The sequence below is a fragment of the Pinus tabuliformis genome, chromosome 7 (genome assembly GCF_031772625.1).
Source record: "Pinus tabuliformis cultivar Carrire ecotype Pingquan chromosome 7, CPIR1, whole genome shotgun sequence".
NCBI classification, from domain to species: domain Eukaryota; kingdom Viridiplantae; phylum Streptophyta; class Pinopsida; order Pinales; family Pinaceae; genus Pinus; species Pinus tabuliformis.
In genome coordinates, this window is record NC_142293.1 from 524,777,628 (window position 1) to 524,849,716 (window position 72,089).

Consider the following 72,089-nt stretch of genomic DNA (forward strand, 5'->3'; position numbering starts at 1 on the left):
TACAGTCAGCCCTCTTTCTGTATCTTCTGATGAAATTTCAATCCGATCCTCAGAGAGAAAGTTATGATGATTTTCCCTAGGTCACCTATTTGAAATGTAATACAGGAGTCTGCAAAAAGACCAACTTCCTCAGATCATATCTCCGCAAATATAGCGCAAAACGCTCTGAAATTCGAACCCGAGGTTTAGCGTGATTTCTTCTGAAATGCATTTTTTTTTCAACTTCTTAAACATCGCAGAAAAAAAGTTATAGTGAAAATGCCACGATGACCTGTTTGGAGCAGCGAAACCCTAGAATCCAAAGCTCTGATACCAAATGTTATGAAACCAACTCAAGAAAAGATAGAAAATATAGATCAACGCCTTAGAATTTAGCCTCTTCGAGGGGGCAACCTCCTTTACATTACATAAATGAACAATTCTTTGATGATTCAAATGAAAAAACCTCTTTTCTATATATAGGAGTCTAAGGAGTCACAATATAATCCAGCCGACCTAACAATAATAATATAAAGCCACAAAAATAACAATAGAGGGATTCTATGGGGCACAGTAATAACAATATGGGGGCAATAGGGGCACAAAAATATTAATAAGGGGTATAACTACAATAGTAATGGGGTAATCACTAGTATTATAGGGACCCAACACTAACTTGCAAATCACCCTAGTACATCTGAGAATTCTAAGCTTTTGGATGATAAGTTTAGAGTTTGACAGGCTGAATGAGTTGTTAATGTCCATTTGATTTCTTGAAATAATAACACACTGGCTTACAAAAGACATACTAGAGCAAATGTAGATCCTGATCCTCCTCCTGTCTACGAAAATCCCAATCTTATTCCATGAATCGTTCGCCAAGGAAGTTCTATCATTCCCGTGTTCAAAGCTCAATTGTGTCCTGTTGGTTTTGAGTATCTAGAGGATCAAGATTTTGATGAGCAGTTTGAGTTGTCTTTATTTGAAACCAAATCTTAAAGCGCCGTCGCTTCAACTGTCTTAAATCCTGAGTTTGTTTGAAATCTTGAAACTGAAAGGGCTAATAAATCCATTGATGATTATATTTTGAACTAGCTCCAGACTTCAATTGTGGCTTCTAATATTGCTGATTTCTTAGAGATTGCTTCTGCAACCTTTGGGTCATTCGCAATTGCGTTTAGTTCAAGAATTCCCACCGAACCGCCTTTCATTCCTACCCTTCCCCCGCAGCCTACTATTTCTGATAAAAAATCTACAGTCGTATCGCCTCCATCTACTCCTTCTACTCCTAAAATAGCCAAGATTACTTCACCTCTGCATACGCCTCCTCATACCCCTCATACATCGGCTCCACCTACTCCCCCAACATCACCAAGACCAATTGCAAATCCACCAAGAGCAATGGCTGCTCATTTTGCACCTCTTGTACTACCTCAAGTTTTCGATGATATGCCTGCAGATTATTAGAGTAAGATTCCATTATTTGATGGCACTCCTCATGGTATCACAGCTCAGCAACATGTGGACAGAATGATAGATTTCTTCGATCTTCATGAGATTGATGCAGAAAACGTGACCATGAGATTATTTGTGCAAACTTTCGGCGGTGAGGTAAGAAAATGGTTTAGAACTTTGGCAGCTAGAAGTATTCCCACATTAGCTGAGCTTCAAAGATAGTTCTTGGATCATTGGGAAGTAAATAAAGATCCTCTTCAAATCACTTCTGAATATACCAAGATCAAGCAGAATGTCAGTGAGTCTGTGCAAGGCTATTGTATTAGATTCAATGTGGTTTATAACGCAATTCTTGATGATTTAAGGCCATCTAGAAAGTCAGCTTTACTTAAGTTCCCATATGGTTTTGATCCGAACATGGCATATCAATTGAGAGAGAGAGATCTGGCTACCTTAGAAGAAATGCAAAAAATTGTTGTTAGTGTTGAGGCAAATTTGAATGACAAGAGAGCTAGATTGAAAGCTGAGAAGAAAGTCTCAATAAAGGAAGAAACTTCTACCTCAGACCAAGTACTCCACAAGGTAGAAAAGATGATTGAAAGGTTAGCACTTGATAAGCCTAAACCACAGATTCGGAATCCAAATTTTCGTGACCAACAACAACCACAATTCAGGATCAAACAATGTGAGCAACGAACACAAGAATCAGCACCACAACAACAGCAAGTAAAGACACCTCTTTAGCAGAATTTTGTTGGTCCCAAATCTGATGATGAAGACAATGTAATAGGAGAAGAAAGTCACTTCTTTACTCTTGATGATATGCCCACCTTTATCATTGAATATGATGAGTATGCAGAAAATTCAGCTGTGTAGAAGGATGAGGATTTTATCTTGGCAAATGACACAGCTCTTGAAGAAGAGTTGGATGAGTATCAGAGAGGTTATATGAATGCTTTGTCAACCTAGCAATGTTAGTATTCACTTAGAAACAGAAATGTCCTCATGAATACAATATAGAAGAGAAAGGAAGTTCCAGCATCTAAGAATGAGTCACCTGTTGTACCAAACAAAGGAAAAGAAATCCCTAATCCTACTACTAGAAAGTCTCCACTAGCAAATGAAAGAGCAAATCAGCCAATTGTATCAAAGGATAAAACTGAAAGAAAAGATGTTCCAGCCAAAGAGGTAGAAAATATTTTTGCTTTTAGTTTAGAAAATGAAATTTCTAAATTGAAGGTATCCATTCCCTTGACTAAACTAATGAGGAACAGCGGTTATAGAGGTCAAGTCTCTAAAATTTTGAATTTTGACCCAATGTCTAATATGGTGAGTGTGGAAGATGATCAACCTGAACTGATTTTTGGACCAACATTAAATGGTGAGTCTCTAGATAGTCATGTGACACCTTTTTATATCAATCTGAGATTGCATGAGTTTATGTCACATAATGCCATGTTTGATTCCGGCGCTTCCCACAATCTTATGCCGAAGGCTATCATGGAGAAGTTGGGTTTGGACGTCACTAGGAAATACCATGATCTTTATTCATTTGATTCTAGCAGGGTGAGATGTATTGGGCTCATTAAAGACTTGGTTGTAAGTTTGGATTAGATTCCAACGAAGAATGTTTTGATGGATGTTGTTGTGGCAGACATTCCTCCCAGATTTGGTATGCTTCTTTCCAGGTCCTAGGGAGCAAAATTGAAAGGAACATTGCAACTAGATTTCTCCTATGCAACGATTCTTGTGTTTGGCCAAATGAGAAAATTGTATCAGGAACAAAAAATGAAATACATGATTACAAGCAAGGAGAAACTGATTAATCATCCGATTAATTATGTACATACAGATTTAGAGTCTTTTGTTTTGTATTCAGATAGTTTCAATGATATCGATAGTCAGTTAGTTGTAGGAAATTATATTTCAGAAATAGCAGAGAATTTCAGAGAAGTTTGGAAGAAAGAAGGACAAGAATAGGAAAATACCATTGAGCAATTAGATAAAGATAATGGACAGCAAGCAGAAAAAACAAAGCTAACAGAGTTTCAGCACTTAGAAGAAGAGGAAGATGGTCTGTGGACCATGGATTTCGATGGAGCAGTGGGAAATGATGGTGCTGGAATTGGTATTTGGGTACGTAGTCCTTTGTCTGCTCCGAACAAAGTGCCTAGTAATGTGCAGGTATGTTCTTACAAGCTAGCTTTTGATTGTTCAAACAATGAGGCTGAGTACGAAGCTTTGATTGCTGGCCTAAAAATTCTAAGAAAGCTGAATGCTAAGAGGATTGTTGTATATGGCGACTCTGAATTGGTGATTAAGCAAGTCAAAGGCGAATATCAAGCAAAGCATCCTCAGATGCGGGCTTACCGAAATGCAGTTCTAGATATCCTGAAGTTGTTTTCAGATTATACCTTGACGTGTGTGCCTCGTATTCAAAATAGCATTGCAGATGCACTTGCTAAGGCAGCGAGTAATTTGAAGATTCCTATGAACTCAAGTAATAAATTCAAAATCCATGTGAAACATCGTCCGACTGTCCCGGACAATCAGAGATATTGGCAAGTTTTCCAAGATGACAAGGAGATTGATGATTTTCTGCAAAACAAAGGTAAGTTTAAAGATACCTCAATTGATGTAGAACATGATGATGGTAAAGATGATGTGCAGATCAATCAAATGGAAGTGTTGCAGCTTAAGGATAATATTATTCCTAAAGGCTTGATACCTTTAGAAGAACTCTTTGATCACGATGATGTAGCCCGCAAACCAACATTGCAGCCAACAGAGAAGGGAGTCGAAGAGGTGAATATTGGAACAGCTGAAAATCCAAAGATGGTAAAGCTGTCCAAAGCATTGCCACAAAAGGTAAAGGCCAAATATATCAGTTTTTTGTCATCCTTTGCTGATGTGTTTGCTTGGGACTATTCCGACTTGAAGACATATGATACCAATATAATTCAGCACACTATTCCTATTAAGCCTAATCAGAAACCTTTCAGACAGAAGTTGAGAAGGCTAAATCCAAAACTGCTGCCATCAATTGAGAAGGAGGTAAACAGGTTGTACAAATCAGGAATCATCGTTCCTGTCAGATTTTTTGATTGGATCTCTAATTTGGTGCCCGTACGAAAGAAGACAGGTGAGATTTGTTTGTGCATTGATTTTAGGAATCTTAATAAAGTTTCATTGAAGGACAATTATCGGTTGCCAAAAATGGATCACATACTTCAGCGAGTAGTTGGAGCATCTCGTATGTTACTACTCGATGGTTATTCGGGATATAACCAAATTTTTGTCCATGAAGATGACCGAGACAAAACAGCATTCACCACTCCATGGGGGACTTTTCATTACGCTAAAATGCCTTCCGGTTTGAAGAACGCAGGTGCCACATTTCAGTGGGAAATAGATATGGCTTTCGCAAATGAGAAGGATGTCTTTTTGGTTGTGTAACTTGATGATTTGATGGTGTTTTCCAATTCAGATGAAGAACACATGTATCATTTAAAAATTGTCTTTCAAAAGTGCAGAAAATATGGTGTGTCACTAAATCCGAAGAAGAGCTTGTTTGCCATGGATGAGGGCAAACTACTTGGACACATTATCTCAAAAGATGGCATTCATATTGATCTAGCACGTGTAGAGGCGATTTAGCAAATTGACCTTCCCCGGAACAAGAAGGAGATACAATCTTTTAATGGTAAGATGAATTTTTTACGTCGCTTTGTGCCTAATCTTGCTAAACACCTAAGAAAGATTACAAACATGCTTAAGAAGGATAGCCAAGTGAAGTGGACAGAAGAGGCTGTAAAATCTTTCAATCTAGTAAAATTGGCTCTTTCTTCAGCTCCGGTTCTAATCAGCCTGGATTACACTTAGGATTTTATATTGTTTTCATTTGCTTCGGAGCATACTATGGCAACCGTATTAATGCAGAAAAAATATGAGCACGAAAGACCAATTGCTTTCTTCAGCCGAACTATAAGAGATGCAGCCTTGAAGTACAACATCATTGAAAAGCAAGCCCCTGCACTTGTAAAAGAATTGAAAGATTTTCGGGTATATATTCTGCATTCTCATATTTTGGCTTATGTTCCTAACGCTATTGTCAAAGATGTTTTGGTACAAACAGATCCGGAAGGAAGACGAGGCAAGTGGATTGCATCTTTGTTGGAGTTTGATGTGGAGATAAAGCCCACAAAGCTTGTTAAAGGACAGGGATTGGCAAAGTTAATGGCTGAATCGAATTTGCATGTCTTAGACATAAATCTGATTGTTGCTATGTCCGATGATAATGAGGAAGGTTCATCATTTCAGGTATCTGAGATATTTGTTCTTTCTCCGTGGTATTCAGATATCATATATGTGCTTCAGAATTTGTCACCACCACCCGGCATGGCTAGAAACAAAGGTAGAACTCTCAAGTTAAAGGCTGCTAAGTTTTGTGTTTTGAATTCTGCACTTTATTGGAAAGATCCTGGTGGTGTTTTGTTGAATTGTCTGGTGGAAGAAGAAGCAAAGCAGGTCATGGAGGATTTCCATAAAGGAGATTGTGGTGGTCACATTTTTTGGAAAACAACGGCAAATAAAATTCTGAGAGCGGGATACTATTGGCCGACATTGTTTGCTGATGTATATAAGGTTGTCAAGAGCTGTCATAAATGTCAGATTTTTGAAGGAAGGCAGAAATTACAGCCTTTGCTGCTTAAGCCCATTGAGGTGAGTGCCCCTTTTCAACAGTGGGGGTTGGATTTCATTGGTGAAATTCATCCTGCTTCTTTAGGTTAGCATAGATGGATCCTCACGGCGACAGATTATTTCACGAAATGGATTGAAGCAATTCCCACCAAACAAGCTACGGATGCGGTAATAATTTCATTCCTTGAGAATAACATTTTGTCTCCATTTTTTTGCCCAAATAAGTTAATCATTGATAACACAACAATTTTCAAATCAAAAAATATGATTGAGTTTTGTAACAAGTATAAAATCATTTTGAGACACTCAACTGCCTATCATCTGCAAGGCAACAGATTGGCAGAGTCTTCTAACAAATATTTGGTCAACATCATTAAAAAGTTGATGGAAATAAACAAGAAGAGTTGGCATAAGAAGTAGGTCAATGCACTTTGGGTAGATCGAGTGAGTCAGAAGAAATCCATTGGTATGTTCCCTGTTACACTAAAAAATGTCACCATGACTATTTGCAGTTAGTATGGCTACATCCACTGTCATACTATCCTCCTTGGCAAGTCTCATGCCTCTGCTTTCCATGTCAAAATCAAAGAAAGAGAGAAAAGTCATTTAAAGTCAATTATCTTTGGGTACGCAGTTTCTCTCAGCCTTACCTGCGTGTACGCAACCCAAGTTCACAATACTTGCGTACTTGTACGCTCTGTATGTAAAGGTGTGGGTGCGTACCCCTGTAAAGGTCAAAAGGCGCGAGTTTCATCTTAAAAAAGTTACTTGTGGTCATTTCTAGAGCATTCTAGAAGCTTGTTTGACGTGTATGAAGCACCTCCAGATGGTTCATGTATCCCTATGAAAGAGGACCTTATCCCATCAAGAGGGGAGCTAACCCATCCAAAGAGGGGCTTATCCCATTGATGGTGGACCTGAATAACTTCCTCTAGAGCGCTATAAATACAGGCATTGGGCCAGAAGGAGGAGAGGTTGAAAGCTGAACATTCCTAAGGGTAGATGCTGCTGGAATTAGGACTTCCTTGTAGAAGCTTGTGAGGAGAGATTCCCATCCTTTCTTGTTTCATTTGGAAGTGGGTGAGCTTATCAAAGTAAAGGAAAACTCTTGCTGGACCCTGGGAGGGACCTGCACAACACCAAGGCTCAGGTTGTAATGGTTTCTTTTGTTTCCTATTAATACAAATAAGTCCATTCTTCTCAACAATTTGTTATTTATGAGTTGTTTCATATACTCCTTGGTCTGTATGTTAAATATGTTTTGTTTTATGAGATATTCAGGTGCTATTTAATCGTTTGATTGTTAGTGAATGCAGGTTTCGAAGAGAAGGAGGAGCTCATCCGGATCGACGAGGCTGGACTACTACAACAGCGTTGGGTTACAGGTAGGATCTAAACACTTGATTTCTTATATGATAAATGCATATTTAGGGAAGGATTGCTCTTAATTGTCTTGTTTGTCACTAGAAAGCCTTAAGCTTCTAGGGAGGTTGGTTGTGTCCGCAGTATCGACTCTTTCCGCATGACAAAATGGCGACTCCACTGGGGAATCCATTGATGTGAATGATTTTTCCTTTGTATGAAATTTTGATCTGAGAAAAGTCGTTTGTTTTCTGTTTTTTGGCTGTCTGACTACGTTTTTGGGTGAGCTAGCTTAGGGTTAAATTAGATTTTAGTTTTTCTTTGTTTTGCTAGAAGTACGCAGCCTCTGCGTTGTGCACAGTGCGTACCTGTACGCACTGTCGCTTTGTGCACATAGTGTACCCGCACCTGTGCAAACAGGTCGCCTACGTACCCTGTCAAAATTAAGAAAATTTCAATTTTCTTCTTTTTGCCTTTTAGATTTAGTTTTTACTTTGTTTTTTCTGCCCAGATCCACTGGTTATCTGCCATTAATCTTCACCTAAGCTTGTTTCATTGGCATTCCTGCTCTAAGCTTTCATCAATTGGGTGTTTTGAGTCTCTTTCTTGAGAAATTCTTGATTTATTTTCCTTTGGTCATTACTTGGAGGTTTCTCTCAGTCTTTTCACAATTTTGCATCTTTTTGCTTTTGTTTTTGCAAAAAGATGCAAAATTGTGTATGAGTGTTAATCGCCTTTGAGTGTTTTTATTTTTTTTGATCTTTGGAACTCTCACCCAATTTTCTCGACTTGCACTTGATTGGTTCTTAGATTACATTAGAATCATCTTGTGTTTGAGAATTCTCTTGCATAGATCACATTTGCATAATTAGAATTCTCATTTTCAGAATATGAATGAAAAATGTGCATAGATTACATTTGCATACTTTTCAAGTGAATTGTGCATAGATTACAATTGCATAGTTTACATTCTGAAAAATCAATCGTAGATTTAGATCAGTTTTCTTTGATTTGAATTTACACAAAATAAAAAATAAAAAATGGTTTGGAATTGATTTGCATTAGTTTTTCTTGATGAAATTAGTGCATTAGAGAATTTGTTATATTTTCTCTTAGTGATCAATTTTTTGCATTGTTGGAAGTGAATGGAAACTCTTTCCTTACATTAGTTAGGATTCATCGAATTGAAAAGATCACATTATCATATTCGATTGCATTCAGTTGATTCGGGTCATAACACCATTGGTTTCATATCCATTTACCCATTTGAGTAATAACAACCTTAATAACACAACGCTTAATTAAAATTCATCTAGTAATTTTTACGTTTCTAGGGCTCTGAAACACCAATATAGCTTAGGCTAGTGTCTTGGAGTAGGAGAGTAATTAACTCTCCAAGATAGCAAAACCAAACAAGTAGCTCATCTTGTGGTAGGATAAATCCAACTGTTACATTTATGCTCTGGGAAAGCTCCTCTTAAAGGAGAAGCACGAGACCGTGTCCGAACCAGTGAGGGGATCAATCCTCCTTCATTGGGAAAGACGCCATATACGCACGTACTACAAACGGTAAACCTCGGATTATTGTCTAGGAGCCTGGGGTCACTTGTCGGTAAACCTTGGATTATTGTCAAGGAGCCGGCAAGGGGATTGAGCTTGTTACTCTGCCCTTGCGTGCTATCGGGTCGTAGACTATTCCCCCAGGGGTATTTGTTGCTGTTGGTGACCTTAGTGACTATTATCTTTAGGGTTCTACCCAATGTGATGGTGGAGGGAAGATCCCACTGTACCTGGAGTAGACGTCGGCTAGACTCACTTGGATTTCCTAGGGGGTTCACTTCACTCGAGACAGTTAAAGTGGAGGAACTTGGTCCAGTCTATTCATTAAGCAGGTTGCCGGGGTAACTGTTCCACCCGCCATTTCTGTACTGAATTCTGCAATGTTGGATTTCATCACCAACTAGTGTTTTCGGTCCGGAAAGTTACTGTTTGTGTATGGTTTTACTCCTAGATTTGATAGCGCGTGTTAATTTGTTTGTTTTTACTTTTAGAGACCATAGGTGTGAATTGTGAATTTTAATTGTTAGGTGTGAATTGTGAATTGTTAATTTTAGTTTTAAATTGTTAATAAAATTCACTGAAGTTGAATATAATGGCAAATGTTCCGGAATTTACCAACCTAGGAACCCCTCCTAACGAGAATCCTAGTACTTTTCCTTACTTTGGAAATGTTGGTCCTCCTTATATGGCTACTTTGTCATTACCTGGATTCACAATAGGTTTACCGATATGGTTATTTTCAACTTCGTTGGCCCAAAGTACTCCAATTGTTCCACCTCAACCGAATGCTTCACCTCCACAGAGTTCACCATCTCAACATCACCAACCTTCTGTTGACCCTTTGCCTTCCTCGCCTAATTTTTCATCCTCCATTTCTTCCTCTTCACTTGGTAAAAGCCTTGATGCTAGTAACCAGGTGTCTAAGAAGAAGAAGAAAGGGAAGAAGAAGAAGAAGAAGAAGAAGAAGCAAGATAAGAAAGAAGTCAACCAACCAACCACGACTGTAAGTGTTAGTTGTGTTGAGGAAAACTCCGACATGCATCGTAAACCCAAATACCCTTGCAGGCTTTGTAAGGGTGACCACTTCCTTGTCAATTGTCCTGGTATACCAAAGGTCTTGGAAGTATGGTCAGAAAAATCTCATCAACTTTCTGTTGATCCATCGACCAGTGATAGTCAGGTTCCTGGGAAAAAGGGTAAAGTTAGGTTTCCTTGTAAGTTATGCAAAGGGAGTCATCAAACTCACATTTGCCCTCACATGGATGAAGCCTCAACATTGTTGGAAAACCTTACTGTTCCACAGCAAGAATTTCCAACTGGTTACCGTAAACTTTCTCCCAACCTACCGTCAACTGACGGAGTGATTGATCTAATTTCAAGTATAGTCGATCACACTCTTCCATTGGAGAGTGAAACTCATGTCACTCAGGTTGATGATCCATTAGTTGATCAAGTGGTCGATTCAATTTCACATTCGGTCGATCCCACTTTCCCTTTAGAGAGTGAACTTCATACCGCTTAGGTTCTTCTTGTTACATCAGATTCTTCTATGCCGAGGGACATTTCACCTGTTTCTACAGAACCCCCTCCAAGTACTGAGGTCTTTTCCTTTGATTGGAATAGACTGACAGAACCTCGTCTTCCTTCCTCCATCCCTTTCCAAATCATTGTCAAGGCTGGTGGTAGGGACATACATCGTACTCAGGTAGATGAAGGTGCTTCTGTTAGTATTTTATCCTCAACTGTTTGGGAAGCTTTGGGTTCCCCTCAGCTTGTGCCTATTACGTAGAATCTGCAAGATTTTAACAGAACCATTAGTGAACCTTTAAGGATCCTTCCTAAATTTTCTATTACCTTGGAAGGTAAAACTATTTGTATTGATCTTATGGTAGTTCGAGGTCCCTTGGATTTCAATTTACTCCTTGGACGAGACTATGTTTATGCAATGAAAGCTGTCGTATCGACACTCTTTCGCGTGATGTCTTTCCCTCACAATGGCAGTATTGTGACTGTAGACCAGCTTTCGTTCCCTAGTCTTGTCTCACCTACCAATAATATGACACCCCTAAATGTTCTTGATTCTAAAGTGGTATCTACCCTGCCACGGGTTAATTATGTGGCAACTGGTCCCATGTTTTCAGTTACCGATGTAAGTGAGCCTCTCACTGTTTGCTCATCTTCCTTTGATTTAGATCCGGTAATTGACATGGAAAACTCTATGGGATTATTTGAACCCGATGTTCTTATCCCTTTTGAGTCCCTTGACATGTGTTCCTTCCAGAGAACTATTCTTCCTTCTGATGAAGAGCTTTTGGAAGCCATGATCAAGGTGTGTCCATTGACATGTCTTTCTTCCAGTTGGAAGCCATGATCAGTGTTAGTGAGGAAAGTTCCTTTTACTGTGTCAACCTTGTTAAAAAATGAATCAGTGTGTACGAGGATAGTTTTTTCCTGTATCAACCTCGTTAAAAAATGAAACAGGATAGTACGAGGAAAGTTCCTTTTACTGTGTCAACCTCGTTAAAAAATGAATCAGTGTGTACGAGGATAGTTTTTTCCTGTATCAACCTCGTTAAAAAATGAAACAGGCTAGTACGAGGAAAGTTCCTTTTACTGTGTCAACCTCGTTAAAAAATGAATCAGTGAGCACGAGGATAGTTTGTTCCCGTCTCAACCTCGTTAAAAAATGAAACTGGATGTTACAAGGATAGTTTGTTCCTCTCTCAACCTCATTAAAAAATGAAATTGGATGTTACGAGGAAAGTTCCTTTTACTGTGTCGACCTCGTTAAAAAATGAATCAGTGAGTACGAGGATAGTTTGTTCCTCTCTCAACCTCATTAAAAAATGAAATTGGATGTTACGAGGAAAGTTCCTTTTACTGTGTCGACCTCGTTAAAAAATGAATCAGTGAGTACGAGGATAGTTTTTTCTTGTATCAACCCCGTTAAAAAATGAATCAGTGTCATGAGGATAGTTTTTCCTGTATCAACCTCGGTAAAAAATGAAACAGGCTGTAACGAGGAAAGTTCCTTTTACTGTGTCAACCTCGTTAAAAAATGAATCAGTGTGTACGAGGATAGTTTTTCCTGTATCAACCTCGGTGAAAAATGAAACAGGCTGTAACGAGGAAAGTTCCTTTTACTGTGTCAACCTCGTTAAAAAATGAATCAATGTGTATGAGGACAGTTTTTGTTGTATCAACCTCGGTAAAAAATGAAACAGGCTAGCATGAGGATAGTTCTCTTACTGAGTCAACCTCATTAAAAAATGAATCAGGTAGATTGTAGAAAGTAGGATTTTGAGGATAGTTCCTATTACTGAGTCAACCTCATTAAAAAATGAATCAGGTATGAGGATAGTTCCTATTACTGAGTCAACCTCGTTAAAAATGAATCAGGTATGAGGATAGTTCTTTTACTGAGTCAACCTCGTTAAAAAATGAATCAGTTACGAGGATAGTTTTTTTTTTTCCTGTATCAACCTCGTTAAAAAATGAAACAGGCTAGTATGAGGATAGTTCTTTTCTTGTGTCAACCTCCTTAAAAATGAAACAACTCCCTTTTCAAGGTAAATATTGAAAGTAAACCTTCATTCCATCCATCTGGTTGAATGCAATGAAGCTTGGGGGACATGTACCTCGCTTTGCATCATTATACTGGGGGCATGCGAACTTTTTGAGCATAGTTCTTTTCCTGTGTCAAGCTCGTTAAAAAATGAAACAAATCCTCCTCTAATTGAGTTGAGAGTTTGATTAGATCTCATAAATGTTAAGTTGTATATTTAGGTTAGTTATTTCAGTGTTTTGCATAATTTTCTTACAGTTTTAGGTTGAGTCTTTCAAATGATCTCGAAACTAAACCTTCATTTCATCCAACTGGTTGAATGAAATGAAGCCGGGGGGGCATGCGCTCTAGCAGTTATGCTTAGGGGGCATCAAGCACAGTTTTATTTCTGTTTCAAGCTTGTGTAAAAATGAAACTACTCAGAAGCATAGTTTTTCTCTGTTTCAAGCTTTTGTAAAAATGAAACCTATCTCGAGTCAATTTCAGTTATTTTCAAGACTCGTTAAACTCATGAAAATCTCGAGATTATTTTGCTATCTTTCATTCTCGTAAAACAAATGAAAATGCCGAGTTCTTTCCGTCTTTTCCTGCTCGTAAATTAAATTGAAAGTCGGCCAAATGAGTACATTTTTATCATTTTTTCGAACTCATTAAAACAAACGAAAAAGTGAAAACCATGAGTACATTTTTATCATTTTTTCGAACTCGTTAAAACTTACGAAAAAGTGACACCGTAGAGTCATCTTTAAGCCCTTTTCTGACTCCTAAAACATGAAAAGATTGTCGAGCGTTTCTTTTACACTCGTTAAAACGGAATTAAAAGACGGTCCTCTTACAACCCTTTTCTGACCGTAAAAACATGAAAAGATTGCCGGATTTTTGTCGTTTCAAACTCGATACTGGAAATAAAACGACGTGTCCTTGATCGCTTTTTACTTTTTAGGTCAAAGACACTAATCATGAAAGTACTCCTTCGTCGCAAGATCAAGCGGTTCTCTCAAGTATTATTTTATACTTTTTCGAGCTTGGGAGACACAAATTTACGAAAAAGTTCAACCCTGGAGTCTTCTTAAGTTTTTTCAGACTCTCTAAAATTGAAAAACGCCGAGTTTCTCCTATACTGGACTCGTTAAAATTTCACAGTAAAGGACCTGTTCGATTACAAACAGGAACGGACCACTCCTTCTTAGGGTCCGAATCTAAACTAAGTTGGACTCATCCGAAGGATGAGCTTATAATCAAGCATATGTTATCCTCCTCAAGCTTGTAAAAAATAAAGAGGTACTTGCTAGAAATGGTGGGGGAAAAGAGAGAAGAATGAGCCTATTTGTTATCCTTTGTCACAGAAAAACCTTATTACCACTCTTGAACACGACACTTTTCATTCACCTGGGTTGGGAAATCCTTTGCCTTAAAGTTGATCAAACCACTTTGAAAGACTCCAACCGTTTCTGGGTATTAACTTTGGGTCAATTGTCACCAAGCCATCTGTCGTGTCGTTATGTGTTCAAGAGGTCTCTGCAAATAAACCATTCATATGCAAAATACTTGTCATCCATTTTGACCATCCCTGAGTCAGTCCTTACAGCAACATTTCTTCAACTTGAACAATGATTTCGTGTTGTGGGCTTGCCTGCAACGGGTTGCTTTCTATCGACATCAGCACATTATCTAGAAAGATGACTTAGAGATCGTCAGTACCTTGAGGTCTGCATGCATCAATGGCAGGTTTCTCGCCTTTGACGACAGTTTACATCATTGACTTTCGATCAAAGGATTCCGTTACGTGTTCGACATCAACTCATTCATTCACATTTCATGGATTGTACTGGGTACTTTGAGAACCATTGACATCACTGGTGGTCTCTCTCACACTTGTTAACAGTTTACATCATCGACTGGTAATCAAGTGGTTTCTGCCATGTTCGACATCGACTCATTTATTCACATGGATAGAATCGTACCAATTCGGGAAGTAGAAATGAAGACCTTGGATCTAGTTTCCACCATCCAGGCTGCGAGGAGTTTTGTATTCATTATATAGTGGACTGATCATAAACAGATGGCTGCGTCCATACTGTGTCTACAAAAGTCTATAATTGTGATGTACTGCAAAATCATTCCTGTATCAGAGCAGTAGTTAGATTGTTAGTTAAAAGTTTTCAATCTGAGTATGGGAATGCCTACCTCAGCGATGATATCATCTTATATATGTATTTTGTGTTGAATATTTGCAGGCTCTAACCAGGCTCTCCGCAAGATACTCCTTGAAATGATAAAGTACTTCACCCTTCCTAGATCATATAAAACCCTAATCTACTACAGGCTTCGCACTTTAGGGGGCAATCTGTTACACTAAAAAATGTCACCATGACTATTTGCAGTTAGTATGGCTCCATCCACTGTCATACTATCCTCCTTGGCAAGTCTCATGCCTCTGATTTCCATGTCAAACTCAAAGAAAGAGAGAAAAGTCATTTAAAGTCAATTATCTCTGGGTACGCAGTTTCTCTCAGCCTTACCTGCGTGTACGCAACCCAAGTTCACAATACATGCGTACTTGTATGCTCTGTATGTAAATGGGTGGGTGCATACCCCTGTAAAGGTCAAAAGGCGCGAGTTTCATCTTAAAAAAGTTACTTGTGGTCATTTCTAGAGCATTCTGGAAGCTTGTTTGACGTGTATGAAGCGCCTCCAGATGGTTCATGTATCCCTATGAAAGAGGAACTTATCCCATCAAGAGGGGAGATAACCCATCCAAAGATGGGCTTATCCCATTGATGGTGGACCTGAATAACTTCCTCTAGAGCGCTATAAATACAGGCATCGGGCCAGAAGGAGGAGAGGTTGAAAGCTGAACATTCCTAAGGGTAGATGCTGCTGGAATTAGGACTTCCTTGTAGAAGCTTGTGAGGAGAGATTCCCATCCTTTCTTGTTTCATTTGGAAGTGGGTGAGCTTATCAAAGTAAAGGAAAACTCTTGCTGGACCCTGGGAGGGACCTGCACAACACCAAGGCTCAGGTTGTAATGGTTTCTTTTGTTTCCTATTAATACAAATAAGTCCATTCTTCTCAACAATTTGTTATTTATGAGTTGTTTCATATACTCCTTGGTATGTATGTTAAATATGTTTTGTTTTATGAGATATTCAGGTGCTATTTAATTGTTTGATTGTTAGTGAATGCAAGTTTCGAAGAGAAGGAGGAGCTCATCCGGATCGACGAGGTTGGACTACTACAACAGCGTTGGGTTACAGGTAGGATCTAAACACTTGATTTCTTATATGATAAATGCATATTTAGGGAAGGATTGCTCTTAATTGTCTTGTTTGTCACTAGAAAGCCTTAAGCTTCTAGGGAGGTTGGTTGTGTCCGCACTATTGACTCTTTCCGCATGACATCCCCCTTTGAGCTAGTTTATGGAGTTGATACAGTGTTTCCTACCTCTCTCGCAGCTCCAGTAGTCAAACTTCCTCAGGAGGCTGGTAGTGAAGATGACCATATGCAGAGAAGACTAAATAAAATGATCCATTTGTAGCAGATAAGAGAAGAAGTTTTTCAAAACACATTCAAGTTGCAAGAGAGAATTAAGAAAATTTATGACAGAAAAGCGAAGGCAGACAAATTCCAATTGGAGGAAGTGGTGCTAAAGTGGGATGCAACGAATGAGGAAAAGGGCAAGCACGGTAAGTTTGAAAATCTCTGGAAAGGTACCTTTAAGATTGCAGCATATCGGGGTCAGAATGCTTTTCTTCTGAAGGAGATGAATGGGGAAGATTGTCTAGGAGGGCCAGTCAATGGTTAGCTACTCAAGCGGTATCATTTTTGAGTTGTTTCTGTTGTTTACATTGTCACTGTATATACCATTTTATTTCAGTTTCATTGCAAGTATGTGCTGTGATCTTTTCTTCAGTCTGGGGCCCGAAGTGAAGGCTATAATTCTGAAGAAATATTTTAGTTTTGGGATCAGTTTGTCGAGTCAGTTTTTCAGTCATTTTGGTTTCATAATTGAGTCGGTTTGAGTCAAGTTTTAGTCAATAAATAAGTCAAGAGTCTTGTGTTAATTTGTCAAAATAATGGACTCCATAACCCAATGGATGAAGGCACTGTCTATCTCTCCCAGAGATCTGCTGTTCTTGGCACCTCCCAGGAGCTACCATCCCCATTGGAGCCAATGTTAGAGTCGGTCTTTACATCCCTCCATCAGAGATCATTTCTCTTAATGTATTTCATTTTTAAGTGTCTCATTCAGTTCATGCATCCACATTCTGTTAGGGGAATTCCATACTCTGACGGAAGGGCCTTGTCACTCATTCCCCTCATGTCTTGTACCTACTGGCTTGGGTATTTTCATCAAGGTCCATCAAAATCATTTTCCAATCAATGACAGTCAATGTTTGGTCTTTTGGTGGGCAAAGAGTCATTTCAGTCATTAGGTCTAGGGTTTAGTGAATTTAGTATTCAAAGTGTCCAATAATGCCAGCAGGCTAGAGGGAGGTTCTAAACAAGTTTTTATTTCAAAAATTTCATCGTCATATTGCTGGACTATGACTTTTCTTCAAAACTCTATTTTGAAGAAAACTCGACATTTCGTCCTTTGTAATAAATTGCCATGTAAAATTCAAAATTTTCAGTTCTTGGATATTTCAGATGCAGCCCTGGTCATCCTTTGCCGAAACTCAATGCCAAACATCCCTGCAAAATTGAAAAAAGAGTTTTATTATTTTAGCCAAAAATCAAAGAGGAAACAAGAAGAACAGAGTTGTATTAAAATGAGAAAAGTGCCAAAACTAAAACATAAGAAAGTGGGTTTTTGAGAAACAAAAATCAAACCCATCACTATAAAAGATATTTTCATTGTTTGAAACACCCATTGGTATGCCAAGAGATCAACTGAAGTCGACTTAATTTGGGAAAGAGTGAATCTGTGTTTTGAAAGCCAAGACTGTGTGTTGGAGTGCGCATGGTGCATTGGAGAAAGGTGCGGTGCACATAGGCCGCATGGCGCACTGGGCCAAGTTTCACCGTGAAATTTACAACCGGCGCAGCGCATCCAGGAGGCACGGCACACTAGGTTTGTGTGCGGCACATAGAGCCGATAGGCCAATTTTATATCACTGCTTTCATAAAAAACCAAACAACTCCATTTCTTCCACTCCAAGTAAGTTTGAGAGTTCTCGCCACTGAATTTAGCTTGTGTTGGGTATTGCTTGGAGGGAAGATTTGAAAGTTTAAATTTTGAAAATATAAACCCTATATTTATATCAAAATCTGCTCCTTTGGGTTTTAAAATTGGTGTTTTGAAATTGTAATTTTGGTGCCAAGTCTCCTTTCCCACCTGTGATCCTTTCCCTTTCATAATTCTATCATTATAGTCAATCCCTTATGTCCTAACCTCCCAAACCACTCATATCCGTGCTTCCCATTTTCCCTATCCTAAATCCTACCATTCCCTATCATTTTCCCTCTCCCATATCATTTGTAGCAAATTCCCAAACTCCACCATCCACTTTTCCCACTATCCCATATTCCTCACAGTTCCTTATTGCTCATTGGCATATTTGGCATTGAAAAAAAACACCTATTTCTCATTTTCAAACCAATCAAACATACACTTGTTATACACATTGTAGCAGCATGATAGACATTGATTCATCATATGAACAAGACAATTATTCTACCATAGAGCTTCATGGACCGAGGAGGCCTCATAAGGGTGGCAGACATGTTAGAGAAGAGCCCACCTCTTTGACTGAACTGCAAGCCTGCCCACTTGCCATGGCATGTTTCCAACAACAGTCATGCTTTCAGTATTGTGAAATGATTGCTCTGATTCATCATCATCAGGAGTTGGCTCGATTATTTGTTTTGCATTTTCATGATGGTCAGGTAACTCTTGCTGGTGTAAATTTCACCTTGACACCAGAGACCATTTCTCAAGCAACAAGAATACCGAATGTAGGTGAGGAGTGGAACAAAAGAATGTAGGTGGAAAGAGTGCATTATGAACCATATATCAAGCCTAGCTATGTGAGACAGCTCAGCAGGGTGTTCCCATTCCAGTTTTTGAAAGAATCCTATGCGCCGTTGACGAGACTCATTATCAGATATTTCAGTTGTGAAGGCCGCTTCTCACGCCTCTATGCATACCATATCAGATTATTGATGCATTTCACGAGAGTAAAGATGATGAACATTCCATATTTCATGTGCCGAAACATTGAGAGGATGACTACTCTTATGCAGAAGAAGACCCTTGAACAACAATACAACAACATTTATCACTATGTGCTCATCAAGATCATTGTTGTGCATCAGCTTGGTTTGCAGGGTATCACATGGGAAGACTTCATTTCCCATGAGTTCTTCACAGCTTCAGTAGCTCATCAGGAGGTTTTCCATCATATAGGTGAACCTTCACATCAGCATGGAGGTCGGGAGGCAGAGACTACTAGTGTGCCGGCATATGTCACCTATCAGAGAGGCATGAGGGGATTGTTTGTAGCAGCCCGATGAGTACTATCTCCACCTGGGGTGGAAGGGGTCTCGTTGTCGTCATCAAAAGCATAGGTACAGGTAGAGGACATAGGCAAGAGGCCTATGCAGGATGAGGGCCCTTCAGGAGGCCAAGACACTGATTTCATCCTCATTGATGATGAAGTGAGCTCTCCTACCTCAAAGCTGAAGGAGGTTATTCAGGAGCAGAAGGCTGAGATAGATGCATTGATCTAAAAGTTCCAGAGAGCTCAATGGGTCATAAATTATTTGGAGCAACGAAAAAAACAACTGGAGGATCAGCATACAGTCATGAAGTTACAAAACATTCGGCAAAACCCCCAAGCTGCCCAAAGGAGGAGGATAGAGTTCACTTCATTGGAGCAGGAGATAGAGGCTGATCGAAAGACTTGGCTCGAGAGGGTCAATATTCATCTCAAGAAGCTATTGGCGAAGGAATAAAAAGACAAGGACATGCTCAGGCACATGAAAAATCATTATTGGGCATGAAATCATGTTTGCAAAGCAAGGATCAAAATCTTGAAGGCATGACAAAGGAGAGAAATAAAATGACACAAAAGGCATGATAGACTCCAAATCTTGGTTGAAGCTTCTTTGGTTGAGCATGATACTTGATGATGGACCTTCAGGCCAAATTTCAGCAAATTTGGAGAAAATTTTGTCAATTTTGAATTTTTTGGCTTCAAAACAGGTTTTCCTGCCCAACGCGTAGCACCACTTGGCGCGCGCTTATAATTGGGAGGTCCTCTGGAGGAAAAATTTGTATTTCTGGATTTTTCATCAAAATTTATGCATGCTCATGGATTACCTAAGGATTTCATCAAGTTCTGGGTTGCCTAAAGCATCAAAAACACCCTAAAAATGACCTCTCTGCCACCTTTTTCACCCACAGGAAGTAGTCTTGGGAGATTGAAGTTTTGGAGGGGCAAGTGGACACCAAATCTAGAAACTCGACTTGAGTTAGAAAGTAGATAGGCAGGGCTTTCTAACAAGCTATCATGAGCTCAATTTGGACTTCTGGAAGTGCCTCGAAATCAGCTCCAAATTTGTGCTACACATACAGGATTTGGGCACGGCGCATAGAGAATTTTGGCCTATTTTTCACTCTCCAGCTCAGAATTTCGGCCAGTTTTGACTAGTTTTACTTTTTGATGTTACTCTTGATCTAACTTGATGTAATTTCATGACCATGATGTAATTTTGGGCACATTTTTACTTGTTTTAGTAGATTCATTCACTAAAAAGTGAAAAACAACTGAATGAATCAGTTTCCTAACATATAGAGGCAAGTTGTTTCATTGCCTATTTTTCAGTTCCTTGTTTAGATATGGTTGAAACAGCTCCTAGAATGATGAGCTCAAACCCTAGAGGCATGGGAATGAGTTAAGCTTTCCTATATCATGTAATTTCTAAGTCATTTTCAGGGTTGGACACTTGGGATTGCTTGGCACTCCATTGTACATTTGATTTCTGCATTTTTGGCAAAGGAAAGACCAGGGTTTTGCAGCACTTGTTGGGATCCTTGTGGCTCTGTGTTTTGATGGTGTTTTTCTTCATGTAATTGTAAGTTCATTGATGTTTTATGTATGCCATTTCCCTTCTCTTTGCTTCTGAATTAAACAAATTAAGTGACAAAGGTAGAATCCATGAGTTTGTTGTGCTCTGCCTTAAACTTTGTTTAGTTTTACATGTTTTCATCTGTTTGGAGAGGATTCTTGCAGCCTCTTTCCCTCTTCAGCTCCTCAGTGGTCTTTTCTATCCATTCATTTAATCTAAAGCATCAAAACTACTACCTACCTTGCCCCAACCAGAACTCTGCAAAAATTTGGCCTTATCCCCGGACCCAAATTTTCCTTTCCCTTTTTTCCAACAAAACCCTCAAAAAATCAAATCAAATCCTTGCACTTCATACCTAGCCTAACATCAGAAGATATTTTAGTCATCTCAAGCCCCAATCGATCATCATTTGCTGAGATTGACCCAGAGAGAGCCCTTTCCTGTCCTCGTAGGGCTAGCTACGAGGCTGAGCGTGGTTTGATGTTGGTCCTGGATCTTGCCTTTTCAGCTTGAGGTAAATCTAGGTGCTAACAGTTCCATCCCTAATTGATTTCCATCTTGGATTCCCAAAAGACTTGCAATTTTTTTTATGGCCTTCCATGATGCTACTAAAAAGTGGGTCCTTATTACTATAAATATAGCTTTGATGTTTGTGCCTCAACCTAGAGCATAACATACAGTTATATTGGAAAATTCCTCCTCATCAGTTCAAAGGAGAAGAACACTCGTTCACTGAAATAAAATCCTATTGCAGGCTCGTTTTCCACAATAACACACCCTATAAAACCTACATAAAGCATGATAATGTAGGCCACAGTTTAGTAACCTGTGTTACCCTATCAAATAGCACTTTGTAGCTCACTATGGATCATGTTACCTAACTTTCACGATCCCACAAGAAAAAATCATGAGTCAACTCATAGAAGCTTTGTTTTTTACTCAAAGTTGACTCTATGAAGTTGGAAACTATCACCTCAATCTCATCTATGAATGTTTCCTATCCTAACCAATACTAATAGACCCAGAGCAAGTAGTAAAGTAGAGGAAACAACTTATATTCTTTGTATTTTCCCTAAAGTGAACTAGTTAAGAAATTGGTAAATGCTTAGAGCCTCCCATTGCCTATATATTGGAGGATAGGACATTGTAATCAGGATCAAAATTCATGCATTGTTACCTTGCCAATATATTTACTGAGAGAGAGGTTGAAGAGATAGGAATTGGAGTAGGTCATGTTGTAAACCTCAATGGCTATAATTTCCCTTCACTAAAGATATAGATTTACTACTATTTCATCCATATAATTGACTCGAGCTTATGTCCTTTATGTTTATGTTGTGAAGATTTGGATTATCACTATTGATAATGCATTTAATAACATCATGTTTCTTACTTGCTAGCGCTTTGGATTTGTGAAGTATATATGTTATAAATACCATGTTTTTCCATATTTTGTGTAGGTTTTTCCCTTGGAATTAGCTAAGGAACCTTTCTCAACCACATTGATTATTCCAACTAAGTTGTGCGTAAAGAAAACAAAGTTGTTATCCACCATTTCTTTATCAATTTCAGTCTAATGTCAATTTAAAAAAATTCATCTAATTTCCTTGCACTAGATCCCTTGATATGTCTACCTTAAGTTCTGAGAAACCTAAGAGGGTTTCTTATTTTTCTAACCAAGCAAAAACCCCTATAGAAGAAATACCTTGTGCCATGTCTTCCCTTGAAGTTTTACAAAGTTTTTCTATACAAAAGAAGGATTTTCTTACAACTGTAGGGGGATTTGACCCTCAAAATTCCAATTTAGTAGTTGTTAGAGCTGCAACAACACCCTTCAAAATTTTGGTTTACACTCAATTTCAGAGCCTTGCTTGGTCTTGTAAATTCTTGTCACAAACATTAAAGCTTATACCATGAGCTTTGTTGTAGTGCTTTCTTCCCTTTTGCATGATGGGTTAGTTGTCGTCTTTTGTAATGTTTGGCTATCACATAATGTTTGAAAGCATATTCTGATGGTTTCAAAGGTTCTCCTTTGTGTATATGAGTTGTTATAACTATGTAAACATCTATCACACCCATACACAAAATCAAGAGCACTATCATACAAATGTCGTCATGGTCATCCCAAAGTCTATTTTAAGTGTTGTGCTTGTCGTATATTTTCATAAAGAAGTCACATGGAGGGAAATGATTTGTTCATGTGTTTGGATGATCTATGTTTTGAATAATTTCTTCAAAGTATTCTAAGTGTGTGATCACAGTCAAGGTTCATCACAATTGAACACCTATCTCACTAATCCCACATCCATTTTTGGAAAAAATTCCTGACTGAACAAGCTAACCTCTTTGGGTCTTTCCTAAGCTACACACTATGTAGTCTGAGCCATCTAGCTATGAATTTTCTAATTGGAACTGAACAATGCACCATTCCTATCTACCAGGACTATTGTATTGCATAGTTTATGTGCCCAAGTCCCATCCTTGACCTCCAGAATTGCACAGTCCTGTCCTCCATCCTGGCTTAAACTAAGAAATTCACATCCTTGAACCTCAAGCTCATCCCCTGAGTACATGAACTTAGTAGCTGTGTACAAGCCAAACCTCCCTTGACTCCAAAAATTGTGTATTTTTGTCTCCCAGTGTCCACTCCATTAGCCTGACCCCACTAGCTATGGAAACTACACAGTCTTGTCATTCAAGCCTCCCTGAGTTGTGAACTATGTAGTCTCAGAGATTGATATTTTTCCCTACCTGTTGGAACTATGCACTATGCAGCCACTGAGTCCCTCTTCCTAGCCTATCACTTGTTTCAAGCTCAGTTGGTGGATCATAATGCATCATCTTAGACTAGGGGGTTTTCAGATTGATGCCGTCTCGTCATGAGTGAATTGTAGGAATAAGTACCCTATCATGTCATGGAAAGATGACAGAGAATGAGAAGAAGGAGGGAAGCATGCCTAAAGACTCTCTTGTAACTAAATTGACAATTTGAAGTGAAGGGACACAAGTTTGTGACCACTATCCAAGAATGAACATCATTGAAACTTTTGCATCTACAAGCCATGCAGAGGTGAAGAGAAAGCATCTTCAAGAAGACATCTAACACTTAGTAGCAAGAATGACTTGACACTTCCACATCTTCAAGTAGTCCACATCAATAGTTTCATGTCATGTCATGCCATGAGTGGTCATATGCCACATCACTATTGTGGATTATGTAGATTGTATTCAAATGTATTGTAAATGAGAATTCCAAAGGACACACACGAAATGTAAATAGTCATGTAAGTTGAAAAGTGATAGGAAGTCAAATAGACATGAAGGTAGTCAAAGAGTCACCCTTTGTTATATATACTACTTCATTGTATTAGCAAAGGATTTTTCACCTTGGCTCCTCCTGTAAGGCATTAGAGAGATCAGCTAGTTCTTTGAGGAGTAAGGAGTAGCTCCAATGCTCCACTACTAGGGTGAGCGATGTACCTTGCAAATATGTGTCTTGGAAATTTTACTTGATAATAGAAGCCTTCAAGGCCTTAATAATAGAATCATTGTAAGACTATTCTGCGGATGTTTTTATTTCATGTTTGCTTTGACATGTGCTAATATAGTTGAACTATCTCAGTTATATTAGTACTTATCTTATTGAGAATTTTATGCAATGGTTGTCATTTCCATCCCATACTTGTGGACTATTCCCTAGGATATTAGACAGATATTTATTTATTTATTGGTTGTAATGACCATCACATCTTTTGTGGACTATTCCGCTAGATGTTAGATGGACCCTTCTAGTTCATGTGTGTCTCTTCCTGGGTTGTACTATTAACTCTCACTTAGAGGCTCACTTTTCTCTCCACTCTACAGTAGAATACCCTTGACACAATTGCAACTAAACACTCACCAGGCACAGTTGATTTCTTTTTGAAGATACCATTGCATCCCTCTCTCTTTCTGATAGTTACAGCCAAGGAAAATCTTTAAGAATTTGGCAACTGGGTCTTTATACCGGATGGGACTCCTACACCAAATAGTGTGAGATCTAATTGGGACTTCACATCGGGGAGATCCCCTGAATTTTGGGGGCCCAACACCATCAACATTAAAGGCACTAGAAGGAAGGAAGCCAATTTTTTATAGCTGATAACCCCACCGACACCAACATCTCATCTTCTGGTAAAGAAAACAATGTTGATTATACCTTACCTACTCATTTTTCTAAAGTTGGTGACTCTTCTTAGCCCGAACCTAAATGAACTTGTGAAATCCCATACGATTAGATTCGGTCCATTTGTCCTATAACCCATTAATTTGCAAAAGTTGTTGAATTGATCCTCAGAGTAATCAGTCTTCCATATTCTATGAAGAAGAGAAATACCACCCTGATATGGATAGTGGTTTATACTCTTGAAGACGTGGTTCTTTCTACTATTGAAGAATTAGAAGACTCTGTGGAAAGGGAAGAAGATCATCCACCCTTTCATGGTGGTAACAAAGATAACATTTTACTCTTAAACACATATTTCTGCGAGTCAGGAAAAGAAGAGGAGGAAAATGTAGAAGAATACATGGTGGACCAAGATCTGGATTGGATGACTAAGGGCCCAATTGCACTTATGGGTGTTCTACACAAGATTCCAAAGCATTCAGAGAAGCTCTTAACAAAGTATGACCCTGATAAAAATGTGAAGGTTGAAGACCATCTAGACAAATTTTACCTACATCTCTAAACACTTGAGGTACGTCACAATATTGTTTCATGTAGACTTCTTCCATGTACCTTGGATGTTATAGCAACTATATGGTATCACACCTTTCCTCTGAAACCATCCATAATTGGGGGGGTTATAAGAAAATATTCCTTGAAAAATTTCTTGATGATAAGACCCTCACCATGTTATTAAAAGAGCTAGGTAATATTAAGATGGAGAAAAGGGAGAAAGTGAAGGATTTCAATTAGAGGTTCAACCACATCTTGAACAAATTTCTAGAAAACATGAAACCTCATGACTCCATCATAATAGAGTACTACACTTCTTACTTACCAGCAAGCATTGTGCAGTTTGCGAAGCGAACTAAAAAACAAACACTAATGGAAAATTATGAAGAGGTTATCACTATTGAGAAGGAATTGCGCACAATTAGAGTCATTTTAGACGATGAACTAACAGAAGACTCCAAGGAAATGGGTAAAAGGTTGCAGGCCTTCGTGAGCAAGGCTAAAGAGAAGGAACCATATGATCTTGAAATCTTGTCCCGTCTTCTTAAGAATCTATTAAATGAGATGGAAGATATCAAATAGAGTTAAAGTGAGACCACCATGAGAAGTAAGCCTCATAGATTCAACTTGCTCAGAAGGTCTGTAACTTCTGGTAGTAGCAACAACCGACTGACGAAGTCTATGCAGAACTCCAATGTTGTATTGAATATTGAAGACTTGGGCACAAATCAATATTGTTCGTATCATCAAGAATGTTATTATGAGAAAACGTTCCCATAGTGGAATCATGCCATGAGCATGCTTGCTACGCATCTTGTTGATGCGATAATGGATAAGGAGTAGACTAAGACTAGAAAAGAAAAGGAAGAATCTGTTGTAGCTGATGAAACTCCAAGTATTGGGTATGCAGTGAACATGTTCAACTATATACTCACAGCCAAAACAGATAATGCAGACAAGAAGCCTCCGAGTGATGGTTCAACCTAGAATCATACCAACTAGTACAACTCGAGAATCCAAGGCCCAACCACTACAGTCGAGTTTCTGAAGCAAAAATTTAAAGAAAATTTGTTGAGGAAAATTAGTCCACCAGTCAACTCAGCGCAGGACACTCAGAGCAAGTCTGTGAGAGCAGTCTCAATGAAAAGTGTTACTACAATTAGTAAGGACAAAACCATCACTCTAGAAGCCACAAACCAAGTTACATCCCCAGACACTTTGGCCATTCTTCTCGCTATGGACTAAAACATAGTTGATGATATGAATAATGTTCATGTGAACATTTCAACGTTTGAGTTAATAAAGATAACGATGCAGTGAGACATCGTTTTACTAGCACTTAGGCAGACCACGATGGGTAATGTTGCCTCTTCAGACAAGGGATCTGGTAAGTCTTCTGGTTCTCTCGAATCTGTACTTAACACTTTAACGATGGATGCAAGTACTCTCTACCCATATTTTTTGTTAACATTTGAAATATTTAATTTCAATGTAAACAATGGCTTGGTCAATTCTGGTGCATCTCTGAATGTAATGCCATTATCGGTTGCTAAGGAAATCAACACAAAATGGGACAAAATAGATGCAAAAATTATTCATATGGACAAAACTCATGTCCATGCAATTGGTGAACTCAAATATGTCATCATTCGCTTATCATCTGATGGACGAGTCCACCAATGTATCAGCATAGTGATTTTGGACATTCCAGAAGCATATGGAGTGTTTTTGAGAAGAGGCAGGTCTAGAAAGCTATAGGGGTACTTTTCCATGCACTGGTCACATCTATGTCTTTCGCATAAGGGCATAAATAATTAGATCTGGGTGGATTCAAAAAGATATATGAAACACACTGTTACTCCCTTGAATGAATAGAATGATCAAATGGATTTCGAAGAACTAATTTCCCCAATTGCTTGCTGGAAACCCAACTAGGATGTTACCTTATGCAACCATCCCCAGTCCCACAAGATACATAGTTGGAGCTCCTTCCTAGTCCAACTGGTGAAAATGACCTTTGTATAGTTAGTAGTAGTAGTAGTAGTAATAGTGTACTTCCCAGTCCTTGTACATGTGATATGTGGAATTTGTACATCGATGGTTCCAAACGAAGGAGGGCTCTGGAGCTGGTTGCATTTTAATAGACCCGCTATAGAGAAAGAATTTGATCTCTAACCGCTTGGAATTTTAGTGCACAAACAACATTGAAGAGTATGAAGCACTCATAGAGGACTTGCAAAGAGACATTGACCTCAATGTGGCGATCTTGAAGGCGATAGGTGACTCATAAATTGTGGTTTGACAGCTAAGTAACACCATCCATTATGTGTCACCTCATCTTAGAAGTTATAAACAAGAGGTATGGAGTTTGATTTCATATTTTTAGGCTTTCAATATCATTTATGTTCCAAGAATGCATAACACAGTTGCAGATTCATTATAAAATGTTTCTGCTAGGCTGTAATCATTGACATAAATTTCTTCTGTTGAAATTATCTATAAGCCCTTCGTCCATGATAATATCACTAATTTACACATTTTTTATGATTACTAGAAGATATTGTGCTTCATGGCGAATGTTGATGTGTTCAAGGATGCAATGATCGATGAGGATGACCACGAAAATACATTGCAGGATGAAACCAATGCAAGTAAAGGAAACCTCATCCCTAAGGGTGTGGTATCATTGGAGAAGTTGTATGACCTACAAAATCTCTTTCGGGGACCAGTAAATGCTAAGACCCAAAGTTCCACATTTCCGCATGAACATATTAACTTGGGAACATAAAAATATATGAACTATGTCAATGTCAGTACTTGATGTACACCACAAGAGTGACACACCTTTATCCACTTATTCAAGCAGTACCGAGATGTGTTCGCATGATCGTATGATGAGCTTAAAACTTATGACACATGAATCATCTAGCATGTGATACCAATAAAGGAAGGGGCCAATCCATTCCAAACTAAGTTGAGAAAGGTACATCCAACTGTTGAGACTCTTATTCAGAAAGAGGTGAGGAAACTACTGGATGCCCAGATCATATATAGAGTGTGACACTCAACGTGGGTGTCAAATTTGGTCCCTATGAGAAAGAATTATGGGGAAATCTACTTGTGTTTAGATTTCCGAAATCTCAATCACACCTTAGACAAGGAAAACTACCACGTGTCGTCCATAGAACAAATATTGCAATTAGCATCGGGGTCTGAAATGTTTTCTTTGTTAGAGGGTTCTTCCAGATACAACTAGGTTTTAGTTGTAGAGATTGACAAATTTAAGACCACCTTCCAAATGAAGTGGGGCATGTTCGCATTCAAACGAATGTTGTTTGGGCTAATCAACACTGGTGCAACATTTAAACACGTTACAGACATCGCATTCCATGGACTGATTGGACAAAGTGTAGTTGTCCATATTGATGATGTAACAGTGTTCTCCAAATAGAGGTCATACCACATATGTCACTTAAAAAATATTTTTGAGTGATGTCGCAAGTACAAGATATCCATAAATGCCAAGAAATGTATCTTCACAGTGTCTATGGGTAATCTCTTGGGCCACATCATTACCAAAAATGGGATTAATGTAGACTTGGACAGGGTCAGTAAAATCACACAGATTCCCTTCCTAGTTAACAAAAGGGCTATGCAGTCCTTGGGGAAAATTGACTCCCTCCACAAGTTCATCTCTGATTATGCTCATATCGTCAAGCCAATACATGAGATGGTGAAGAAGGATGCAATTTATAAATGGGATAAAAGGGAAAAGGATGTGTTTTCCCATATTAAGAAGGCTATAGCAGAAGCACCCACATTATACAACCCAGATTTCAATAAAGATTTCTTGCTCTACACTTTTGCTTCTGACACTTCTCTCGTTGTTGTACTCACTCAAAAGGATGAACTAAACAATGAGCAGCCTATTTCCTTCAAGAGCGTGAGTCTATAAGGACCAAATCTTAACTACCCCACCGTGGAAAAACAAGCTTATGCAGTATACAAGGTGGTAAAGAAATTTTGACGCTATTTGTTGAAAAATCATTGTATTCTCTTTGTCCAACAACCAGTAGTCAAATCATTGCTTGTCCAACAAGAGTTGGGTGAAAGGAGAGCGAACTGGATGACCGAGTTGCCAAAATGTGATCTAGAAATCAAACAAGTTCACGCAATCAAGGGTCATGATCTTTGTTGACTAGAGGCAAAAGAAGTAAATACAAGTGAATAAGAAGAAGTTCTTTCCGGATGGGAGCAAGAAATTGAGATGTACAACATTGAGCGAGCCTCCCCCACTAACAACACAAAATCTTGGTATATGGATATGCACCAATACCTTGAAATTGACACAGTGCCCTCCCACGTTTCTGTATGGTAGAAGAGGGCACTCAAACTTAAATCATTATCCTTTCAATTGGTGCATGGGGTGCTTTTTAGAAAGCACCACATTGGATTATTCCTCTAGTGTTTGGAAGCACATGATTCAGAAAATTTATTACGTGATCTCCATGATGGAGCAGCCAGGGGACACTTCGTAGGAAACACAACAAAGCATCGGCATAAGGTTATGTGTGTTGGATTTTACTATCCTACATTATTCATAGATTCTCATGTTTACTCCCACAAGTGTCTGATATGTCAAAGGTGTGCCAACAAAAACAAGAAGTCATCTGCCCCATTGCAACCCATTGTAGTGGAAGAACTTTTTCAAGAGTAGAGATTGGAAATTATTGGGGATATTTTCCCGCTTTCATCAAAGCAACACGACTACATCCTTAGTGCCACAGATTAGTTCACACAGTGTGTTGGTGTCTGAGTATGAACAGATTATTCAATGTCGTTTCCTACATTAATTCATCAATCCGAGTGCATACTATTTTCAAGGTAACGCAAAAAGTATATGCAGGGGAAAGGTTACAATCTACATCAATCAAGGGTTCATGATTAAGAAATCAAAGCATCACTGTAATAGTAATGGAAATTAAATTGCAGAAAGAAAAGCATTCACAACAATCTATGGAAATCTGTAACAACAATAAAGAAAATACAACAAGTAAAACAATATACATAAAAAGGACACATGCACAAAACCTGATCAGAAGAGTGGGCCCAACTCCCTAGTCATGGTTGTTCTTAACTCACATATTGAGAAAAATATCAGAAGGCTCAAAATTTCATTAACAAGAGTTCCACTGTTACAAGGCTCAATTCTTACATCAGCTAGCTCCCCCCTCTCTCTGAATTGTGTCTTTTAAATATACAAACATCCAAAAGAAAATTGCAACAAACTGATCTCAATATTCAAGATGAGATCTGAGAGATTTGTCCCTCATGATTCAGCTGGAACAAGTCGAATTTGGTTATTACAATTTGGGCAATTCTGGAAAACAGCCGCAACAACAAATCTACAAATATGTCCTTCGAAGAACCTTGATTTTCTCTCAATACAAACCGAATTTATGAAAAATACTCATTCAGGAACTGATTTGGTCCATTTTGAACAAAACCCATGTCTCGTATTTTCTAGATTCACTTTCATTTGGACAAAACGTCCAATGCAAAATTGTCACTTCTTATGCTAACGAATTCCTGAGTTGGAATATCTAATTATCTGTTGAAGACCAAATCTGAAATCTGGAAGAGATCTTGGAGGCTAAAATCATGAGTGAGGTTATAATGAATGAATAAACCAAAATCATGCATAATAATCATTAATTGTTAAAAGTAAATGAGATCATATATTATTTATCCACAATAACATAAATGATGATGAAATGGAATTATATAATAAATTATGGTAAATAATGTTATAAAAGAATAGTGGAAATAGATGAAATGAATGTTAAGAAGTGGTAATAATAATGACCAATTAAGAGCCCAACATTCCCCCAAACTGAATATGTTGCATGACCACATGCAACCCAATGCCTCTGTATAAAGTAGGGGAATAATGGTTTGAAAAATATGAGTGAATAATGCTCAGTGTTTCTTTTTTTCTCTTTTTTTTCATTTTTTTTTTACATCCTCCTAAACTTTTAATAAATCAAACACTCATGTTATTTCACCTCAATTTTTGCTTTCAACAAAATAACATGGAATGAGTATCCTCAATCAGTAATTCACCAAGATTCAAGATCAGAATTAGGCATCTTCATTCTTCCCCAAAATAATAGTAGTGTTGTTAAGCTAGGATTAAATAGAGATTGATTGGGTAAAGCAACTATCTTTGGTTAAAGATACAAAACTTGTAGAATAAAGGAATGATAGATTAGATGATACAAAATGTGAAATACAAAATATCCTAAAAGTTCCATCCCTAACATGTAAAATAAATATTGATAACTCAATAATAGATATAAACCATAACCACCATTATCTAAGAACTGATTAAATATTACCCCATGAACCATGAGTTCTAGCAAACCTTATATATGCAACAATGGCATTATCGGCAGTTAGTTTTGAGAAAACAAGGTAACCAAGTAGATCATAGTATTGAATTAACTTTTATACCATAGGCATGGCCACTGCTGCTAGCAGGCGTCCATAGCCTCGATAGGGATGCCTTTTTAACCAATTGAGATGCTAGTGTCCCATCTATTAGAAATAAGTACATAGTTACAAAAGCATTTCAATTTACTTAGATGTCTACTGAAGATCATTGTTCTCACTTGGTAACTAGTTAATAACAATGCCATTCACGGGAACTAACAAAAGTGAACAAGTCGGCTCGTGATGAGACCTATTGTCCTTCAGTTTTATGACCGAAGGCCATTACCCCAACTTGGTGACCAGTTGTGGTAATGTCACTCTATTAGGACCTATGATCATGGTAGGTCGGCTCATGATGAGACTTCCTATCCTCCAGTTGACTATCTATGTTTTAAAATTTAATTATGGTTATTGTTAATCAACAAAAGATCACTTAATAGATGGGGTGGCAAGCCAGCTCCTTAAGAGCTAGGGATGGTGTAAAATGCTTTGTAGTAACTATTTTCAACTCAGGTAATTTTGCTTCTCAAAATACTAATAACCTTCAAATGACTATTGATAAATATATTTTTCTTTGTTAAGATGGGGGTTTGAGGAATAATTCATTAGATAGTGATGGAAAGATTTAAGTACAATTTTGTGGTCATCATCATAAATTTTACAAAATCAGGGACTTGACAATTTAGGAAAGTTGAAAGTTGCCATGATGAAATCATTTCATAATTATTCCTTAAAAAATAAAATTATGTTTATAGATAAACAAAGATAAATTGGTTACCCAATCATTATGTCAAAGAGGACCTAGACAATTAAATGTATTTCCCCATTCACCAAGTTAATGTCATTGAGCATGATTCAAGTTCCATTGTTTGTGGATAAGTGGGGGTTATGGATTGTTATGGATTATGGTGGTAATAATCATGAGATGTATGAGTTGACGTGAAATTTTAATAACAATGATGACATGACATTAGATATTAAATATAATACATTTTCTATCAAATGCAACACCTCCTCCCAACTAAGATATGACTGTCCTCGGTCATAATTGAAACATCAATCAAATACATCCAGTTGATTAGGGACTATTAGCCCTGAGATGCAGTGTTGACTTTCTGAAGGTTGAAGGAAAGGCTCGGTCTGCTCCATTTTCCTTAAAAGGGTCCCACATGGGCCATTATTCCTGTTCTTCCCTTAACCCACTCCCACTTTACCCTTCTTCTTTCCTAACTTAACCTTCGCACCCTGACAAATTCCTCTTTAGTCTTAGCCCTAAGTGCAATAGCCAAAATCCCCATGAGACCTCACTCATATGCCTCACGCGCCTATAGCAAATTTCCCGAAGACATCTCGTACCTTCACCGCATCTTCATTGTTAATCTTTCCCTGCCAATCCAATGGTCCACATCCCATCCGGTACACCAACTTGTCCAACACTCCTCGCCGTTAGATCAACCCTGCCAGATCTAATGGCCAGCGCCCATATCACGTGGACAACAAGCGCACAAAGTACCCATGGATGAGGAAGGTTTTTCTTTCTCCTCGCTGCGACGTGTCATCCAGTGAATGGCATTGGGTGAGTTCTGACACTTACCGCTTATCGCCCAATTCCTGTGCCATAAAAACCATTACCACTCAAATCAAACCACCCCACGCATTATCACCTGCACATCTCCATCACCCAATAACCATCTAATCTACTCACTTGAAGATCTAACAGCCCAGACATGTCCTGCTCCCACCATGACTGCTAGCCTCTAGAACAAGATCTCCGCCACACATTTCCCTTGATCCGACGGCCACCATTCACGATCACTCATCACTGTTCATCTACCCATGCACTCCATACCCCACGTCCTATCTGTTACATGAAGAAGAAGATGGTCGACTCTGTTAGTCTGGTGACAGTCTAACCATGAAACTGAATTAAAAGAAGAGCATGGCCGGGAGGAAAGGACATAGCACGACTCAACGACCGAATTAAACAGTCATGGAACTCCACTGCCATGATCAATCTGACCACCTGAAGGACAACATGGTACCAAAACTAAGAAGGTTTTCGTAGTGAAGAAAGAAACTATGTTCAAATATGCTATCAGACAATTAATGGTAGTTGGTGGTCAATTAAGACCCCTTCATCCCTAAATGGCTAAGGGCCATTGTAGTGATAGATTATAAATAGCCAGGAGAAAGATGTAATCAGGGTTGGAAATTGTGTTTTGGTTCAACTTCTAGAGACTGTAGATATTCTGTAACTTGCGGTGTCTCATCTTCATTTTCAGTAATGCAAGCTTCTTTTGCTGTTAATTGCTCAATTCCCATTTCTCTTCTGTTCTAAACTTGTACCTGGAGTGTTTTATTCATGATATCTTCTATGCCTTGTTAGAGTCAGTCTTTACATCCCTTCGTCAGAGATCATTTCTCTTTATTGAATTTCATTTTTAGGTGTCCCATCCTCCTCGATCACCTGCATTCCATTTAGGAGCATGCCATAATCTGACAGAAGGGCTTTGTCATTCATTCCCCTCATGTCTTGTACCTGTTGGCTTAGGTCTATTTGTCAATGTTTATTAAAAGTCCATGACAGTCAATGTTTGATATTTTAATGGGCAAAGAGTCATGTCAATCTTAGGTCTAGGGTTTCACAAATTGAGTTGTTAAGGTGTCCAAATGCCAGCAGGCCAGAGGGAGGTTCTACACATGTTTTCTATTTCGTGAATTTCATCGTCATATTGATGGATTATGACTGTTCTTCAAAACTCTGTTTTGAAGAAAAGTCAACATTTTGTCTTTTGTAACATTTTCAAAAGTTTTTCAGTTGATTTCTTCAGGCGCGGCCCTGGTCTCCTTTTCCTAATTTCATGTCAGCTATCCCTGCAAAATTGCCAAGAATTTCATCATTTCAGTCAAAAAATCAAAAAGGAAATTTAAAAACAGAGTTGTATTAAAATGGAAAAAGTGCCAATGCCAAAACATTACAAAGATGGGTCTTGGAGAGTCAAAAATCAAATCCATGTCTTTATAGAGATATTTTCATCAAGATCAATGTCATTTGGATGGCAAGATCAAAGAGAAGACACTCAAAGCAAATTGGTTGAGTTAGTGCGCAATTTGGGTGAAGTTGGAGGAAACTTGGCCGGTGTGGCGCATAGAGCAGGTGGCGTGGCGCACTGGGAGAAATTGTCCAGTTTAATTCTGAACGGGCATGACGCACTGGCATGGCATGGTGCATTGGGTATGCGGCATGGAACATACACCCGAAAGCCGAAATTTGCTTGAAATTTCTCCAAATTGCCCATAACTTGCGTGGATTTTCTAGGTAGGGTCCTTATCTTGATGTTTCATCCATTTTTGTGCTGAGTGATGGTGGTTTATGGATGCTAATGATTGAAACAAAAATCTTAAACCCTACCTCCAAAGTACCTCAAAAGGAAAATTGCTGTGGGTTTTAAAATCAGTGTTTTGCTACAAAAGTTGTCACTCCTCCTTCCCTTTCCTCCCTTGTATTTATCATTCCCCAATTTCCTACCCCCCTAAGCTCATTAATTCCTTCTCCTAAATGCTTTGTCCCAAATTCTCCAATCTCACACCTCAAACCCTACACAACAATTCCTAACCCTATACATCAAATCCTACATCAAATCCCTCAAAACCCTCCTACATTTCCCTAATCCCTATAGTTCCAATTCTCCCTAATCCCTTACTAATTTCCCTATTCCTAACAGTCCCTTATTTCATTTGTGTCCCCTTGGTGGTAGAATTTGAACACATCACTAAAAGAGCAGTTCAACACAGTTTTCCTACACCAGCATCTTTTTCTCCAAGGCAGTTTGAAAAACAACAGTCATGGCATCTGAGCATTCATCGGATTATGAAATGGAAACCTAAAGTGACTCCCCCATGGAGGAACATGCACCCTGGAGGCCTCATAGAGGAGGTAGACATATCTAAGAAGAACCAATCACCCTCACTGAATTATAGGCCTGCCCTCTTGCTATGTTTTGTTTCCAGCATTAGTCGTGCTATGAGTTTTGTCAAAAGGTGGCTAGTGTTCAATTTCATCATGAGTTGGCTCGTCTATTTGTGCTGCATTTACATGGAGATCAGGCTACCTTAGCCGGTGTCACCTTCACACTTACACCAGAAACTGTCTCACTAACAACCGGCATACCAAACATTGGGGAACCATGGACCAAGAGGAAGAAGATTGACCGGCAGCATTATGAGCCATACATTAAAACCAGTTTCTTGAGGCGGCTTAAGAGAGTGTTTCCATTCGGATATCCGAAAGATTAATATGCTCCACTAATCAAATTGATCATGAAATATTTTAGCTGTGAGGGACGGTTCTCTTCTCTATATTCTTATCACATCAGGTTGCTCATGCATTTCACCAAGGTACGGATGATGAACATTCTGTATTTTGTTTGCCAGAACATAGAGAGGATGACCACACTTGTGCAGCATAAAACCCCTCAACAACAACTTAGCAGTGTTTATCATTTTTCTCTCATTAAGATTTTGGTGGTTCATCAGCTTGGATTACAGGGCATCACTTGGGATGATTTCATCTCTCATGACTTTTTCAGAGCTTCACAGGGATTATCAGAGGTCAAGCATGAGATAGGTGGACCTTCTCATTAGTATGAGTGCCATGAGACCGCTAGTGTGCCAGTATTCATCACATATCAGAGGGGCACCAGACATTTGTTTGCAGTAGCAAAGCGAGTGTTATCTCCACCCAGTGTGGAAAGGGCCTTTCTTCCGACATCAGCACCACAGGTACAAAACAAAGGCAAGAGACCAATGCAGGATGAGGGGCCTTCAGGTGAACAAGAGACCGACTTCATTCTCATTCATGATGATGATACAGATACGGGCCCACAAAGTGCCACACTTAGGGAGATCGTCCAGGAGCAGCAAACAGAGATCCAAGCCTTATCCATTAACTTGGAGAGAGCTAAGTGGACTATGAAATACTTGTAGAAGAGGAACAAACAGCTTGAAGATCAGCAAGCAATCATGGAGTTACAAAACATCCGCGAGAATCACCAAGCTGCACAAAGGAGAAGAATTGAGCTCACGTCATTGGAGCAAGAGATAAGGATCGGGAGTCTAATCTCGAGAGAATCAACATCCACTTGGAGAGACTACTGGACAAGGCCGATAAGGACCATGCATTTTTGAGACACATGGCTTTCCATTACATGTCACAGAACAAGGTCTGCAAGGCATGAATCAGGAATTTAAAGGCAAAATTGAGGAAGGCAATAAGGAAGCAAAAGATGCAAAGGGAGTTTGATCGTCTTTAGATATTAACCGAAGCCTCTTTAGCCCAGCATGACACTTAATGGAGAAGCTCCCACCCAAATTTCAGGAAATTTGGGGCATTTTTGGCACTTTGACAAATTTTGCCGCAAAAAACAGGGTTTTTCTCCCTATGCGTCGCGCCACCTAGCGCACGCTTTTGCTAGGGAGCTCCAAATTGCAAAAAGTTTATATTTCTGGATTTTTCATGCAAAATCATGACTTCTGGTGCATTTCCAAGAAGTTTGGGCAAGTTTTGAGTCCTTAGGAGGTCAAAAACACTCAAAAAATGACCTCATTGCCCCTATTTTGACACACAGAAAGCAGTCTTGGGAGATTGACGTTTTGGAGGAGTAAATGACATCCAAATTCAAAAATTCCACCTGGGTTGGAAAGTAGACAAGAAGGGATTTCAAATGAGCTATATTGGGCACAATTTGGACTTTAGGAAGTGCCTCAAACTCAACCTCAAAGTGGCGCGATGCATAGAGGATTTGGCGCGGCGCATAGAGGATTTTTGCTCAATTTTTCACCTTCCAGCTCAGAAATTCAGCCAGTTTGACTAGTTTTTCTTTTTGATGTAATTTTTTATCTATATTGATGTAATTGGATAAACATGATGTAATTTTGGCACTTATTTACTTGTTCTAGAGGATTCATTCACTAAAAAGTGAAAATTTAATGAATGAATCAGTTTCCTACCTTATAGAGGCAAGTTGTTTTGATTGCCTAGATTTTAGTGCTTTGTTTAGAATTGGTTGAAAAAGCTCCTATAATGATGAGCTCGACCCCTAGAGGCAAGGGAATGGGTTGGGCTAGTCTATATCATCTAATTCCTAAGTCATTTTCAGGGTTGGACACTAGGGATTGCTTTGGCATATCATTGTACATTCTATCTCTGCATTTTTGGCTAAGGAAAGACCAGGGTTTTACAGCACTGTTTAGGATCCATGTGGCTTTATGTTTTGATGGTGTTCTTCTCTAAGTAATTGTAAGTTCATTAGTGTTATGTGTATCATTTTCCTGTCTCTTCTTCTGAATTTGAACAAATGAGTGATTAAGGTAGAATCCATTAACTGCTATGCTCTGCCTTTGAATTTGTTTAAATTTCCATGTTTTCATCTGTTTAAGTAGAATTCTTGAGACTCTCTTGCTCTCCTTAGCTCCTCACCAATCTGATATATCCATTCATTCAATTTAAAGCATTAAATCAATTGCCTTCCTTGCCCCAATCAGAACTCTACAGAAACTGTGCCTTATCCCCGAGCCAAATTTGCCTTTCCCTGTTTCCAGCACAAAACCCCCAAAAACTCAAAACAAATCCTTGTACTTCATACCTAGCCCAAGATTAGCTCTTATTACAGTCATCTCGAGCCCCATCAATTATATTTTGCTGAGATTGACCTGGATAGAGCCCTCTCCTATCCTCGTAGGGCTAGCTACGAGGCTGAGCGTGGTTTAATGTGGACCTAGAACCTTGTCTTTTCAACCTAAGGCAAATCTAGGCTCTAACATAGTGGCGACCATACTGCGGAAGAAAATGGTTTGCTTGTTGATGTCATTTGTTTTATAGCTACAGACGGAGCCTGAAGTTATGCCAGGTAGCCTTCGAAATGCGTTTGCTTTGCATTAGTGGAAGTAGATAAACGCTGCTTCAGTCAATCTCTGGTCTAGCCTGTAAACGTGACATCTAACTTGTTAATTGCCCCAGTACATGTATCAAGTTCATATCAGATTGTTGATGGTGGAAAACGATCAGACATAAGAAGGCTGAAATCATTCACCTGGCGACTCCATTCACTGAAAAATCCAGAAATCAATGCTTCATGGTGACTCCACTGCAGGAAGATCAGTAGCTTTAAGATTTTCAAGATGGAACATGTTGCAAGAAGATACGCTCCCATGAGTCGAGATCACATTCCATGTTTTCCAAATAAAATTCCCAAGGTAGATTGGCAAAAGAATTTGCCTACATTTAAAGATGATGATAGGAAGGATGTTGCCTTACATCTGGTTAGATTTCACATACATATTCGCAAGTTGAAGGTTGATTTTCCTAAAGATTGCTTGATGAAGATATTCGTGGCCACTCTGGAAGGTGAAGCCCGATCTTGGTATGAAAGTTTGCCGCCTACTTGTATTTACTGTTTGAAGGATTTTCATGCCATGTTCTTTGAAAGGTATAAAGAATCTTATCCATATTTAAATTCAGTTCAGGACTGTTGCAAACATGCTTATAGTTTTATTCAAAGCCTTGAGAAATATTATGAAGATGATGAGATCATGGAAGCCTTGTACGAGAATCCATGTCAGCAACATGAAGAGAACCTAGAGGATTCCCATCAAGATGCTCAGGAAGCTTTGCAGCCGGATCAAGATCTTAGCATAGTGGAAAATGATGAAAGAGAAGGTTTCATTTCAGATCCGTCCATAGAAGAAGACAACATGCAGGAAAGTCAAGTTTCAATCTTAGAATGTGATAAAGTCAAGTCGGCTAGTTCAGATCTAGATTCAGATCGTGATGATCAAGAGTACCTTGTTCTGAATCCCATGAATTAGAGCTCTATTGTTGAGATCATCTGGAATGAAGAAGACAAAGTTATTGAACAAAGCCTTCATGAGGAGGTAATCCAGTCATTTGATGAAAAACAAAATGAGATCTTTGTTCAAGTAAGTGAAAAATCTTCTTTTGATAACTCAGTGGTAAAGGATAATTTGGATAATTTGATTGCCATGTCATATGAAGAAGATCAGTACTGTCATTCAGATTTTTCATGTTTTGAAATGTTATTTCAAGAAGGTAGTAATCGCTTGAGCAAAACAAAATAGAAAGTATTATCTCCTTTGTCTGAAGATGAGATAGATCAACTCTTGAAAGGTCATGTTACAACTCAAGCTAAAGCAGATTTGCAGTGCACACATGGTCAAGAAAGTGTTGGTGAAACTTCTTCCTCTTTTGAAAATGATGACGGTCTTGTAATCAGTTTTATAGATCAGCAAACATATAATATTTCCTGTCATGAAGATAATAAGGCTGTCATGTTTGATGATCTTGAAGATTGTTTTCTGTTCAAGAATGACCTTGACCATGAAGTTGAGGAATATGAGCCTGAGAGAGACAATATGCCAGAATTTCTCATGGTCAAGGAATTTACAGCGAACACTCAGATGGCAGAAACTTATACCTCTTTGTGCCTTCCTATCACTCAGCAACTAGTTGTTCTTTCAAATCAGAATGAATGGAGTACTTGTATTTTTGCTGTTGGATCTCAAGATAAGCCAGTGCATCAGGATTTTCAAGATCCTTTTGGCATTCTTTTGCAAGCACCAGAGAAGATGAATCTTGGCTGGTTCATTATCATAAGCTTTGGTTTCAGTGGTTATTTTGAGTTGCCTACAGGTTCATCGTTCCACCTAGTATGCAGGTGGTTGTCATCATGATTTGAAATCTTGATGGACTGCTGCCCTTCAATAAGCTTTGTAAGTTCTTGTTTTAGTTAAGTCAGTCATGAGTCATTTGTGAGTCAGTTTTCAGTCTTGTTGTTAAGTTAGTTTGTGTCGGTTTTCAGTCATGCATTATAGCTTGAGTTTTGACTCCATTGCCCAATGGATGAAGGCATTTTCTGCTCTCCCAAAGATCTGTCGTTCTTGGCACCTCCAAGGAGCTACCATCCCCATTGGAGCCAATGTTAGAGTCGGTCTTTACATCCCTCTGTCAGAGATCATTTCTCTTTATTGCATTTCATTTTTAGGTGTCCCATCCTGCTCGATCACCTGCATTCCATTTAGGAGCATGCCATAATCTGATGGAAGGGCTTTGTCATTCATTCCCCTCATGTCTTGTACCTGCTGGCTTAGGTATTTTTGTCAATGTTTATTAAAAGTCCATGACAGTCAATGTTTGATATTTTAATGGGGAAAGAGTCATGTTAATCTTAGGTCTAGGGTTTCACAAATTGAGTTATTAAGGTGTCCAAATGCTAGCAGGCCAGAGGGAGGTTCTACACATGTTTTCTATTTCAGGAATTTCATCGTCATATTGATGGATTATCACTGTTCTTCAAAACTCTGTTTTGAAGAAAGGTCAACATTTTTCCTTTTGTAACATTTTCAAAAGTTTTTCAGTTGATTTCTTTAGGCGCAGCCCTAGTCTCCTTTGCCTAATTTCATGTCAGCTATCCCTGCAAAATTGCCAAGAATTTCATCATTTCAGTTAAAAAATCAAAAAGGAAATTTAAAAATAGAGTTGTATTAAAATGGAAAAAGTGCCAATGCCAAAACATTACAAAGATGGGTCTTGGAGAGTCAAAAATCAAATCCATGTCTTTATAAAGATATTTTCATCAAGATCAATGCCATTTGCATGCCATGATCAAAGAGAAGCCACTCAAAGCAAATTGGTTGAGTTAGTGCACGATTTGGGTGAAGTTGGAGGAAACTTGGCCGGCGCGGCGCATAGAGCAGGTGGCGCGGTGCACTAGGGAGGCACGGCGCACTGGGAGAAATTGTCCAGTGTAATTCTGAATGGGCGCGGCACACTGGCACGACGTGGCACGTTGGGTATGCGACGCGGCGCATACACCTAAAAGCCCAAATTTTCTTGAAATTTCTCCAAATTTCCCATAACTTGCTTGGATTTTCCAGGTAGGGTCCTTATCTTGATGTTTCATCCATTTTTGTGCTGAGTGATGGTGGTTTATGGATGCTAATGATTGAAACAAAAATCTTAAACCCTACCTCCAAAGTACCTCAAAAGGAAAATTGTTGTGGGTTTTAAAATCAATGTTTTGCTACCAAAGTTGTCACTCCTCCTTCCCATTCCTCCCTTGTATTTATCATTCCCTAATTTCCTACCCCCCTAAGCTCATTAATTCCTTCTCCTAAATGCTCTATCCCAAATTCTCCAATCTCACACCTCAAACCCTACACAACAATTCCTAACCCTATACATCAAATCCCTCAAAACCCTCCTACATTTCCCTAATCCCTTACTACTTTCCCTATTCCTAGCAGTCCCTTGTTTCATTCGTTTCCCCTTGGTGGCAGAATTTGAACACATCACTAAAAGAGCAGTTCAACACAGTTTTCCTACACCAGCATCTTTTTCTCCAAGGCAGTTTGACAAACAGCAGTCATGGCATCTAAGTATTCATCGGATTATGAAATGGAAACCCAAAGTGACTCCCCCATGGAGGAACATGCACCCCAGAGGCCTCATAGAGGAGGTATACATATCCGAGAAGAACCGGTCACCCTCACTGAATTACAGGCCTGCCCTCTTGCTATGTTTTGCTTCCAACATCAGTCGTGCTATGAGTTTTTTCAAAAGGTGGCTAGTGTTCAATTTCTTCATGAGTTGGATCATCTATTTGTGCTACATTTACATGGAGATCAGGCTACCTTAGCTGGTGTCACCTTCACACTTACACCATAAACTGTCTCACTAGCAACCAGCATACCAAACATTGGGGAACCATGGACTAAGAGGAAGAAGATTGACCGGCAGCATTATGAGCCATACATTAAAACCGGTTTCTTGAGGTAGCTCAAGAGAGTGTTTCCATTCCGATATCTGAAAGATGAATATGCTTCACTAATGAAATTGATCATGAAATATTTTAGCTGTGAGTGACGGTTCTCTCGTTTATATGCTTATCACATCAGGTTGCTCATGAATTTCACCAGGGTACAGATAATGAACATTCCGTATTTTTTTTGCCGAAACATAGAGAGGATGACCACACTTGTGTAGCATAAAACCCCTCAATAGCAACTTAACAGTGTTTATCATTTTTCTCTCATTAAAATTTTGGTGGTTCATCAGCTTGGATTACAGGGCATCACTTGGGATGATTTCATCTCTCGTGACTTCTTCAGAGCTTCACAGGGATTATCAGAGGCCAAGCATGAGACAGGTGGACCTTCTCATTAATATGAGCGCCATGAGACCGCTAGTGTGCCGGTATTCATCATATATCAGAGGGGCACCAGACATTTGTTTGCAGTAGCAAAGCAAGTGTTATCTCCACCCGGTGTGGAAAGGGCCTTACTTCCGACATCAGCACCACAGGTATGAAACAAAGGCAAGAGACCAATGCAGGATGAGGGGCCTTCAGGTGAATAAGAGACCGACTTCATTTTCATTCATGATGATGATACAGATACGGGCCCACAAAGTGCCACGCTTAGGGAGATCATCCAGGAGCAGTAAACAGAGATCCAAGCCTCATCCATTGACTTGGAGAGAGCTAAGTGGACTATGAAATACTTGTAGCAGAGGAACAAACAGCTTGAAGATCAGCAAGCAATCATGGAGTTACAAAACATCCGCGAGAATGAGCAAGTTGCACAAAGGAGAAGAATTGAGCTCACGTCATTGGAGCAAGAGATTAATGAGGATCGGGAGTCTAATCTCAAGAGAATCAACATCCACTTGGAGAGACTGCTGGACAAGGCTGATAAGGACCATGCATTTCTGAGACACATGGCTTTCCATTTCATGTCACGGAACGAGGTTTGCAAGGCATGAATAAGGAATTTAAAGGCAAAATTGAGGAAGGCAATAAGGAAGCAAAAGAGGCAAAGGGAGCTTGATCGTCTTTAGATATTGGCCAAAGCCTCTTTAGCCCAGCATGACACTTAATGTAGAAGCTCCAGCCCAAATTTTAGGAAATTTGGGGCATTTTTGGCACTTTGACAAATTTTGGCACAAAAAACAGGGTTTTTCTCCCTATGCGCCGCGCCACCTGGCACGCGCTTTTGCTAGGGAGCTCCAAATTGAAAAAAGTTTATATTTATCAATTTTTCATGGAAAATCATGACTTCTAGTGCATGGAAAAGAAGTTTGGGCAAGTTTTGAGTCCTCATGAGGTCAAAAACACTCAAAAAATGACCTCACTGCCCCTATTTTGACACACAGGAAGCAGTCTTGGGAGATTGAAGTTTTGGAGGAGAAAATGACATCCAAATTCAAAACTTCCACTTGGGTTGGAAAGTACATAGGCAGGGCTTTCAAATGAGCTATCTTGGGCACAATTGGGACTTCAGGAAGTGCCTCAAACTCAACCTCAAAGTGGCGCGATGCATAGAGGATTTGGCGTGGCGCATAGAGGATTTTTGCTCAATATTTCACCTTCCAGCTCAAAAATTCAGCCAGTTTGACTAGTTTTGCTTTTTGATGTAATTTTTTATCTATCTTGATGTAATTAGATAAACATGATATAATTTTGGCACTTATTTACTTGTTCTAGAGGATTCATTCACTAAAAAGTGAAAATTTAATGAATGAATCAGTTTCCTACCTTATAGAGGCAAGTTGTTTTGATTGCCTAGATTTTAGTGCTTTGTTTAGAATTGGTTGAAAAAGCTCCTAGAATGATGAGCTCGACCCCTAGAGGGAAGGGAATGGGTTGGGCTAGTCTATATCATGTAATTCCTAAGTCATTTTCAGGGTTGGACACTAGGGATTGCTTTGGCATATCATTGTACATTCTATCTCTGCATTCTTGGCTAAGGAAAGACCAGGGTTTTGCAGCATTGTTTGGGATACATGTGACTTTATGTTTTGATGGTGTTCTTCTCTAAGTAATTGTAAGTTCATTAGTCTTATGTGTATCATGTTCTTTTCTCTTCTTCTGAATTTGAACAAATGAGTGATTAAGGTAGAATCCATTAACTGCTATGCTCTGCCTTTGAATTTGTTTAAATTTCCATGTTTTCATATGTTTAAGGAGAATTCTTGAGACTCCCTTTGTTGGGTCCCTATAATACTAGTGATTACTCCATTACTATTGTAGTTACACCCCTTATTAATATTGTTGTGCCCCTATTACCCCCATATTATTACTACTGTGCCCCATAGAATCCCTCTATTATTATTTTTGTGGCTTTATATTATTATTGTTAGGTCGACTGGATTATATTGTGACTCCTTCGACTCCTATATATAGAAAGGAGGTTTTGTCATTTGAATCATCGAAGAATTGTTCATTTATTTAATGTAAATGAGGTTTCCCCCTCGAAGAGGCTGAATTCTAAGGCGTTGATCTATCCTTTCTATCTTTTCTTGAACTGGTTTCATAACATTTGGTATCAGAGCTTTGGATTCTAGGGTTTCGCTGCTCCAAACAGGTCATCGTGGCATTTTCGCTATAACTTTTTTTCTGTGATGTTTCAAAAGTTGAAAAAAAAACCCATTTGAGAAGACATCGCGCTAAACATTGGGTCGAAATTTCAGAGCTTTTTACGCTATATTTGCGGAGTTATGATCTGAGGAAGTTGGTATTTTTGCACACTCCTGAATTACATTCCAAACAGGTGACCTGGGGAAAATCGCCATAACTTTCTCTCTGGGGATCAGATTGAAATTTCATAAGAAGGTACAAAAATAGGACAGATTGTAGTTTCTTGTATGCATTTTTCAAATCCAAAGGTCAAAACAGTGACTCGTGGCACGTCATACAAGTTCGCTCTACTGAACTAGTCTATAATCGAGTCACTGTGGGAGATTTCGTATAACTATTCCTTGGAGAATCCAATTTGGGTCAGACTTGTGGCATTGGAAAGAGAACACAGAGGGCTACTATAGATCACAAATTGAGAACTAGATGATTGGAAGGTACAGAGATACAACAGAGGCAATATCGAGCTCCTACAAAGTGAAAAAAGGTGTGTAGATTTTTCTTAAATTTTTGCTTAAGCTTGGTTTGAAAATTTATTTTGAAGGAATTCAAAAGGGCATAGTAGAGCATTATTATCGGTAACTGATGCCTCGAAAGAAAATGCAAACACCTAGTAAGGAACCTGAAAGCTCTAGCATGACTCATGAAGAAGAGGAAGAAATGCAACATGATATATCAAAATTACAAGACCAAGTGCAACAACTGTCCCTTACACAAAAAGGAACAGAATCTAAGATGGATGGTTTAAAGAAAGGTGTAGAAGCTAAGATGGGCGGTTTAAAGAAAGGTGTAGAAGCTAAGATGATTGACATGGAAGCTAAGATGGATGATTTGAAGATAGATTTGAAGACAGACATGGACGAATTGAAGATAAATGTGAATAAGTTGCAGAAATTGAACGTATGGTTGCAGAAATGCTCGAGGCTGGTATAATTCAATCGAGTCAAAGTTATTTCTCTACTCCAGTAGTATTGGTGCACAAGAAGGATGGATCATGGCGTATATGTCAGGATTATAAGGAGCTCAACAAGCTCACTATTAAAGATAAGTTCCCCATTCCTATCATTGATGAATTACTGGATGAATTGCATGGATCAATTTACTTCACCAAGTTGGATCTTCGTTCAGGATATCATCAAATCAGAATGAAGATTGAAGACATTCCGAAAACAACATTTAGAACTCATGAGGGTCATTATGAATTTTTGGTCATGCCTTTTGGCCTTACCAATGCACCTTCAACATTTCAAGGTTTGATGAATTCAATTTTCAAACCATTCCTTAGAAAATTTGTGTTAGTATTTTTTGATGATATACTAATCTACAACAAGTCTTGGAAGGATCATGTTGAACATGTTGATAGGGTGCTACAACTATTGAAAGAGAAACAATTATATGCAAAAAGATCCAAATGTTTCCTTGGAGTCCAGGAAGTGGAATATTTGGGTCATATTGTATCTCATGAAGGAGTTAAGGTAGACCCTAGCAAAATTAAAGCCATTAAGGAATGGAAAATCCCCACATCCATAAAGCATCTGCGAGGATTTCTCGGGTTGACAAGGTATTATCGCAAGTTTGTTAAGAATTATGGGAGAATAGCAGCACCTCTAACAACATTATTGAAGAAAGATGCATTTTCATGGACTCTCGAAGCAACAAAGGCCTTTGAACATCTTAAAGAGGCAATGTGCCAAGCACCGGTCTTAGCTACACCGGACTTCACGAAAACCTTTATTATGGAATGTGATGCTTTAGGAAATGGAATTGGTGCTGTTCTAATGCAGGATGAAAGACCCATTGCTTTTGAAAGTCGTCCAATCAAGGGAAATTTTTTAAGCAAAGCTATTTATGAGAAGGAAATGTTGGCAATACTCCATGCACTTAAGAAATGGCGACCCTACCTAATGGGAAGACACTTCAAGGTAAAAACAGATCATGATAGCCTTAAATACTTTTTAGAACAAAGATTATCCTCTGAAGAGCAACAAAAGTGGGTCACAAAGATGTTGGGTTATGACTTTGAAATCATCTACAAAAAAGGGAAGCAAAATGTGGTGGCAGATGCACTCTCAAGAAAGGATGAGGATGTGGAAGCATTATTGTGCGCCATTTCTATTATCCAACCAGATTGGATAAACGAAGCAAGGAAGGAATGGAAGAATGACGAAGAAGTGTGGGCACTTATTAAAAAGTTACAACAAGATTCCAGTACGTCTGATACATTTAGCTAGCAAAATGATTCGTTATGGTACAAAGATCGCTTATACCTTTGTAAGAATTCCCAGCTAAAACAAAAGATTCTTATGGAATTGCACACTTCTCCCGTAGGAGGGCACTCAGGATTTTTAAAAACTTACCACAGGGTTAAGAAGGAATTTTTTTGGGATGGCCTTAAATTAGATATCCAAAAGTTTGTGGCGGAATGTTTGGTTTGCCAACAAAATAAAGTTGAAACAATTAAGACACCAGGTCTATTACAACCTTTATCCATTCCAAGCCAACGTTGGGAGGAGGTTTCAATGAATTTTATCACAGGTTTACCCAAGTCTAAGGGAAAGAGTGTCATCATGGTGGTAGTTGACAGACTTACCAAGTATGCACACTTTTTTGCATTATCACATCCATTTAAAGCCAGTACAGTTTCTACTGCATTTATGGAAACAATTCTAAAGCTACATGGAAACCCAAAGATTATTGTAAGTGATAGAGATCCCATTTTCACTGGAAATTTTTTGACAGAATTATTTTCTTGTCTTGGTACTCAGTTAGCTCATAGCTCATCTTATCATCCTCAATCTGATGGGCAAACTAAGATAGTAAACAAATGTTTGGAAGGATATCTTCGTTGCTTTGTATCTCATAAACAGACACAATGGGTCAAATGGTTGCCTTTGGCTGAATGGTGGTATGACACTTCCTTCCATACAGCAACAAAAATGACCCCATTTATGGCACTTAATGGGTATCGACCACCATCCATCACATCATATTTAAGAGAAAATTCTAAGGTTCAAGCAGTTGAACATCACATCGAACATCAACAACAAGTCCTCCAACTCTTAAAGGATAACCTCGTGTTGGCACATAATAGAATGAAACAACGGGCAGATCAACATCGCAGTGAAAGAAGTTTTGATGTGGGTGATTGGGTATTACTACGGCTACAACCATATAAGCAAATGTCCCTCAAGCAAGCTAAGAAGGATAATAAATTATCACCAAAGTATTATGGTCCGTACAAGGTGTTGCAAAAGATTGGTACTATGGCATACAAATTGGAGCTTCCTGCAGCTTCTCGATTGCACCCAGTTTTCCATGTTTCATGTTTAAAGAAGGTTATAGGCGACAAGCTCCCAGTTCAAAAAATATTGCCAGAACTTGACAAGGAAGGAAAAATTATATTGGAACCGGAAGCAGTCACAGAAACAAGAACTCGACAACTACGAAATCGTTCAATTTCAAAGTATCTTATCAAGTGGAAGAACTTATCCATTGAAGATTCCACATGGGAGGATGAGAATTTTATGCAGAAGTATCCAGAACTACTCAAGCGTTGAGGACAACACTTTTTTGAAGGAGAGGGCCAGGTTGGGTCCCTATAATACTAGTTATTACTCCATTACTATTGTAGTTATACCCCTTATTAATATTGTTGTGCCCCTATTACCCCCATATTGTTACTACTGTGCCCCATAGAATCCCTCTATTATTATTTTTGTGGCTTTATATTATTATTGTTAGGTCGGCTGGATTATATTATGACTCCTTAGACTCCTATATATAGAAAGGAGGTTTTGTCATTTGAATCATCGAAAAATTGTTCATTTATTTAATGTAAAGGAGGTTGCCCCATCGAAGAGGCTGAATTCTAAGGCGTTGATCTATCTTTTCTATCTTTTCTTGAGCTGGTTTCATAACACTCTTGCTCTCCTTAGCTCCTCACTAGTCTGATCTATCCATTCACTCAATTTAAAGCATTAAAGCAATTTCCTTCCTTGCCCCAAACAGAACTCTGCAGAAACTGTTCCTTATCCCCGAGCCCAATTTGCCTTTCCCTGTTTCCAGCACAAAACCCCCAAAAACTCAAAACAAATCCTTGTACTTCATACCTAGCCTAAGATTAGCTTTTATTATAGTCATCTCGAGCCCCATCAATTATCTTTTGCCGAGATTGACGCGAGAGATCCCTCTCCTGTCCTCGTAGGGCTAGCTATGAGGCTGAGCGTGGTTTGATGTGGACCTAGAACCTTGTCTTTTCAGCCTGAGGAAAATCTAGGCTCTAACATGCCTGATGCTAGATAACTGTCATCTTATCTCTGTATTAGTAAATTGGATGTGTTGTTGAGTAGGTCAGCCAGGTTTCTTTTGTATCTAACGCGAGATAACTGTCATCGTATCTCTGCATTGATAGATTAGATTTGCAAGTTTCTTTACTAGTTGCAGCTGGCCATCATACATTCTGTATGCATCTGCTGGTGTGGTTAGTATTCTTCATTCATTCACTTAATCTGCAAATTGTTGAGCATTGGTGGTCTAAAGCCTTGTAGTCTAAGGGTGTTCATGCATGTCTAGAGTGAAAGCAAAATAGAAGTGGTTATCTGGCTTGAACCAAACCATCACACATCCCAATAAGTTCCTAGAACCATATTGAAGATTATATGTTACCAAGCATCTCTGAGCTACAACCTAGGAGAGTTTCCTAGAGCCCTAACATAATTGGCACCATTGCCAGGGAGAGGATATTAAAGCTCAGCTTCCCTGGGGGAATGACACAGATCCAACATTGATGATAGACAAGGTCTGGACACATTTTTGGTTGTAATCATCTATCTGGCGACTCTACTAGAGGCCAAACCTTTTGGTGACTCCACATCATAGTTCTGGCTCAGTTTGTGAGGCATACTCGGAGAAATCCTTAGAAGTCACCAGCTGATGCAGTACCTAACCTTGAAAAGATCATCAAAGAAAGAAGGATATCATAGAAAGGAGCATCAGGATCAGGTAAACCTAAATAATCCTCCATATATTTGAAAGAAAGTCTTGTAATAGAACAAATACATGTTGAGAATATAGCCTCTAGCATTGGCAGTGAAGAAAAATTTTTAGAGATTCATAAAGCTCCTTATTCTTTAGGTTCTCCTCTTGCTTTAAGCCCGAAGGAAACCTCACCTCCTATCCCTCATATTCCTTTAGTCCTGTTAGTCACTCCTCAACTCTTTATCATTCAGACTACCACTACTCTTCCATCCACCACAACCATGGCAAGTCCACAAGCACCCATGAAAATGGAAAGAATCATAGCTGCTAGGTATGGACCTCTAGTATTTCCCACTCCTTTGAATGCAATGCCCATTGGAGAATACCAGAAATACATGCCTAAGTTCACTAGGACTGAAGGGGTTACAGTTGAAGAACATCTTGAGTCATCCTATAGCTATGCTGATAACCTAGATATTAGTGAAGATGATGTATGGATGAGAGTATTCGTCCAAAGCCTAGATGGAGAGGCTAGGAAATGGTTTAGAGAATTGACCCCTGGGTCTATAACAGACATTGAGGCCTTAGATGATGTTTTCCTAAAGCATTGGGGGGATAAGAAATATTTGCTCTACTATCATACTAAGTTTGGGAACTTGAAAAGAGAAAATGGGAAGTTACTTTCTGATTTCAATAAAAGGTTCAATCGCATGTACAGAAAGATACCCGCTGAAGTGAAACCTACTCCCACCTCTGCCAATGCCTTTGATTCTGACTTTTGCCTGCTATTAAGAGAAAGAAGATGTGCTTCTCTGACTAAGATGCAGGATGCAGCCTTGGAGGTAGAATCTAATATTATGGCTACAAAGAAACTCAAGGGACATGTTGACAGAAGGAGACAGAGGGGTGAATCTTCTTCATCTTGAGACCCCAAGATAGACAAAATGACCAAGATGATAGAGTCATTGGCCTTTGAAATCTCCAAGCTGAAGGTTGAGCAACATTCAATGAAAGGAAGAGTTCCTAATACATTTGCTCCTAGAAATCTAAATCCATATAGGAGAGCAAATGAACAATTACAGATCAAGCAAAGGGCCAAAGAGACTAGTGAAGAACAGAAGGTGAAGACTCCTTTCCAAAACATAGTCATGGAGGAGGAACAATTTGATGAAGAGGATGAGATCCACTGCATGGAAGACAAAGGCAGTACTTCCTTTTTGACACTTGCTGCCTATGAGGAGTCATTACTCAAGGACAAGACCAGCCAAGAGTGGGACAGAGAAGCTTTTCTGCAAACTGAAGATCAGCAAAGATATAACATGAGGTCAAAGATGAGTAATGTCAAAGAAAGCCCTATCCAAAGAGTTGTTGTCCCCACAGAGCAATAGATTAGCAAGAAGAAGCGACCAGAAGCTGATCCCATCAACCTCAAAGCACTAGCTCAAGAGGTAAGAGGTTCTGACAAGTCCCCTTCGCCCTTCAGTTTTGAATCAGAAATCCAAAAGCTAAAAATATCTATACCTCTGATGGAACTGGTAAAGAATGAAGCCTTTAAGAGACCCATCCTTGAAGCCCTTGAGCTTAACGCCACACAAGCATCAAACAACTATGTGAATTTGCAAGATGACAAACCTGCAGTTGTGCTTAGCCCAAGGACTAAACCCTTTGATGATAATTCCCCATCATTCTATGTCTCCTTGACTATTCATGACAAAATCCTTCACAACTGTCTGCTGGACACAGGTTCCAGCCATAATCTAATGCCAAAGGCTATTATGGATGAGTTAGGCCTTGATATCACCAGGCCTTCTCATGACTTATTTTCTTTCAATTCTAGGAAGGTGAAATGTTTGGGGCTAATCAAAGATCTAGCCATCACCTTATCCCAGCTGCCCATGAAGAGCATGATGATGGATATTGTGATGGCAGATGTCCCTCCTAAGTTTGGCATGTTACTTTCCAGAGGATGGATTAAGAGATTAGGTGGGACATTGCAGAATGATTTTCCTTATGCCACTATTCCAGTTTTTGGAGGTGAAAGTAGGAGATTATATAGGGAAGCTCAGATAGCATATATTATCAGTGATGAAAAGAATCCCACTAATGATCCCATTTATGCTGTGGACACTGATTTTGGAGCTTGCATTCTCCAAATAGAAGAATGTCAGTTGGCTTCCATGCTGCTCAAGAAATCAGCTTGTAAGGTCACAGAGGAAGAAGGTCCACAGATTTGGGACATGTTCTTTGATGGAGCTTGCTCTAGGGAAACTACAGGAGCAGGTGTAGCTTTGATATCTCCTACACAGGAATACATACATCTGTCTTTCAAGCTGACTTTTCAGGTCACCAACAATATAGCAGAGTATGAGGCTTTGATATTGGGCATAAATGCTGCTAAAGAAATGGGAATTAGAGACATAAAGGTGTTTGGAGATGCCGATATCATCATTCAACAAGTGAACAAAATGTTCCAAGAAAAGCACCCCAGGCTGAAAGAATACAGAGATGAGGTATGGAGGCTCAAAGATTCTTTTAGTAGTTTTTTTATCTCATATATTCCCAGAGTCAAAAATCAACTAGCTGATTCCCTTGCTGTGTCTTCCAGCATGTTCATTCCTCCCATGCCCCCTAAATTGGCTTATGAAGTTAAGGTAAAATATAGACCATCTCTACTTGATAATGTCAAGTATTGGAAAGTTTTTAAGGATGATGATGAAGTCAATAGGCTTCTACAAGTCATTGATGAATTCTCTGACATGCAAATTGATCAAAAGAATGAAGCCATGGAGGAATGTCATCAGTCTCAGCTAAGAAACAAAATTGGTCAGGACAACATTGTACAGCTACCTAGTAACCATATATCTATAGGGTTGGTGCCACTAGAGAAGTTGTTTGACCATAATGATGTACCCTATAAGCCTGCTCAAAAAGAAAATGAGTCTACAGTCCATAGACACAATATAGGGAGTCCAGATCATCTAAAGTATATAAACTTGTCCACTCATTTGTTTGTTGCCCAAAGTTCTGAATATTGCACCCTGATGAAGCAATTTGCTGATGTTTTTGCCTAGGAGTATAGTGACCTTAAGAATTATGACAAGAACATCATTCAACATAAGATTCCACTAGAGAAAGACACCATCCCTTTCAAGCAAAAGCTGAGACCCATTAGCCCTCTACTACTTCCTTTGATTGAAAATGAAATTAAGAAATTATTGGCTACCAAGATCATAGTTCCACTGAGGTATTTGAAGTGGGTAGCCAACTTTGTGGTAGTGAGGAAGAAAAGTGGGGAAATCTGGCTGTGTGTCGACTTCAGAAACCTGAACAAATTCTCTAAGAAAGACAACTATCCCCTGCCCAAAATGGAACATCTGCTGCAAAAGGTTTCAAGGGCTAGAGTCATGTCTTTCTTAGATGGATTTTTAGGGTACAACCAAGTGGCTGTACATCTAGAGGACCAAGAAGAGTCTGCCTTCACCACTCCTTGGGGCACTTTTATGTACTCCAAGATTCCCTTTGGATTGATGAATGTCGGGGCTACCTTTCAAAGGGCCATGGATATAGCTTTTGTGGGAGAGAGGGACAACTTTGTTTTGATTTACCTCGATGATATAATAGTTTACTCCAGCAGTCATTGGGATCATTTGCAACATTTGAAGAAGGTGTTTCTTAAGTGCAGAAGGTTTGGAATCTCAATGAATCCCAAGAAGTCACAGTTTGCTCTAGAAGAAGGCAAGCTTTTAGGGCACATTGTTTCTACTACAGGCGTTAGGATTGACCCAGAAAGAGTCAAAGCAATATAGACATTGTTTGTTCCAAGATCAAAAAAGGACATTCAATTCTTTTTGGGGAAGATAAACTTTGTAAGGAGGTTTATTCCCAATTTTGCAGAACTACTGAAACATATCACCTCCATGTTAAAGAAAGGGTCAGAGATAAAATGGACAGAGGCTGCAAGAAGATATTTTGAAGCCATCAAAAGAGCTATCATGGAAGCTCCCACTTTAGTTAGTCTAGACTACACCAAGGACTTTTATATTTTCTCTTTTGCTTCTTATGATACACTTGCAGTAGTCTTATTGCAGAAAAATAATGAAGGTATAGAGCACCTGGTGGCCTTCTTCAGCAAAACTTTAACAGATGCTGAATTAAGATATGACATTATTGAAAAGCAGGCTTATTCTCTCATAAAGTCTTTAAAGGAATTCCGAGTTTACATTCTGCACTCCAAAGTGGTTGTCTATGTACCTTCAGCTTCAGTAAAGGATATCCTAACACAGCTAGACGTTGATGGAAGAAGAGCTAAATGGATTGCAAAGCTCATTTAGTTCAACATAGAATTGAAGCCCACCAAGCTTGTCAAAGGCCAGGGCCTAGCCCAGCCGATGGCTGAAGAAAATTACAGTTTGCTGGACATAAATTGCCTAGGTTCAGATTCAGAAGCTGAACAAGTAGAAGAGGAAACAATGGAACGAGGGTAGAACCAATCATTAGCTGAGAATCTGGCTTCTTGTGAATGGTATTCTGGAATAGCTCACTTCCTGTTGAAGCTAGAAGTTCCTCTAGGCCTTAGTTCAAGCCAAGACAGGACACTTAAACTCAGAGCAACCAAGTTTTGTATTAATAAAAACCTGCTTTATTGGAGGGACCCATCTGGAATCCTCTTAAGATGTCTAGACAAAGAGAAATTTGTGGAAGTCATGCACCAGTTCCATTCTAGCATCTATGGAGGACATCATTATTGGAAAACCATAGCCCATAAGATCCTGAGAGTAGGGTATTATTGGCCCACTCTATTCTCTGATGTGTTTTCATTTGTGAAATATTGTGACAAGTGCCAAAGAGTTGCAGGAAGGCAATAGCTGAAATCCTTGCCCCTGAAGCCAATACATACCAGTGGCCCTTTCCAGTAGTGGGGTTTGGATTTTATAGGGGAGATTAATCCACATTCTAGTGGCCAGCATAGATGGATTTTAGTAGCCACTTATTATTTTACCAAATGGATTGAGGCCATCCCCACTAAGAAAGTTGATCACCAGGTTGTCATGAAATTCTTGACAGAAAACATTTTCACCAGGTTTGGTTGCCCAACCAAATTGGTTATAGATAATACAACAACTTTAAGGGCAAAAGAGTTAGTTGACATGTGTGAATCAATGGGCATTAAATTAGTGCATTCCACCTCATATTATCCTCAAGGTAATGGCGTAGCAGAATCATCCAATAAAAGCCTAGTAAGGATAATCAAAAAGCTGCTGGAAGACAACAAGCGGAGCTGGGATTCCAAACTAAAGTTTGCATTATGGGCTAACAGGGTCACCACCAAGAAGTCCACAGGGAACTCTCCATTCAAGCTGGTATATGGCATTGAGGTTGTTTTCCCAATCCAATTGATCCTCCCTGTAGCCAAGTTCTTGCAAGAAGAGTAGAACGAGGAAAGTGACATGGCAAGGAGGATGAGTGAGTTGGCTGAAGTTCAATAGATCAGAGATCAACTGATTGAGAGATATGCAATGCATCAAAGGAAAATCAAGGAAGCTTTTGACAGAAAGGAAAAGATGGACAATTTTTAGGTTGGTGACTGGGTTCTCAAATGGGATGCACTAAAGGAAAGGAAAGGAAATCATGGTAAATTTGATGCTCTCTGGACAGGACCCTTTGTCATATCTCAAGTCCAGGGAAAAAATACTTTCATGTTGCAAAGTCTGGAAGGAGAAACTGTTTTTGATGGCCTAGTCAATGGGCGGTTTTTGAAAGTTTATTTTGTTTAAGGCTTTCAGGCCTCAATATTATAAATATGTTATTTTTCAAAGTTCTAGTGTGGGCTTAGATAGACTCCATGCCCAATGGAATACTAGGCAATATTTCTAATCTTGTTCTTATGTAAAAGGCAGTGGTCTACGGTTCTTGAAACCTCATAGGGAGGATTTCATCCCCAGAAGGAGCTAGTGTTAGCCCTCAGATGCAGTGTTGACTTTGTGAAGGTTGAAGGAAAGGTTCGGTCTGCTCTATTGTCCTTAAAAGGGTCCCACATGGGCCATTATTCCTCTTCTCCCCTTAACCTGCTCCCACTTTACCCTTCTTCTTTCCTAACTTAACCTTCGCCCCCCGACAAATTCCTCTTTGGTCTTAGCCCCAAGCGCAATAGCCAAAATACCCATCAGACCTCACTCATATGCCTCACGTGCCTATAGCACATTTCCCGAAGACATCTCATACCTTCACTGCATCTTCAATGTTGATCTTTCCATGCCAATCCAATGGTCCACATCCCATCTAGTACACCAACTTGTCCGACACTCCTCCGCCTTTAGATCAACCCCGCCAGATCTAACGGCCAGTGCCCATATTGCGCGGACAACAAGCGCGCAAAGTACCTGCGCAATGAGGGTGGTTTTTCTTTTTTCTCGCCGCTACATGTCATCCAGTGAATGGCATCGAGAAAGTTCTGACCCCTACCACTTACCGCCCAATGCCCACACGATAAAACCCATTACCACTCAAATCAAACTACCCCATGCATTATCACCTGCACATCTCCACCACTCGATAACTGTCTGATCTTCTCACCTGAAGATCTAACGGCCCAGACATGTCCCACTTCCACCATGATCGCTAGCCTCCAGAACACGATCTCCGTCACACATTTCCCTTGATTTGACGGCCACCATTCATGATCACTCATCACCATTCATCTACCCATGCATTCCATACCCCATGTCTCGTCCGTTACACAAAGAAGAAGATGGCCGACTTTTTTAGTCTAGTGATAGTCTGACCATGAAACTGAATTAAAAGAAGAGCATGGCTAGGAGGAAAGGACACAACACGACTTAGCGACCAAATTAAATAGTCATGGAACTCCACTGTCATGATCAATCTGACCACCTAAATGACAACACGGTACCAGAACTGAGCAGGTTTTTGTAGTGAAGAAAGCAACTACGTTCAAAGATGCTATCAAACAGTTAATGGTAGTTAGTGGTCAATTAAGACCCCTTCATCCCTAAATGGCTAAGGGCCATTACAGTGATATATTATAAATAGCCAGGAGAAAGATGTAATCAGGGTTGGCAATTGTGTTTTGGTTCAACTTCTGGAGACTGTAGATATTCTGTAACTTGCAGCGTCTCACCATCATTTTCAGTAATATGCAAGCTTCTTTTGTTGTTAATTGCTCAATGCCCATTTCTTTTCTATTCTAAACTTGTACCTGGAATGTTTTATTCATGATATATTTTATGCCTGATGCTAGATAACTGTCATCTTATCTCTGTATTAGTAAATTGGATGTGTTGTTGAGTAGGTCACCCAGGTTTCTTTTGTATCTAATGCCAGATAACTGTCATCTTATCTCTCCGTTGATAGATTAGATTTGCAAGTTTCTTTACTAGTTGCAGCTGGCCATCATACATTCTGTATGCATCTACTGGTGTGGTTAGTATTCTTCATTCATTCACTTAATCTGCAAATTGTTGAGCATTGGTGGTCTAAAGCCTTGTAGTCTGAGGGTCTTCATGCATGTCTGGAGTGAAAGTAGACTAGAAGTGGTTATCTGGCTTGAACCAAACCATCACCCATCCCAATAAGTTCCTAGAACCATATTAAAGATTATATGTTACCAGGCATCTCCAAGCTACAACCCAGGAGAGTTTCCTGGAGCTCTAACAAGGATGTACCTAAAGACTTACCTTGGCAGAGTATCAACATGTGTAAAGTAACAACACTGGGTACATAGAATATATTTCACCATGGAGTAGCAGCAATAGAGGAGTAACATTACTAAAATAGTAGAAGGAATAATAGCACCGGGTACTTAGAAAAATTTCGGGAGTGACAACATCGACGGAGTAACAGCACCAATAAAGTAACAGCACTGACAGAGTAACAACACTAGCTGAGTAATAGCACTGGCAGAGTAACAGCAGCGGTGGACTAACAATGGCAGCAGAGTAAAAGCACTGGCTGAGTAACAACACCGACGGAGTAACAACACTGGCAGAGTAACAGCAGTGGTGAAGTAACAACACCGAAGGAGTAACAGCAGTGGCGGAGTAACAGTAGTGGTAGAGTAACAACAGTGACAGAGTAATAGCACCAGTGGAGTAACAGCACTGACGGAGTAACAACACTGGTTGAGTAACAACATTGGTGAAGTAATAGCACTGGCGGAGTAATAGCACTGGCGGAGTAACAACACTGATGGAGTAATAGCACTGATGGAGTAACAACACTTGCAGAGTAACAACACTGGTAGAGTAACAACAGTGACAGAGTAACAGAAGTGATGGAATAGCAGCATCAACGGAGTAACAACACCGACGGAGTAACATCACTGGCGGACTAACATCATCGATGGAGTAACAGCACTGGCGGAGTAATAGCACCGACGGAGTAATAGCACCAGCGGAGTAACAGTATTGGTAGAGTAACAGCACCGGTGGAGTAACAGAACTGGTGAAGTAACAACGCTGGTGGATTAATAGCAGTGATGGAGTAACAACACCGACGGAGTAATAGCACTGGCGGAGTAACAACACCTGCGGAGTAACAGCACTGGCAGAGTAATAGCACGAGCAGAGTAACAACACTGGCGGAGTAATAGCACCGACGGAGTAACAACAATGATGGAGTAACAGCTCTAGCAGAGTAACAACACTGTCAGAGTAATAGCAGTGATGGAGTAACATCACCGATGGAGTAACAACACTGGTGGAGTAACAGCACTGGCAGAGTAACAGCACTGGCAGAGTAACAGCATCGGCGGAGTAACAAGATCAGCAGAGTAATAGCATTAGTAGAGTAACAGCACTGGTGGAGTAACAACACCAGCAGAGTAACAACAGTGATGAAGTAATAGCACCAGCGGAGTAACAACACCCAAGGAGTAACAGCATCCAAGGAGTAACAACATCCAACACTTGGAAAATTTTCGGGAGTAACAACAGTGGTAGAGTAACAACACCCAATAGATCTGAGGAAACCATACACTGATAAGACTCAGGAACAAATGGATAAATATGGAGAAACATCATGAAACCCAAGAACTTCTTTCATTTATTTTGAGAACAAAAACAACATCATAAAATAAATTAGAAAAGAAATAAAAATTTTATTGAAAAATAGTAAATAAATAAATAACTCAAGTTGTAATGGCTATGATTTTAATTGCAGCAATGTTGTTTCCTAAGAGAATATCAATCTGTTTCTAGAAACAAAAATCTATCAATCTGTAAATGGTAAATGAATGGAACAGATGTTTTGGCGGAAATGACTTGGATCTTCAAATGGAAATCAATTCTCCATTTCTCCTATTATGAATCCATTAGGTAATGAAAAAGTCTTCATGTTGTGGGTGAGAAATAACAGGAATAATTTGTAACAAACTCTTATGATCAATTTCCATGGCACCTCAAAAGAATCAAAATTATATGATATTAGATTTCTTAATAGATGCTAGGATGAAAATCTATTATTTCATTATCATTTCCTTCAATAATCACTTGTTCAAAAACAAATTGACCTCCTTTAGTCTCCTCGGACTTGCAAAAAAAACGAGCGTCTACCTATAATAAAAAATGTAATCACGGAAGAAGAGAGGTGATTATGCTCTCTAAATCCAATAAATATGAAAAAAAATTAACAAGTAGTTACTCTGTAAAACAAATCCATGGAAAACAAATAACAAAGTAGAGTTAATTTATTACCTGCGGGACATCGGTGGCCTACCATACTAACCAATAGTAGTTTAACCATAACTTCTTTGTTTTTCATCCGATTTGTGTGATTCCAAATCCAAATGAAATTGAATTAATAGGAATATCTCCAATTGAAACAGGTTTTAAAAATTCCATGATATGATATGTCAAATTTACATACAACAACCTACATAATAGAGTCATTTTCGATTTCCCAACATAGACCAACAGTTGATATTTTAAGAATAACTTTTTTGTTTGATGACAGATTGAATTGATTCAAATTGAAGATTAAATTATATTCATGTAAATATATCCAATAGAAACATTTTTTTTGAAATCATGAAGAATTGATGGGTAAAATGTGTGAAGGAACAGTAAAAAAAACAAAGTTTTAAAGGTGCTGATTTACGATAGACAGTCAGTATTTGGGTCATAACTTTCTCATACGATATCAAAATTGGTTGATACAAATTGCATTGTAAACTAGATTAATAGGGCGATATACCAGAGAAACAAGTTCCAAAAATCTAGTCATTTAGGCATCCAAAAATGGACTGTCCCAACTCTGTTCCTGAGCTACCTACTCAACATACTTTCAATGTTTTGGTCATAACTTTTCATTTCAAATCCAAATTGAGTGATTCAAATTGTATTAGAAAGTAGAAATAAAGGGTTACTTAGGATAGAAACAAGTTTTGAAAATATTCCCATTTTGTCCTTCAAAACATGACTGTACTGATTGTGATTTCAATGGTTTTATCAAGCCCACACGCCCTAATTTTTTTTTTTCCAAAATGATGATGAGTGTTTGTAGAAATCCATTTTTCAATATAATACATCTACATATATAATTAAATTCAAATATTTACCATTGATATTGATATACTCAACATGTTGCAACAAACACAACTCATTCTACATATAACAAAAATTATTTATATACTTATTTATTCTATTTTCTACACTAACCTATTCTACCTTGAAAAGTAAAGCATACTTACGTATAAGAGTAATTGCAATGGAGCCATTTTAGAAGTAAGGCCACAAGTGTATACACACTTGAATTTGAGAAATGTCCGTCAATAAATACTAGGGTATGAGAGACCAACTTCCCTTGAAAATATGGAGTCAAAAATTGCTGAAGTATGGAGTGACGTTGCGAACAACTAATGGAGTGAAACCAATCTTCAATATATTCTTTACTTTCTTGATTTCCCATAGTTGTCATATCATGAATTTCTTGAGTTTCTAAAACAACTTGTTGATGTAGACTAGAAGAAACCTCCTTTCCTTCCATAAATCCTACAATTTTTGGATTTGAAACATTTCCAATCTCGATATAAGTTTTCTGCAATTGTGTATGCGAGATGGATTGGGTGGGAAGGGTAGGTAAATTTTGCAATTCAACACTGTAAGCATGTTGTACTGGCTTATTATGGTGAGGGTGTGCAATGAGTTGAGCAGGATATTGTGTAGGGCATGGAGGATTTTGATGATGTGGTTGATTGGGATGTGTGGATGATTTTGATGTGCAAGCAAGGTGTCCTTGAAAGGATGGAAAATAATATGGATGATATTTTTGTGCTACAAGATGAGGGAGAGTAGTCATGTAATCATAGGATGAACCATACCAAACTTGTGGACAAGATTGATGGGGGTTATATTGAGATTGGCATGGCTGCCCTAGCACATGAGTATTCCATAATAGATTATGAAAGTAAGACAATGGAGAGGAAGTGTTTTGAAACATACATGTAGGCCAAGGTTTCCATGGTTGTGAAATTGTTGTAGGTTCTCCATCTATTGGAAATGTTGTTTTCATCTTAGGTAAGAAAGAGAAAATATCCATAGAATGCTCCTTTTGGCATTGAGGAAAAATCACTTCTTCAAATTCTGCTTGACTTTTCTTAACCTGAAAAATATGCAATTGTGAATTTAGAGAGCTAATAAAATCAACTTTAAAATGTTCAAATAAATCACTAATTTCATCTCTTATATCTCCTGTTCTTGTAGCGGATTTGGAAAGGAAAGAAGAAAATTCTCTAGAATTCTTACTAGCCTTGGATATTCCTCTTGAATACCTTATGCATAAATCACAAACATCATCATATGATAGCTGAAAAACGTCACATTTTCTTATCAGATTTAAGATTTCTAAAATTTCATCTTTGATCCCTTTAAGAATGAGCGTTTTTAAGATCTCTTTTTCCAAATGCTTATACTTTGATTTTTGAAGGTTGTATTTAAATCGCTCCGAATAGTCCTCCAAGCTTTCATCTTCCCCTTGTATCATACTGGAGATATCTTCATTGGCCTTGCAGTAGTCTTGGTACTTCTCCAAGAATACATTCTTCATGTCCTCCCATGTTTTGATGCAGTTCCCATCAAGGCTCATGAACCATCGGAGAGCTGCTCCTTTTAGAGTAAGAGGAAACACTTTCAACCTTTGATCATTAGTACAATAATCATATCCTCCATAAAATACTTCAAACTCAAATAAAAATGTATCTGGGTCATCATTATCCAAACCATGAAAATTTGGTAGAGAAGATGGAGGAATTATATGCATTTGTGTCACTCCTCCTAGATCGCTGATAGGGAATTGAAAAGTAACAATGTGAGCCATTTCTTACCATAATAGAAGATGTTCTTCATGTGCTGCTTTGAGGTTCCTCCTTCAAATATTCCTGTCAATTTGTTAGTGGAATGGGTGGTGCCTATATCACCACTTTGAGTGAAATGATAATATTTCTTCAAATTTCTACCTTTCTCTTCCTAGTTATTAAAAAAACAATTTCAAAGGAAATCTAAAGCTCAACACTTGGAGCAGGGTATCAAAACACCCTTCCCTCCCCAGGACAAGAAACCAAACAAGAAAAGAATGCACACAAGGAAATCTAAAGCTCGGGACCTAGAGCAGGGCATCAAAGGACCATTCCCTCCCCAGAATGAGAGATTAGTTTTTCCAAAATCAAAACAAACAAAAATGAGGGAAAAATTTAAGCTCGGGACTTGGAGCAGGGTGAGAGAACTCTTTCCCTCCCCAAGACGAGAGAGTGGATCCTATAAAATAAAAACAAGAAAAAATGTAGGAAAAATAACTACACTCAGGTTCTGGAGCAGGGTGTCAAAGGACTATTCCCTCCCCAGGATGAGAGATTGACCCTCTGGTCGATACAGATCGTGTCTTGCAACTTATTAGCCTTCCCTAGCAACGATGCGAAAATGTTGGTGTCCGAGTATGAACAAATTATTCAATCTCGTTTCCTACATTAATTCATCAATCCGTGTGCGTACTCTTTTCAAGGTAACATGTAAAGTATATGTAGGGGCAAGGTTACAATCTACATCAATGAAGGGTTCGTGTTTAAGAAATCAAAGCATAGTTGTAACAGTAATGGAAATTAAATTGCAGAAAGAAAAGCATTCACAACAATCTATGGAAATCTATAACAGCAATAAAGAAAATACAATAAGTAAAACAATATACATAAAAAGGACAGATGCACAACACCTGATCAGAGGAGTGCGCCCAACTCCCTGGTCAGGGTTGTGCTTAACTCACATATTGAGAAAAATATCAGAAGGCTCGAAATTTCATTAACAAGAATTCCACTATTACAAGGCTCAATTCTTACATCAGCTAGCTCCCCATTCTCTCTGAATTGTTTCTTTTAAATATACAAACATCCAAAGGAAAGTTGCAACAAACTAATCTAAATATTCAAGATGAGATCTGAGATATTTGTCCCTCATGATTCAGCTGGAACAAGTCGAATTTGGTTATTACAATTTGGGCAATTCTGGAAAACGGCCACAATAGCAAATCTGCAAATATGTCCTTCGAAGAACCTTGATTTTCTCTCAATACAAACCGAATTTCTGAAAAATGCTGAATGAGAAACTGATTTGGCCCATTCTGAACAAAACCCATGTCTCAAATTTTCCAGATTCGCTTTCATTTGCCTAAAACGTCCAAGGAAAAGTTGTCACTTCTTATGCCAGCGAATTCTTGAGTCGGAATATCTAATTATTTGTTGAAGACCAAATCTCCAATCTGGAAGAGATATTGGAGGCTAAAATCATGAGTGAGGTTACAACAAACGAATAAACCAAATTCATGCATAATAATAATTAATTATTAAAACTAAATGAGATCATATATTATTTATCCACAAGAGCATAAATGATGAATAAATGGAATTATATAATAAATTATGGTAAATAATGTTATAAAAGAATAGTGGAAATAGATGAAATGAATGTTAAGAAGTGGTAATAATAATGACAAATTAAGAGCCCAACATAGTGGACAGAAGTAGTGTCGCTCAAATAGGGGAATGATCAGGAAGTCATTAGATTTTTGCAGCAAAACATCATTTCCAGGTTCGACATTCCTACTTCACTTGTTTTTGACAATAAAATATAATTCTCATTGCTAAGACTTTACAATTTTTCATTGGAAAATGGTATTATATTGAAGCATTCAGCTAATTATTATTTGCAGGGGAATGGTCTTGTTGAATCCATGAATAAGAGCCTAATCTGCATTATAAAAAATACCATATTCTTTGAGCAGTGAAACTAAAACTCCCCTTTGGTAAATTCCTTATGGGATGACTGATTCACACCTAAACCTTCCCTGAACACCTCCCCTTACTTCTTGATGTACGAAAAGGAACCATCTTCCCACCCAAAATCTACTTGCTTGCTCTCCATCTCTCACAAGAATCCCAAGGAAAGACATGCCTATTAGTACAACGTAGGATGGATACACTTCATAAACTATAGGAAGAAAGGTTGAAAGCAAAAGAAAAAATTTCACTTCACCAAAATCGTATCAAGAGGTGGTTCGACAAGAAGCCTGTAGGGAAAAATTGCTTTAGTTTTGGTGACTTAGTCTTAAAGTGGGATAAATCCGAGGAGGAAAAAGGCAAACACACTAGTTTTCAATCCCTGTGGATTGGGCCACTCATGATGCACGAAAAGCTTGGCCAACACACTTATCATGTTCAATCACTTGACGAGAAGATTAACTCTCTCTCTGTCAATGGCCAAGACTTAAAAAGTTATTTTCAACGAAGATATGGGGTTGTGCCCTACACTGTGTACATAGTCTTTTCTTTTGTTGTTTGTTTATTTTCTTAGGTTTTGTTTTTTTTTTGTTATGTGAATAAGTGTTATGCATGAACATGTTTTGGCTTCTAAGTATGTGTGTGGCCAAACTATAAAGAGTCTTTTGACACTTCAGCATTTGGCTAGCCTTTTGTCCATCTTCCTTTTGTTGTTTACATCTTTTGGCTGATGAAGTTCCGACACAAAATATGATACGTCCGTAAGGAGAGTTTTGGTCTAACCATGAACCCATGTCTAGTCTGGAAACCTCATGCCTACACCCAGTCTTTATGTTTTGGTTTCCTCAATCTTATCCAACTAGTAGAAATGGAGAAGGGGAAAAATTTAAATGAGCAAGCCGAAATCAAAGGTCTCTATATGCTTCTCTAGGGGAACAACCTCTCCTACTCTCAATAAGTCAGGATCCCTCTTACGCCCCAAAATAAATAAGCGTCAATGCATAGTTCTCTTTAAAATAAATAAATAAAGGTGAAAGAAGAGAAAGGATTCCTACCTTGAGTGGTTAAGCAAGCAACTACATTAGGGTACTATCTAGGTTTGTTGGTAGAGGAGAAATGTTTGTGTTCATATGTGACTCCATTGAGGTACTTTCCAGGCATACTGGAAGCCAAGAAACAATAGAGATGAAATATTATACCCTGAAAATATTAAGCTTATGAGCTACTGTTATGAAACTAGCTCAAGAAAAGATAGAAAAGGTAGATCAATGCCTTAGAATTTAGCCTCTTCGAGGGGGAAACCTCCTTTACATTACATAAATGAACAATTCTTGGATGATTCAAATGACAAAACCTCCTTTCTATATATAGGAGACTAAGGAGTCACAATATAACCCAACCGACCTAACAATAATAATATAAGGCCACAAAAATAATGATATAAGGATTCTATGGGGCACAGTAATAACAATATGGGGATAATAGGGGCACAACAATATTAATAAGGGATACAACTACAATAGTAATGGGGTAATCACTAGTATTATAGGGACCCAACATGCCCCTCTCCTTCAAAAAGGTGTTGTCCTCAATGCTTGAGTAGCTTTGGATGCTTCTGTATAAAATTCTCATCCTCCCATGTGGAATCTTCAGTGGATAAGTTCTTCCACTTGATAAGATACTCCGAAATTGATCGATTTCGTAGCTTTCGAGTTCTTGTTTCTGTGACTGCTTCCAGTTCCAATATAATTTTTCCTTCCTCGTCAAGTTCTGGCAATATTGTTTGAACTGGAAGCTTGTCACCTATAACCTTCTTTAAACATGAAACATGGAAAACTGGGTGCAATTGAGAAGCTGTAGGAAGCTCCAATTTGTATGCCATAGTACCAATCTTTTGCAACACCTTGTACGGACCATAATACTTTGGTGATAATTTATTATCCTTCTTAGCTTGCTTGAGGGACATTTTCTTATATGGTTGTAGCCATAGGAATACCCAATCACCTACATCAAAACTTCTTTCACTGCGATGTTGATCTGCCTATTGTTTCATTCTATTCTGTGCCAACACGAGGTTATCCTTTAAGAGTTGGAGGACTTGTTGTTGATGTTCGATGTGATGTTCCACTGCTTGAACCTTACAATTTTCTCTTAAATATGATGTGATGGATGGTGGTTGATATCCATAAAGTGCCATAAATGGGGTCTTTTTTGTTGCTGTATGGAAGGAAGTGTTATACCACCATTCATCCAGAGGCAACCATTTGACCCATTGTGTGTATTTATCAGATACAAAGCAACGAAGATATCCTTCCAAACATTTGTTTACTATCTCAATTTTCCCATCAGATTGAGGATGATAAGATGAGCTATGAGCTAACTGAGTACCAAGACAAGAAAATAATTCTGTCTAAAAATTTCCAGTGAAAATGGGATATCTGCCACTTACGATAATGTTTCGGCTTCCATGTAGCTTTTGAATTGTTTCCATAAATGTAGTAGAAACTGTACTAGCTTTAAATGGATGTGATAATGCACAAAAGTGTGCATACTTGGTAAGTCTATCAATTACCACCATGATGACACTCTTTCCCTTAGACTTGGGTAAACCTGTGATAAAATCCATTGAAACCTCCTCCCAACGCTGCCTTGGAATGGATAAAGGTTGTAATAGACCCGGTATCTTAATTGTTTCAACTTTATTTTGTTGGCAAACCAAAAATTCCACCACAAACTTTTGAATATCTGATTCAAGGCCATCCCAAAAAAATTCCTTCTTAACCATGTGGTAAGTTTTTAAAAATCCTGAGGGCCCTCCTAAGGGAGAAGTGTGCAATTCCATAAGAATCTTTTGTTTTAGCTGGGAATTCTTATAGAGGTATAAGCGATCTTTGTACCATAACGAATTATTTTGCCAACTAAATGTATCAGACGTACTAGAATCTTGTTGTAACTTTCGAATAAGTGCCCACACTTCTTCGTCATTCTTCCATTCCTCCCTTGCTTCATTTATCCAATCTGGTTTGATAATAGAAATGACGCACAACAATGCTTCCACATCCTCATCCTTTCTTGAGAGTGCATCTGCCACCAAATTTTGCTTCCCTTTTTTGTAGATTATTTCAAAGTCATAACCCAAAATCTTTGTGACCCACTTTTGTTGCTCTTCAGAGGATAATCTTTGTTCTAAAAAGTATTTAAGGCTATCATGATCTGTTTTTACCTTGAAGTGTCTTCCCATTAGGTATGGTCGCCATTTCTTAAGTGAATGGAGTATTGCCAACACTTCCTTCTCATAAATAGCTTTGTGTAAAAACTTTCCCTTGATTGGATGACCTTCAAAAGCATTGGGTCTTTCATCTTGCATTAAAACAACACCAATTCCATTTCCTGAAGCATCACATTCCACAATAAAGGTTTTTGTGAAGTCTGGTGTAGCTAAGACCAGTTCTTGGCACATTTCCTCTTTAAGATGTTTGAAGGCCTTTGTTGCTTTTAGAGTCCATGAAAATGCATCTTTCTTCAATAATGTTGTTCGAGGTGCTGCTATTCTCCCATAATTCTTAACAAACTTGCGATAATACCCTGTCAACCCAAGAAATCCTCGCATATGCTTTATGGATGTGGGGATTTTCCATTCCTTAATGGCTTTAATTTTTCTAGAGTCTACCTTAACTCCTTCATGAGATACAATATGACCCAAATATTCCACCTCTTGTACTCCAAAGAAACATTTGGATCTTTTTGCATATAATTGTTTCTCCTCCAATAGCTGTAGCACCTTGTAAACATGTTCAACATGATCCTTCCAAGACTTGCTGTAGATTAGTATATCATCAAAAAATACTAACACAAATTTTCTAAGGAATGGTTTGAAAATGGAACTCATCAAACCTTGAAATGTTGAAGGTGCATTGGTAAGGCCAAAAGGCATGACCAAAAATTCATAATGACCCTCATGAGTTCTAAATGTTGTTTTCAGAATGTCTTCAATCTTCATTCTGATTTGATGATATCCTGAACGAAGATCCAACTTGGTGAAGTAAATTGATCCATGCAATTCATCCAGTATTTCATCATTGATGGGAATGGGAAACTTACCTTTAATAGTGAGCTTGTTGAGCTCCCTATAATCCAGACACATGCACCATGATCCATCCTTCTTGTGCACTAATACTACTGGAGCAGAGAAAGAACTTTGACTCGGTTTAATTATACCAGTCTCTAGCATTTCTGCAACCATACGTTCAATTTCACTCTTTTGGGCATAGGGATATCTATATGGCCTGATGTTTGGAGGAACACTTCCTAGAATCAGATGAATAGCATGATCATGATCATGAATAGGTGGGAGACCTTTGGGAGTCTCAAATACCTTGGAATGATTGTCCAAGACTTTTTGGAGATCTGGAGAAATATATGATTGCAATGTGGAAACATCTAGTGAACATAATTGTGCAATTACACCCCTTTCTTCCTTTTTTAGAAGCTTTGTCATACCATTAGAGCTGATTATCTTTCTTGGTTTACCTACAATACCCCTTAATTGAACTTCCTTTCCTTCCACATAAAATTTCATGAAAAGTTCTTGAAAATTAAAAGCTATTGTACCCAAGAATTGTAGCCATTGGACTCCTAGTACAACATCAACACCTCCCATTGGAATGGAAAGCATTGGGCTAGTCAATACATATTCTCCCATCGATAGCTTGATATTATGGCACTTTCCAAAGAAATTTATTGTTCCTCCATTTGCAACCATCACTTGACACTCTGGTGTTGGATATAATAAGCAATTCAATTCTTTTGCTACCTTACAATGAATAAAATTGTGGGTACTTCCTGAATCAATCAACACTACTACCTTTTTATTCTTGATTTGTCCTTCTATCTTGATGGTTTGAGGAGTGGTAATTCCCGCCAATGCATTACAAGATATGGTGGGATTCATTTCTTCTTTATCTAGGCTTTGTTCCTGGTGTATATCCTCCTCTTTTGACCTTTCTTGCTCATTTTCTTCTTCCTCTTCGCAATCTATTTAGAATAATTTCTTCTCAGCACACTTATGACCTTTAGTGTATTTGCTATCACAACTGTAACAAAGCCCTTTTGCTCTCTTTTCTTCCAATTGTTGTGGTGTCAACCTTATAGGTTGTGGAAGACTAGGGGCAACAACACTTCCATCTTTATAGTTGTGAGTGGTATTCTTCCTGGTTGCCATAATTTTGCTTTCCATTTTTCTTGCTAACGTGAATGCCTTCTCTAATGAATCAGGTTCCCAAAGGCAAACATCATGTTGGATATTATCCTTTAAAGTCCCTATGAAAACATCAATCCTATGCTCCTCTGGAATATTTTTTACCCTTATGTTCAATTTCTGGAACTCCTCAATGTGCTCCATTAATGAACCCTTTTGTTTGAGACTTATCAATTGGCTAAAAAAAGTGTTGCTTTTTGTATCCTCATAATGTGCTATCAATTCTTCCATAAAAATTGCCCAAGTGATAACTTGTTTACAAGAGAAAAGCCATTGATACCGTACAAACTGATTTGGTTCCAAATATAAAGTTGCAATATGTACCTTTTGTGTGTTTTGCACATTATTGAGATCGAAAAATTGCTCCATCTGTAATATCCATGTTGCGGGATCCTTGCCATCAAACATCCTCATATAGATTTTTGGAATATGGTGGGTCTTCGATCCCACATTAGAGTCTAAGAAATCATTATTAACATTTCTTTTGTTCGCATCATGAGTTTCCTTTACTACCTTTTCACCATTAGTAAGTATTTCTTGTAGAAAATTTGTCAAATTTGTCTTCAAATCTGCCATGTCTCTCTTCAAATTTGTCTTCAAATTGATCTTCAAATCGTCCATCTTAGCTTCCAAGCTCTTTATCTTAGATTCCACGCCATTTATCTTAGCTTCTGTTAGATTTTGTGAGAGTGACATTTGTTGCACTTGTTCTTGTAATTTTGATATATCATGTAGCATTTCTTCCACTTCTTCATGAGTCATGCTAGAGCTTTCAGGTTGCTTACTAGGTGTTTGAATTTTATTTCCTTGGGGCATCAGTTACAGATAATAATGCTCTACTATTCCTTTTGAATTCCTTCAAAATAAATTTTCAAACCAAGCTTACGCAAAAATTTAAAAAAATCTACACACCTTTTTTCACTTTGTAGGGGTTTGATATTGCCTCTGATGTATCTTTGTAATTTCTGATCATCCAGTTCTAAAATTGCAACCTACAGTAGCCCTCTATGTCTTCTTTCCAATTCCACCAGTCTGACGCAAATTGGATTCTCCAAGGAAGAGTTATGCGAAATCTCCCACAGTGATTTGGTTATAGACTAGTTCAGTAGAGCGAACTTGTACGACATGCCACGAGTCACTGTTTCAACATTTGGCTCTCAAAAATATCCACAAGAAACTACAGTCCGTCCTATTTCTATAACTTCTTATGAAATTTCAATCCGATGCTCAGAGAGAAAGTTATGATGATTTTCCCCAGGTCACCTGTTTGGAATGTAATTCAGGAGTTTACAAAAAGACCAACTTCCTCAGATCATATCTCTGCAAATATAGCGCGAAAAGCTCTAAAATTAAGATTCAAGGTTCAGTGCGATGTCTTCTCAAATGTGTTTTTGTTTTAGCTTCTGAAAGATCGCAGAAAAAAGTTATAGTGCAAATTCCACGATGACCTATTTGGAGTAGTGAAACCCTAGAATCCAAAGCTCTAATACCAAATGTTATGAAACCAACTAAAGAAAAGATAGATCAACACCTTAGAATTCAGCCTCTTTGAGGGGGAAACCTCCTTTACATTACATAAATGAACAATTCTTGGATGATTCAAATGACAAAACCTCCTTTCTATATATAGGAGTCTAAGGAGTCACAATATGACCCAGCCGACCTAACAATAATAATATAAAGCCACAAAAATAACAATAGAGGGATTCTATGGGGCACAGTAATAACAATATGGGGACAATAGGGGCACAAAAATATTAATAAGGGATACAACTACAATATTAATGGGGTAATCACTAGTATTATAGGGACCCAACAGCTACACTACCCTTCTTGACTCGAAACATTATGATTTTGTTGAATCTTATGTTTTGTTCAAATGATAATGTTTAAAGGGTACCATGTCTATTCATGGGGTAAGTGGGAAGGCCAAATTAATTTGCATGATGAACCAATACTCCCTAAAGAATAAAGGCCCTGCACATAATAAGTTAACCAAGACAAAGGAGACATATTTCAACCAGTGCATCATGAAGTGTTGTACTTGCTGCAACACCCTCCAAAATTTTGGCTTACCCTAAACTTCAGAGCCTTTCTTGGTCTTGTACATTTTTATCGCAAATATTAAAGCTTATATCATGAGCTTCTTTGTAGTGCTTTGTTCCCTTTTGCATGTTTGGTTAACT